The sequence below is a fragment of the Aptenodytes patagonicus genome, chromosome 1 (genome assembly GCF_965638725.1).
Source record: "Aptenodytes patagonicus chromosome 1, bAptPat1.pri.cur, whole genome shotgun sequence".
Classification (NCBI taxonomy): domain Eukaryota; kingdom Metazoa; phylum Chordata; class Aves; order Sphenisciformes; family Spheniscidae; genus Aptenodytes; species Aptenodytes patagonicus.
In genome coordinates, this window is record NC_134949.1 from 200,415,523 (window position 1) to 200,487,611 (window position 72,089).

The window sequence follows — 72,089 nt, forward strand, 5'->3', positions numbered from 1 at the left end:
CTCAAGTGATGATTCACTGATTAGATGATAGCATCAGTTATAACTTGAGACTGTCAAAAATCACTTCCTGCCCTAATATATTTCAGACAAGTGAAATTAAAATTACTTTTTCTTCTTACAGTCATGCTTCTCGCTCTCCATCCTACTGTTCTACCCCCGGACACTAGATCCTGCTGGATTAGTGACCCTGCTGTTGCAGTATCAGTAAGGTGTTAAATCGGCCCATTCCAGTGTCACAAACTACCACCTTAGGACTAAAATGCACAAAATTTCAGGGCCGACTTTTAGATGGCAATGCTGATACATGCTGTGTTAAAGTAATGGTAATACATAACCCTCATTTTAAACTTTGCAAGCAGTGCCTCTGTTACCCAACAAGCTGTAAGGCTATTGCATTTGGCTTGCTGCTCGCGCAACAGAATTAATTTTGAGTAACTAAGAAACTATACCCTTTGGTTTTTCATAGTACACCAGTAAAGCAAAATTACAGCCCATCTCCTTCCTGAGAAAGTGAACAGATAGTTTCTCTAGTGAGTACTAGGTCCCATGAAATGGTGAGTTGATCTAAGAGCATGCTAATCACTCCTAGTTTCACCCTGTCCCTTACATCATCTCTGGCGCTTTTCTGAGGAGCTGGTGAGCCATTTCAGCTCAATAACCAGCAGAAACTGCAAGCATTTTCCCTGATGTAAGTCTTCTAGGTTTCATGAGCTGTACTGGCTTGTTAGAGAGTTACACGAATGTCAGAGCTGGCACTGAAGCAACCAGAGAAGGCGACAGGGAGAGCCTGACAGAGGTAGTGCAGCATTAAGCTGTTAGATTCATTCAGTCCACCCCATAAAGCTTTACCTTGAGAAAGCCATGAACTGCTCTGAAATTCCTTGTTTGAAAAATGCAACATCAAACATATTTAAGCATGAATCCGGACCATTGTAAGATAATTAAAATATTAGCCAGTATATGTTGACTAATTAACTCCATTGACTTGATCAGTGATGATTAAGACCAGTTATTCTAAGCTTTTCTGTCCTGTCTCAAGTTAGGTACCTGCAAACTAGTTTATGTACAGCACAGATCACAATTATCAAGGGTGCTAGGTGCTCTTTTAAGACCAGGCCCTGCCGTGCTCTGCCTGCCTTCACATGTGGGTCAAAGCGTTTATTTAAAACTGTGCTACTTTCCATCCAAAAGAAATGTTCAAAAAAAATCTGCACATACTTGTGTTTCCCAGGTCATGAAAAGCTTAGCACACCAACAGTTCATCCTACATGGTCAAAACTCTTTAACTGGGCCAAAACTGTGTCATATTTTCCCCATACATTTCTGGTGCTGCCCAAACCACATGCTGGGGACTTCCCGGGACAGAGGGAAGAAAAAACTCATCAAACGAGGGGTCGTTACAGCAGCGACTGGCGGGAGCTGCTACAAATGTGTGCAGACTGAACGACACAGCACAGGTCTCGGCCGGAGGAGGTGAAGGCGACGCCGGTTGCCTGGCGGGTGTTCGCGCCCGACCCCCATCTCCCCCTCTCCGCTTTCCCTAAGCAGCGAGAGCCGCCGCGGCTGCGGAGACTGGGGTCGCCCGCCCCGAGGGGTGACGGGGCCGGGGGCCAGGACCACCACCCGCCCGCCTGTGGCCACACCGCGGCCGCGGGAGGGCGGGCCGCGCCGCTTACTCAGGCCTCCGCCGGGCGCGCAGCGGCCGTTACCCCACGCAACGGTCGCCGACGCCGGGGTGCGCGCGGGGCGGGGACGTGCGGCGCCATGGGGGAAGGCGGCGGCCGCCGGGTGGCAGACCCCGACCGCCTGGCGCTGGAGCTGGGACGGGAGAGGCGGAAGAAGTGAGTGCCCGGCGGGGGACGGGGCTGAGGCCGGGCACCGCGGCGGCCAGCTGCTCCGGGGAGCCGCGCCGGAGGACTGGCCGGCCGGGGGCTCCTGTCGCTTCCCTGCGGCAAAATGGCGGCTGTTGCCTTGAGTGGGTGCTCCGGCTGATGCGGTGGGTGGGTGGGTGGGTGGGTAGCGGCTTGGGAGGCCGTGTGCGTCCCAGGAGGTCCCACAGCTCGGCTCGGCTGTGCTGGGAACACGGCTGGGACTGGTGAGACAGTGTGGGGCACAGGGCATGGAGGGCAATGGGAACAGCTGGCCAAAGGGCTGGGACTAGCACAAGGAGCCTGAAGAAGTTGGATAAATAATTTTAGCCAAAATGAGGCTGGTACTGAACAGGCATGGAAAAGAGGACTGGGTGTCATGGTTTAACCGCAGTAAGGCAGCTAAACACTGCAGAGCTGCTCGCTCACTCCCCTCCCAGTGGGATGGGGGAGAGAATCGGAAGGGTAAAAGTGAGAAAATTTGTGGGTTGAGTTAAAGACAGTTTAATAAAAAAAAAAAAGGGAAAAGGAAACAGAAACCCAAGAAAAGCAAATGATGCAAAAAAACCAGTTGTGCACCACCAGCCGACCGATGCCAATCCCCAAGCAATGGCAGCCCTGACAAACTCCACTCCCCCAGTTTTATTGCTGAAGATGACATTACATGGTATGGAATATCCCTTCTTTTCAAACTAGTCCTGCAGTTGTGGAGTTTATAAAATGTTTATTCACTAATGGAAAGGGGGAAGCCAATATTAACAGAGTCAAAATGGTTGGGCAGCTTCTGCGTTCAAAATGGCACAAAAAGGAGCTTGGACATATTTGCACCAATGTGTAAGCAAATGTCCTTTTACTAAGTCTCCTGAACAGTAGTGTGTCAGTGTAATATATCAGTTTTCCTCTGCATGCACCAATTTTTTTACCTGGCACACGATCCTGATACTATAGGTGTTCAGGTAAAAAGCAGAATGGTACTGGCTTTGTTTCACTGCTCTGATTTATTTTTTTTTAATTAATGAAAACCTGGATTCTTTATGTACCTTAAGTTCTTGCTGATATCCCTGAGAATCTTCTGCAAGACTGGGCCCAAAGCCCAGGACACATTGTGAAGTGGTGACTTATTTGCCGATGGAAGGAAAATACATATTTAATAAAAACCTTCATTTTGATGGCATGACAGTAAAAGACTTGGTGCTCCAGGTACATTCTGCACCTGTTTCCTGTGTGTAGCTTGTGTGTGCAAAGACAACACCATTATTGCCTATTTCATAGAAGTTAGTTATTCAACTTAACTGTTAATGACCAGGGTTGTTAGACATCTACATCTAAACCAGTGGCATGTATAGTCAATGAATACAGAAAGGCTCTTTGAAGGTGTGATTGATCTTGGGCTGGGTGTTTTAGCATGAGATGACTCACACCCTAGGAGGTACCTGTTTCTCTCCATTGGGTATAAAGCAAGCTGAGGATGACTGTGAGATTGACAGATAGCTGTCTGCATTCCTTCACAGCCATCTCACCCTTGTCATCTTTTTACTGGCTTATTTGATTATTGTGCAATTTAGGCAGTTTGCTAACAGCCCACCTACCACTCTCATTTAACACTCATGAAGAAGAGATTTTTACTTCAAAGAGTAAATTGAAATATCCATGTCCGTAAGGGGTCTGTACCTAAAGTCCCTGCTGATTCTCAGTGATTGTGGATGTAACACTGTGAAATCTTTCAAAGGCTTTAATGAAAGTCAGCTTAAATCTGACTCTGAATTACTGTAATCAAGATTCAGTACAAGTTTTGATTGGGAACTGTCATGGCAAATGTTTCTGAGAGAGAAAGAGAAGGCATCTTGTTAGATGCATCTTGCAGTATACTTCTTAATAGGCAAAGAGGTCTTAAGACATATATTTATGTGTGTCAGCTACTTACTAATGTTCATGGAGTTGTGTGTTAATTCAGCTTGAGAGATTTCAGCTTCTGTGGCTTTCCTGGCAAGGAAAGCTGCAGTATTTTCCCAGCACACTGCTGACTGCAGGTGTCAGAAGTCTGTAGCTTTCAAAACTCTATATGCTCTTCCCTGTGGTGCCTTTTGCACTGCGCAGTATTGTTTCTGCTTTGTTCATAGGTTCTGAAGGCATCTATATATATTGTCTTCTACAGGAATCGGTAAAGGTCTGCCATGTTATAGAGCTGATGCCCTAGAACTGATGATGTGCCTTGAGCTGCTCCTGTAATGTTTCACTGGTTTTTCTCTCCACTATAGAAAATGGCTTCAGACAGTCTTTTGCCTGATAAGTGTACCAGATATCCAGATCTGGATAGCAAAACGTGAGGGAAAATGGCTTTCATCCTAAGTGGCTGTCACTTTCAAGTAAAATAAAACCTGTAAACTGTCTTAAAAGAACCTCAGCAATTTTTTTCTTTTGTCATTTCAATCACAGCCTTCTTATCTGAACTGCACTTTTTTCTCCTTTTCTTCACAAGAGCTTTCTTGTTATGCTTAGTATGCAAGGATGTAGTTAAGTTCCCCTGATGACTTAAATGTGAGCTTCCAGGATTTATGGGCTTTCTTCTGTGATGACTATAAATTGTCCATTGACATGGGAAAGATTCATAGGCCTTGAATATGTCTAATTATGTTTAACACATGTGAGGCTGCAGGTAAAGTCACACCACAGTCCCTCTAAGTACAGACCAAGTCTGTGTTTGGGCAGGCAGCTATATACAGCTGCATTAAATTCACAGTAACAGATACAGGGCATGACCGTCACTTCCTATCACAGTTAGAAATAACTCCAGAAATGCAAAATACTCCAATACATTAAAAAGCTGAAGTATTTATCAAGCCGCTCAAAGTGATTTATTTCTACATCCCTTCTCTGTCAGTGCAGGGACTGTAATTTACTGCATATATGCTGACTGAAATAGAGAGGTTTCACTCTGGCTATTTTCTGGGTGCTATTGGAGTATTAAATGTTTAATAATAACTAGATTTTTTTAAAAACTGATTTCAATTGCCAAATGAAAATAAGACTTTCTGTCAGTGTAGCAATTGCAGTCTAACACCTGACATTTTATCATTTCTGTACATATCTTCATCAGGACAAAATATAATTGGAAGTTGGCTGGCAGTTTTGCTAATGGTGCAGAAAGAATAATAAAATCTAATGTAAGAAATGTTGTATATAGTCTTGGAATGGTAACAGAAATTAAAAACTGAAAACATTGGATTTAAAGAACTCATTCTTCCTGTGTTATCCCTCTGCATCCATCTAAGCACCTAGTTAGGATTTGTTTGAAAAGGAAAACAGTTTCATTTTGATACAGCTCAGCTCTAGTTACAGCTTTGACTGTGTCTAATTTACAGTGTTATTTCCTTCCAAAAATCCCATTTTAACACTCACTGTCGTCATAATTTCCTCTTTTCCAAGCACTGAGAGGTTGATAGAAATCTGCTTTATGGATACCTTATCTATTTGTATTGGAATTATACCAGCAATGTAGTAAGATTTTGTCTTTCTTCTTCCTAGCCATCTGCCTCTTTCATTTGGAGTGGGAGCAAATAGGCAGCAGCACTCAGATTTCCTTTGGTTTTCCTGCATCTAAGCTTTTTGACTCATGTGTTTCAAGTCTATCCTTTGCTGGGGGCTTTCACCACACCCTTCTTGTCTCCAGCAAATTATGAGTACTTTCATTATTTCTTTGCCTATGTCCTTGCTAACTAATTTAATGTTGGCAGGGACAAAAAGAGCAATGGAGCAAGGAGGGATTGGAAGACCCAGCTCTCCCCTACCATTCAAGATATCTCTTATTGTGCTCCAGTGTGTTTTTTTCTTGCACCGAAAACTTACTTGAATTACCTTAAATTACTCTTCTTTATATTTCTTTGCTATTTCAGCTCTTCAGCCCTCCCTGTTTCTTAGTGATGAGCTCTATCGTCAGAGCTTTGATTTCTTATAGGCTAATTAACTATTTCTTGAAGAGCATTTCTCATTATGAACATGTTCAGAAAGAGAAGATCCATGTTGACATGGAAGCCTCCCTTTAAAAAAAGAACACCAAAAATAGGACAGCACAGTGATCTTCTCTCTTGCATGTTTTAATGAACTAGGCTAAGATTTAAGACATCTATTGTCATATTGGTGTTGTAAAGCGTTTTCCAAAGGGCCTTATTTGCAGAGTTGTGTTCTCAGTTCTTTTGAAATACCTCAATTTGGGCATTGAAAAATGGAGGAACCCAAGAACCATTGGTTGTTTTTTTTAAATCTTGGCCTTCCAAACTTAACTTTAAGGGCAAGACCACAAACTGCTCTTGCATTGTGTTGCACTGTGTTTCTCTTGCAGCTATGCTGGTGTGGGCTGACTTCCTGGGATCTCACAGGCAGGAGCATTTCTCCATAGACATCTCCAAAAATAACCAGGCTGTTGGCATAAATATGGTCAATAATTCGGTTAGTTAGCAGTAATTTCCTCGTGGCATGACTGAGATCATATGATACATTGTAGCACACTAAACTACCATCTTGCCACTTAAAAGGATGAGAGTCATTCAGCACGTTGTATGATGCATGCAGGTGGGTTGTGCTCTCATTAGAGTAAGTCCTCTGCTAGCTTCTGCTTCTGGTCATACCTTCCAAGACAGAAAGAGCCCAGTTGCCATGGTACTTAGTTGTCTGGCTTCCCAGCCAGTATACAGAAGTAATCAATAGGCAAAAATATATTTTCCCACAAGGTTAAGTTGAAGGTACTGAAAAAAATGGTGGCTTTAGCTCCTGTATTTTTTTGTAACACTCATCTTACTTTAATCACTGGCTTTCTTTTCTGATAGTCATAATGCATAGTATGCTTTGATTGGTTTTGTTATGGGTACAATTTAGAAAATAACTATTAATCATTGAGCCACTGTTCAAAATGAAGAATGAATTCAGAATTTCAAATAACACATCTGTCATGGTTTTACCTCAGCCGGCAACTGAGCACCACACAGCCGCTCGCTCACACTCCCCCCCCGTGGTGGGATGGGGGAGAGAATTGGAAGAGTAAAAGTGAGAAAAACTCGTGGGTTGAGATAAAGACAGTTTAATAATTGAAATAAAATAAAGTAAAATAATAATAATAACAATCATAATAAAAGAATATACAAAGCAAGTGATGTACGATGCAATTGCTCACCACCCACCGACCGATGCCCAGCCAGTCCCCAAGCAGCGGCCCCCCCGGCCAGCTTCCCCCCAGTTTATATACTGAGCATGATGTCAATATGGTATGGAATATGTCCTTGGCCAGTCTGGGTCAGCTGTCCTGGCTGTGCCCCCTCCCAGCTTCAAAAAAACATACTCCTTGGGCATCTTCTTTTAGATGAAAAATTAAAGCCGGTGTCTTCTCTACATTTGCTTAATTCTGATGATCTGCTAGACAGTTACTAAATTTTAGGAAATGTTGGTCTTGGTTTTTATGGAAGTAATTTTATTGACAAAGTAGAAATGCTTCTATTGTTTTTAAGGCACTGTAGTATCCATAGAGAAAAATACATTAAAAAACATGGGCAAGATGATGTAATTACATAGGAAAGACCAATAGATGCTTACTCTGAAAATATATTCAATTTATTCTTTTTAATAATAAGATTATTGCAATAGCCAATTTATTGACTTCTCTAAATACCACAGGCAAATGCTTGAAATCTCAGTATTTGAACTGCAAAACACAGTAACAGAACTGGAGAAAAGACTTGGCAGTGTTGAAGATGAAGGTAAGTGAATTGCAACAGTCTCTTGCTAATTGATTAGGAAACACAGACAATTAATTCTTTTGGGTAGGCCCTGCAGCGATACAAATTTTTATTTAGAAATTTAAGTTTTCTCTTTTCAAACATGACTATTATAGGTGTGATGTTGCAAATGTGAAATTAAGGAATACTACATGCTGCATGTTAGCTGTAATTATTAATGAAACTATGAATAACATGAATTCATAGAGTTGGTTACTATTCTGGCCACAGTAAGACCAGTGAAAAATTCCCTTGATTTATATTTTCAAGGTCTTTTATATGCAAAAATCCTCATTATGAGGATTACTAACTGGAGACTCTCTCAGTCTCCAGAAAAAAGTGGGAACAGTTTGAAAAAATGCTAACTTTTACTTGAAATGGCATGAACTAATCTGGGAAACAGAATAACCCTGTATTTCTTTTTAAGGTAGTGAATGGAAAACCAGATATGAGACACAAGTAGAATTGAACAAACAGCTGGAAAGGCAAATTAATATTCTTCAAGAGAAAATAGACCTCATTCGTGGCAATCCAGCAGGTAGAAATGGGTATTCATAACTGGTTTTCAATAGAATTCATGATTATATGCTGAAATTATATCAATGGGTCAAATTTTCTGCTTATTTGTAGATAAATTGTCCATTGTTCGCACCTTTGATCAAATGCCTGTGGTGAGTACTATGGCATTTAGTTGGTTAACAAAAAATCACAGTGTAATTGAAGAACTTGTATAATCTTTGTTTTTTCATGACAGAGAATATCAGCAGCCTGGTCTAGAAACCAAAACAATCAGTCCTGCTTACCTTTATATTATCTGAGATATGCAGTTGCTTATAAATTTATAAAGTATAGAGTAAAATCATTAAATAGGAGGTACGTAAGACCTGAATGTTGGGAGGAATCATGTAGTGAAATTTTTGACTGAGTGAAGGTTGTGTGATTGGACCTGCAGTAAGGCATATGAGACGGAGTAGCTGGACTAGTTCCATGAGTAAATGGAAAAATGTTAAACCTTGATCATTTAGATTGGAAGGGCCCCCTTTGAGATTTTCTAGTCCTCCCCTCCTACTCAAGCAGGGCCACCTACAGCAGGTTGCCCAGCATCATGTCCAGTTGGGTTTGAATATCTCTGCAGATGGAGACTTCACAGCTTCTCTGGGCAATGTGTTCCGGTGTTTGACCACCCTCACAGTAAGAAAAGTGCTTTCTTGCGATCAGATGGAATTTCACGTGTGTCGGTTTGTGCCCATTGCCTCTCATCCTGTCAGTGGGCACCACTGAGAAGAGCCTGGCTCCTTCTTCTTCATTCCCTCCCATCACGTATTTATACACATTGCTGAGATCCCCTGGGGCCTTCTCTTCTCCAGGCTGAACCGTCCCAGCTCTCTCAGCCTCTCCTCATCTGTGCTGGACTTGGTCCAGGAAATCCATATATTTCTTGTACTGGGGAGCCCAGAACTGGACCCAGCACTCTGGATATGTCTAACCAGTGCTAAAGAGAAGGGATGGATCACCTCCCTCAACCTGCCGGCAACATTCTTCCTAACGGAGCCCAGGCGGCCATTGGCCTTCTTTGCAGCAAGTGGCTTACCCACTTTTAGAAATAAGGAAGGCAGATAAGGATGTGATAATGCCTTGTAACATAAGCAGGAATAATGAACATTATGAGGCAGGGCTCTGATGATTTTTATTCCAGTTGCTTATGCTTACAGAAGTGTTTCCATCTTACTTTTTTGTGCTTCAGATTCTGTAAGATTAATGGGAGTTTACTGAGCCTAGAGGCAGCTGCATGCCCTATTAGTGGGAATGATTGTCTGTAGTAAGCAGGGTGTGAATAATTAACTGCTCTTTCTGACCTGATCCATGGCTTTCAGATAGTAAACATTCTTGCCAGTTTTAGTACTGTCCTAGAGACCATGGTGTTTTCGAGGTTGGCAGGATTTTTTGTTTTAAACAGTTAATTAAAAAGAAAACAAAATCTTTCCCATCCCACTTTCCTGTTTCATGGAGTTGATTTGAAAATACAACTGGGATTATATTTGAAGAAAAGTCTTGAAGACAGAACATTGATCTAGAAAATTTACGGTGGAGTCTGCTTCAGACAATGTTATTCCTGTCAGCCTGTAAAGCACAGCCTGGCATGCATGCTTACAGTATCAGAAGTGTTTATTTCCATCCAATTGCTAGTACTCTCTTAAATCCAATTACACCTTGCCAAGCACTCGAAGAGTCATTACCAGTGAGATAATCTCCTTTACCAGCAGCTGGGCTGCACCAGTCCAGTACATTTCTAATCCCTACTAAATACTGCCTTGCCTCCTCACCTATGAGCTATGGTTCTGAGAGGTTTGATTACTGTTCCCACAAAGGAAAGAATGACAGCACAACTGAAAGGTTCATACTGCTAGAAGGAGTCTAGAAGACAGTTTGAAGAGTCCTAGACTTACTCGGCGACACCTAGGGAAGTCTGGAGCCCATGTGCCATGCCGTAGTTTTTTCTTCTGCATTTTTAAGTCCTTCCTTCAGCCTTCCAGCTTAGAGTGAATACATTCTTCTGTTTGCTAGCCGGAGGGGGAAAAAAAGCGCGTAGGGATTTAGTGAAATGTTTCATTTTATCTTGTTTCGATTTTCGGGAGATGGAAAGAGGGGAAGAAAAAAGATGTATTTTGTGGGCTTTGCTGTTTTTGAGTCACTGAAGCTATCAGAAAAGTCTGTATATTTACAGATACTCTTGAAGAATGCAGAGCTGCTTTTTTTTCTTTTAAATTTTAGGAGGTAAAACATTGGTAAAAATAAATACACAGATCATTTTGTGGTGTTTAGGTATATAGGTTTATCCAAATCCTTTTTATGTTTTTGAGAGTTGTTCAGGGGAGTAGGGGGGAATATTTAGCTTCTCCACAGATGAGAATAAAGAGCAGATGTGGTGAGTGGGTGTAGAAAAACAAAGAGCTTTGCAGCCAGTCATCAATCTACATTTGCTCAAAGTAAAAATGCTGAGAGTGGGTATATATAAAATTGTGCGTGTGTGTGTTAAATCAAAAGTACACTATGATATTCAGCTTTCAACTTGCAGTTCCATATGAAGATCTGTGGAAAGATAGCAAAGTGATTCTTCCAGCAAGATGATACAATTTCTAGAATATGGCAACAGTAGACAGTACATTTTGTTTTGAACAACATATTTAGAAAATTAAATAGTATTTGCAAGTCTTTTTAACCTATGTTCCAAAGGAAGTTAGAATTACACAGTTAGAGTTATTAAAAGGACCTCTAATAACTCTTAACTTCCTACACAATTTCAGCTGATTTAACAGAGGAGATATTTCAAAGATACTAAAGAGATTTATCTCACTCAGCTGGTCATTTAAGGTCCTACCATAGTCAATAGAAGGAGAAAAACATGTCCGTAGAGTAATTCATCCCATTTAGAGATAGGTAGCATAAAATATTTTCCTGTTATCAAGCACTACAGGGAAAATAAAAAAAAGATTAGTCATCAGGGACTGTGGCAGTCAGCAAGCTATAAAAACCTAATTGAACAAGAAGAATACAAATGCAAATTCTGGAGTGATGAGCAAGAAGCACAGAGGATTTTCTGTGTTGATAAACTGCAATAATTGTTGCAGATGGCTTGCACTATTTTTGCTTTAGAATTAGAATTGTACTGATGGAATGATTCCTTGCTAAACACCCCTTAACCGTTTAAATATACAATTATCATTCTGAAGTCCTTATACTGACTGAAGATAATCCTTTTTTTTTGTTTCAAAAAAATCCTGTAGGTGTCACATGACAGTAAATGCAGAACCAATACCTTGAACACACAAATTTTTACAGCCAGAGTTTAGAAAATCATTTTTGTGTACTGCGGGCAGATTAAAAATAACCTAAACAGTGACAAGCACAAGGGAGTTCCAACAGTGAAAACTGTTTAGTCAGTAATTTCCTTTATGTCCCAATGAATAATACAAATGTTATACAGTACTTCAGAAATAATTACAGAAGGAGTGCCTTCTCTCTAAAGTATAACATGATGTGAATTTTACTTGCCTCTCTTAAACATGCAGCATTCATTTGTTCGTGTATTTTCATTAAATGAGTTTTGGTGAAATACATGTTCTCTGCTAAGCATAATTTCCCGTATAAGCAGAAAGAAAATTATTCCTTTCTCTCTCATCATTTCTGCAAGAAAGAATCCCTAGATAGCGGCTTTAGTATGCAAATACTGAAAAGCATACTGCAAAATCAGTTCAGAAGAGCACACTCCTGATAGCATTGCCTTAGCAACGCTCTAGTTAAGATTAGCCAAGGAACCAAGGTTTCTGTGATAAATCACCATTTTCAGGAATGTCCAGCACCATAGCTGAGAAAATTCTGACATAAAGGGCCAGATACTTGCTTTGCAAAGCTGCCTTTCTGAGAGCACAGTGACCACAGAACTGAGACCCTCACACAACCACCTCAGGGTTTTTGCTGTCAGTTTTAAACTCTAAGCAGAACATGTGGCAGTGTCACACTGGAGAAAGCATTGGCAACATGACAGGAGGGGAACCTTGGGTTTATGAAAACACGCAACAAAGATTTTGTATTTCAGTAGGTGTTGATAACTGCCTATAGGGAACATCAGCACTTTATAATGGCATAGGAAATATTCACAATTCTTCTAGCAAGTCACTGTTAAATGAACCTTGTTGCTCTTGCTGGATTAAGTCACCAGTAGCTCTATGGGAAGAAGAAATCATAGAATCATAGAATAGTTTGGGTTGGAAGGGACCTCTAAAAGTCACCTAGTCCAACCCCCCTGCTGGGGGCAGGGACATCTTCAACTAGATCAGGTTGCTCAGAGCCCCGTCCAGCCTGACCTTGAATGTTTCCAGGGATGGGGCAGCCACCACCTCTCTGGGAAACCTGTGCCAGTGGTTCACCACCCTCAGCATCAAAAATTTCTTCCTTATATCTAGTCTAGCTCTACCCCCCTTTAGTTTAAAGCCATTCCCCCTTGTCCTGTCGCAACAGGCCCTGCTAAAACGTTTGCCGCCATCTTTCTTATAAGCCCCCTTTAAGTACCGATAGGCTGCAATGAGGTATCCCTGAAGCCTTCTCTTCTCTAGGCTGAACAACCCCAACTCTCTCAGCCTTTCTTCTTAGGAGAGGTGTTCCATCCCCCTGATCATTTTCGTGACCCTCCTCTGGACCCGCTCCAACAGGTCCGTGTCTTTCTTATGCTGAGGGCTCCAGAGCTGGACACAGTACTCCAGGTGGGGTCTCACCAGAGCAGAGGAGAGGGGCAGAATCGCCTCCCTCGACCTGCTGGCCACGCTTCTTTGGATGCAGCCCACGATACGATTGGCCTTCTGGGCTGCGAGCGCACATTGCTGGCTCACGTCCAGCTGGTATCCTATCTTTTCATGAAACTTGGAAGTATTTTGGAGAAAGTTCTGTAGTCTGGTCTGAGTGCCCTAAGCTGTATCCTCCCTCCTCACAGACTTCCCCTTCCTACTCCTTTCACCTGACCTCGGACAAGTATTTTGGATGCCTCCAAGAGACCTTTTTGATTTGCTTTTTTTCCTTTCCTTGTCATGTTTGCATTAGTTGTTCCTCCTGGTGGCCTTGCACAAATCAGCAGACTATTTTACTCAAATCACTTTGTGGTATTCCCAGAGGCAGAATACACTTTGTATTTCAAAGAAAACAATCAGGGAAAAATCTTGCAGTCAAGTGACATTATTATCTGGCTGTTCTCAAGAATTCTTTAGCAATTGACTGGGACCCTAGGATATTTTCCAGAGAAAATGTATAAGGAAGCAACCTGCAGCCTTTTTCAGGCCTACCAGGAGAGACTCTAAGTGAAACGTTTCAGAGTCAGCAACAACTTGTTCTGTCAATCTGAACCACAGCAACGGAGGTCTCCGTTTTAACTTCCTCTTCCCCAAGTCAGCAGATAACCTCTATGAGCAATGCTGTGGAGACCGTTGACATAAGGATTTAGGGTAGCAGTGTCCTACACCTATTACACTGAAGGAGCGTGAACTTTCCACAAAGTCTCCAGGCTGATTTCTTTACCCTGGCCATTGCCAATGCCTGGTGTGAACAGGACACGCTGTGTTCATGTCGTTCAACTCTCGGTCTGGTTTCGACTATAAAGATGATGCTAACCACAAGGGGGCACTTGGCATTTAGACAAGTACAGGGAGCCTTTCTTCACCTGTACTGAAGCCCTTACAGGATCTAGTGTATGTATGTCGAGTGCATATTATATGTAGAAATATGTCATGCTAAGTAATTTTTATGTATCATTTTTCCAGTAATATGACTAGTGAGTTTATTGATATCAACATAAAATCAAATTCTGTTACAGTAAAACTAATGATGTACTATTGCTTTTTGCTCTTGATGAGTTTAAAATGATATGTTAAAAGATTCAGCTAAATCAGCTGATGAATGTCAGCTCCTAGTGTTGGAGGGAAGGGAGTTTATTTTCTAAACAAAACTTCATTTGATTTAAAATGTCAAGTAGAATGGATTGCAAAGGCTTTTTGTGTTGTTTTTTTTCCACACAACTGACAGATGTATTGCTTCTGTTCTAACTCATGGAGAAAAGTTAAAGAGGATTAGAACTGAAGCAAATTGCCATAAGGATCAATAGTCTGCATGAGCTGGGCTCTTGTGAAAGCAACTTTGAGCCTCTTGATGATGTCATGGATTTGTCACCTTATCTGTTGTGAAATGATTGATAGAAATTGTCACCTCTGTTGCCACTGGTAGCAGGGCAAGGAAAAATCCAGAATGAGAGCAACTTACGTGGGTGGCCTTAAAATTCAGCTGCAGTATCATTCTGTATAATTTCATTTTCTGGAAAGAGTTAAGCCAAATATGTAACTTCAGTCGAACGAAAAGGAAATTGTGTGAAAAAAAGAACTGGAGAATTGGTGTTCCCTTTGTGAAACTCTGGGCTTTGGTCACTGCTGGACACAAGACTTAATGTATCATTGCTCTGAGAGTGAATCTTGCTAAGCCCTGCAAAATTCCGTTACATAAAGAAAGTATTCATTTAAAATCTCAGCGTGTCTTTTAGCTTACCAGATTGCTCAGAGTGGCTTGACATGGACGACTTACTGAAAACTAAGGATCTTAAATTCATGTTAAATCCCTTAATCAGCTTATGTCTCCTTTTCAGGAATACATTGTCCAGCTATTCAAGGCTTAGTAGAAGAACCTGTAATAAATCTAACTTAAAAAAAAACATTTAAATATTCAGTTAAACCACTTCTAAAAAGCTTTTTCAGAATTTATCTTACTGGTTCATCCTAGAGTTTTGTTGGCAATTTCTCCTTCTGGGGGAGTGCTGCATACCTGGGAGACTCCTTCTGGTTCTCTTGAGCTGTCACTGGTCCTTGCTTTGTACTGAGGCTTTTCTGTGCTCCAGGAACTCTGCTACAAGTCTGTGTTACTGTATGCTTTAAACTCTGTTTTCTGTGAGCTTTTGCTTTTGTGTTGTTTTGCTGAATTAAGCACTAAGCTGATCATACAACCATAAGCATCGAAAATTGAATCTGTTTCAATGAGGTTTCTTTCTGCTTACTTCCCACAGAATTCAGGAAAGGCAAATCCAGCCCTCAATGATTTGGCTGAGTTCGTATGGTGGTGTTTCTCACTTCTTGATTTGTATTGTTGTGCAGCAGCTAAAGACTTCACATATGTAAGGTCTCAGATAGTTCTTCAATTACTGCCTTGAAAGTAGCGGTGGGAGGTAACTTACAACCAGTCCTGACTAAAGTGGATCTCTAGAACCTCTGAAGTTTTACCATTTAAAATTTTCTTGTGTCTGTTTTTGAAATTGCATTTTATAGTGTTTGGGGACTTGGAGAGGTCTTTTAGTTGAGTAGGAACATCTGTGTCACTAGATTCCCGTAAGAACTTCAGTATTGCCATACTGAGCTCTGCATAATCAATTACATGCGTGGACACAGGAATAGAAGTCAGAAAGCTGAGTTAGGTGCCTAAGTTTCCTAGGTATTTACTGGGAGAAAGGCAGCTAGATCGGGATTCACAACAGAGTGCATAGTAGAGATGGAAAACCAATGGGAAGTCGGTAAGAAACACCGAAGAATTGTGTCTGAAATCCTGCCTCTTTTCCAGAAGTAGGCATGACCTTGCAGCCTTTCTCACTTGTTCCTTCTCCATCCATGTAAATTTTGCATTTCAGACTGATTAACGGCCTGGCTTCAAAAATTATCTCAGCACTAGTTAAGTACGATGGCAAGGGCACTCTCAGGATATGAGATATGAGAATTCAAGCTCTTAGGGTGGCAGAGGACTAAAATTTAACTCGTCTAATTTCTTTGTGGGTTGATTTTTAGGCTGTTAGACAGAAGAGGATTCCTTCCTCATGTAATGTGGGTGGAGAAGCATGCTTCTCAGGTTGTGCCCCATTAGGGAGATAACCACCAGGAAGCTTTGCTTTGAGACTCCATAAAGGCTTTCTGCAGCAAACTGAGCAGCTTGATTAAGCTTGTGCTTATGGGCAACCGCAATAGCAACAGCTCAGATGCCTACCTAAGTTATACGACAAAACCAGATGTGAAGAATATAAGACATTGCATAGATTGCTTTACTAGCATTAGGGTGCTAAATTCTGCCTGAAGTGCAATTTAGACTCTAGTGCCTTTTTGATTTTGGGCTTCAATTCCCAATCTGCAAATTGGGAGTAATTTATAACTTTCTTATTTCACAGGAGAATTGTAAGCATAGGTACATTACAAATTATGAGGCACCCAGATACTGTAGGGATGATAACTGTACACTTTAGTCACATTATCAACCTATTTCCGTCTGCTTGCTCATCAGAAGCAGTGTAGTGCACCGTTTGTTTGCTTGCAGTTGGATATCATCCTTGCTCCAGAGCTGAATGAATGCCCAGGCATCTGCACTGGGCCAGCTGCATTGGCAGCAAAAAATACACAGTGCTTCTGAAAAGATTAAATGAAAAAAGATCTGAAAGTAGTTTACTTTGTAGGTGAAAGAACTCAAAGAAATCAGATGAGTACCATCACTGAGGAGATACCAAATTGCTCTGCTGTGACTAACAGCTGCAACACCAAGTCTTGCTGTCTTACATAACACAATGGACAGATGGACAATCTAGTGAGGAAATGAATAGTGGGCTGTGGATTTACATAGAACAAATCTGGAGAGCAGCATGAACTTCTGTATTTATTGTATTTAAGCTTACTGTGGTGGTACAAAATATGTTGTAGGTGGTACAAAATATGTTGTACAAAATATGCTGTCACATAGATATAATCTCTAATGTGCAGTCAGGTCAAGAAGGCAAAAAAAAAATAGTTTCCTAGCTTGACAGTGCGGAGGCCTTCTCTATCTGTCTTGTTTAATTCTGTACAGACATTGTTGTAATGAAATAACACATGACCCTAGGGGAAGTTACCCAAATCTTCTCTTTAATCTGCAGCTTACTTTTTCTCCTTGAATTGGCCAATGTTGACTGTATTGACTGTAGGAGCCTTCTGTATTAGGACAAAGATTTAATCTGTATCCAAGATACTTCTGCTTTAATTAGGAAAAAACCAGAAAACCCCAATTTTTTTCATGTCTCCAGTGTGTCTGTTATAATAGCTTAAAGTTAATAATAGTTCAGTCAAGTGCAAAACATTCTTAAAAGGTATAGCTTTTCTGTATCTTTTTTTTTTTTAACAGTGGGAGGGGTTATTCTCTCTTGGTGATATGTTTTAAAAGTACTATGACTTTTGCCATGCTCCTGCAAAATCTTGACTTTAATGGAAATCATTCCTAGGGAAATCTCAGTAACACACAGAAATGTTTTTGTGAAAAATAAAATTTGGAGCCGAATAAGTAACATGTTGTACAGAAAATTATGAAAAAGAATAAAAGATGCAATGATCTGCAGATGCTAGAAAGAAGACAGGAGATTTCAAACAGGCAGATGTAAGAGGCAGATGTATATGTTTGGTGGCTATCTGTTAGAAACCATTGGCAGGACTATCACTTTACACGTCCAGAAAATAGAACGGCTTGATGATGTCCAAAGTCAAGGGTATAAGTTATGGACGTGAGATGAAAATGCTCTTATGAGAATGACATAATCTTTTGTGTAATGACAAATGACATTTTAAAGTTCTCTCTGGAACAGACCAAAGAAGACTGTGCTAGGCTGGATGGATGCCCAAATAAGTGGAAGCTGAACTGGTCTGACCAAGGTACTGACTGAGAGATGGAAGACACAGTTGTAACAATAAAGTCATAGAATCATAGAATAGTTTGGGTTGGAAGGGACCTCTAAAAGTCACCTAGTCCAACCCCCCTGCCGTGGGCAGGGACATCTTCAACTAGATCAGGTTGCTCAGAGCCCCGTCCAGCCTGACCTGGAATGTTTCCAGGGATGGGGCAGCCACCACCTCTCTGGGCAACCTGTGCCAGTGGTTCACCACCCTCAGCGTAAAAAATTTCTTCCTTATATCTAGTCTCAATCTACCCCCCTTTAGTTTAAAGCCATTCCCCCTTGTCCTGTCACAACAGGCCCTGCTAAAACGTTTGCCGCCATCTTTCTTATAAGCCCCCTTTAAGTACTGATAGGCTGCAATAAGGTGTTGCAGAAGCCTTCTTTTCTCTAGGCTGAACAACCCCAACTCTCTCAGCCTTTCTTCATAGCAGAGGTGTTCCATCCCCCTGATCATTTTCGTGACCCTCCTCTGGACCCGCTCCAACAGGTCCGTGTCTTTCTTATGCTGAGGGCTCCAGAGCTGGACGCAGGACTCCAGGTGGGGTCTCACCAGAGCAGAGGAGAGGGGCAGAATCGCCTCCCTCGACCTGCTGGCCACGCTTCTTTGGATGCAGCCCACGATACGATTGGCCTTCTGGGCTGCGAGCGCACATTGCTGGCTCATGTCCAGCTTTTCATCCACCAGGACCCCCAAGTCCTTCTCGGCAGGGCTGCTCTCAATCCCTTCATCCCCCAGGCTGTATTGATACTGGGGCTTGCCCCAACCCAGGTGCAGGACCTTGCACTTGGCCTTGTTAAACCTCATGGGGTTCACATGGGCCCACTTCTTGAGCTTGTCCAGGTCCCTCTGGATGGCATCCCATCCCTCTGGCATGTTGACCACACCACTCAGCTTGGTGTCATCTGCAAACTTGCTGAGGGTGCACTCGATCCCATTGTCTGTGTCATTGATGAAGATATTAAACAGTACCGGTCCCAATACGGACCCCTGCGGGACGCCACTCCTCACCAATCTCCATCTGGACATTGAGCCATTGACCACTACCCTCTGGATGCGACCATCTAAACAATTCCTCACCCACCGGACAGTCCACCCATCAAATCCATACCTCTCCAGTTCAGAGAGAAGGATGTTGTGGGGGACCGTGTCAAAGGCCTTACAGAGGTCCAGATAGACGACATGTGTAGCCCTTCCCGTGTCCACTGATGTAGTCACTCCATCATAGAAGGCTACTAGGTTAGTCAGGCAGGACTTGCCCTTGGTGAAGCCATGCTGGCTGTCTCGAATCACCTCCCTGTCCTCCATGTGCCTTAGCATAGCTTCCAGGAGCATCTGTTCCATGATCTTGCCAGGCACAGATGTGAGACTGGCCTGTAGTTCCCCGGGTCTTCCTTTTTTTCTCTTTTTAAAAACGGGGGTTATGTTTCCCCTTTTCCCATCAGTGGGGACTTCACCAGACTGCCACGACTTCTCAAATATGATGGGTAGTGGCTTAGCAACTTCATCCACCAGTTCCTTCAGGACCTGCGGATGGATCTCATTGGGTCCCATGGACTTGTGCACCTTCAGGTGCCTTAGATGGTCTCAAGCCTGATCTTCTCCCACAGTGGGCAGCTCTTCATTCTCCCAGTCCCTGCCTTTGCCTTTGCCTTCTGCAGCTTGGGCGGTGAGGTTCAAGCACTTGCTGGTGAAGACCAAGGCAAAAAAGTCATTGAGTACCTCCACCTTCTCTGTGTCCCGGGTAGCCAGGTCTCCCATTTCATTCCGGAGGGGGCCCACATTTTCCCTCGTCTTCCTTTTATCCCCGACATACCTATAGAATCTTTTCTTGTTGCCCTTGACGTCCCTGGCCAGATTTAATTCTATCAGGGCTTTAGCTTTCCTAACCTGATCCCCGGCTGCTCGGACAATTTCTCTGTATTCCTCCCAGGCTGCCTGTCCTTGCTTCCACCCTCTGTAGGCTTCCTTTTTGTGTTTGAGTTTGCCCAGGAGCTCCTTGTTCATCCATGCAGGGCTCCTGGCGTTTTTGCCTGACTTCCTCTTTCTTGGGATGCATCGCTCCTGAGCTTGAAGGAGGTGATCCTTGAATATTACCCAGCTTTCTTGGGCCCCTCTTCCCTCCAGGGCTTTGTCCCATGGCACTCTACCAAGCAGATCCCTGAAGAGGCCAAAGTCTGCTCTCCTGAAGTCCAGGGTAGTGAGCTTGCTGTGTGCCCTCCTCGGTGCCCCAAGGATCTTGAACTCCACCATTTTGTGGTCACTGCAGCCGAGGCTGCCCTTGAGCTTCACATTCCCCACGAGCCCCTCCTTGTTGGTGAGAACAAGGTCCAGCATAGCACCTCTCCTTGTTGGCTCTTCTACCACTTGGAGAAGGAAGTTATCATCGACGCATTCCAGGAACCTCCCGGAAGGTGGTTGAAGGTCACAGAATCACAGAATTGTTGAGGTTGGAAGGGACCTCTGGACATTGTCTTTAACCCTCCTGCTCAAACAGGGCCACCTAGAGCCAGTTTCCCAGGATCATGTCTAGACATTTTTTTAATATCTCTGAGGAGGGAGACTCCACAACCTCCCTGGGCAACCTATTCCAGTGCTCGGTCACTCTCACAGTAAAAAAGTGTTTCCTGATGTTCAGAGGGAACCTCCTGTGTTTCAGCTTGTGCCCATTGCCTCATGTTCTGTCACTGGGCACCACTGAAAAGAGCCTGGATCTGTCCTCTTTGCACCCTCCCTCCAGGTAATTTTATACATTAATAAGATCCCCCCTCAGCCTTCTCTTCTCTAGGCTGAACAGGACCAGCTCTCTCAGCCTTTCCTCACAGGAGAGGTGATCCAGTCCCTTAATCATCCTTGTGGCCCTTCTCACTGAAGTCTCTCCGGTATGTCCACGTCTCTCTTGTATTGGGGAGCCCAGAACTGGACACAGCACTCCAGATGTGGCCTCACCAGTGCTGAGCAGAGGGGAAGGATCACCTCCCTCTACCTGCTGGCAACACTTTGCCTAATGCAGCCCAGGATAATATTGGCCTTCTTTGCAACAAGGGCACATTGCTGGCTCATGTTCAACTTCTTGTCCACCAGGACGCCCAGGTCCTTTTCTACCATGCTGCTTTCCAGCTGGGCAGCCCCCAGCATATATTGGTGCCTGGGGTTGTTTCTCCCCAGGTGCAGGACTTCGGACTTCTCCTTGTTCAACCTCATGAGGTTCCTGTCAGCCAATTTCTCCAGCCTGTTGATGTCCCTCTGGATGGCAGTACGACTGACCCTCTGGCATATCAGACACTCCTCCCAGTTTGGTCTCGCCTGTAACCTTCCTGAGGGGACACTCTGCTTCATCATCCAGATCATTAATGAAGATGTTAAATAGGACCGGACCCGGTATTGATCCCTTAAGGTTTAAATTAGTTTTGGGATTTTTTTTACCATTAGCAAGCTTTCATAAACTCTCTCCAGAGAGAGAGTTGGCTCCAGAGGCCTACTCAACTGGTAATCGTCGGCTTCCGAGAAGAGGACCGGCTATGGTTTCCACTCGGCCGAAAGCCGTCGCCAGAAGGAATGTGGCGACCCAGACGGAGCTCACACGCAAGCATACAGCTGTCCAGGTCTCTGGCTGCAGGGAGTGCCTGAGCCTGTCAGCTGTGCCGGAGGGCGGCAGAGACACCACCTGTGTGCGGTGTGACCAGGTGGATGATCTGCTCGGCCTGGTGGCAGAGCTGAAGGAGGAGGTGGAAAGGTTGAGGAGTATCCGGGAGTGTGAGAGGGAGATAGATTGGTGGAGCCGCACCCTACCGTCCCTGAGGCAGAGGCAGCAGAAGGAGGCTCCGCGAGAAGCAGAGGATCCCCTGCCTTCTTGCCACCAGGTAGAAAGAGGGGACCTAAGCGACGGGGGGGGATGGAAACGGGTCCCTGCTCGGGGTGCCAGGCGAACCCCCGCCCGGCCTCCCTCACCTTCCCGGTTGCCTTTACACAACAGATATGGGGCCCTGGAACTTGAGGGCAAGGCAAGCGAGGATGTAGACGAAGGTCCATCCGGGGGGTCGCCTAGGGTGAGGCAGTCAGCCCCACGCATTACGACTGCCTCCGCTAAGAAAAAAAGGAGGGTAATTGTCATAGGCGATTCCCTTCTGAGGGGAACAGAGGGCCCAATATGCCGACCGGACCCGTCCCACAGGGAAGTCTGCTGTCTCCCTGGGGCCCGGGTCAGAGACATCACTAGGAAGCTCCCTGGTTTGGTACGGCCTTCCGATTACTACCCGCTGCTGGTTATACAGGCTGGCAGCGATGAGGTTGCAGAGAGAAGTCCTGCAGTGATCAAAAGGGACTTCAGGGCACTGGGACGACTGGTTCAAGGATCGGGAGCACAGGTAGTGTTTTCCTCTATCCCTACAGTGGCAGGGAAGGATACTGAAAGGAGCAGGAAAACACACCTGATCAACGCGTGGCTCAGGGGCTGGTGCCGTCGGAGGAATTTTGGCTTTTTTGATCATGGGGAGGTTTACATGGCACCGGGCCTGCTGGTGACAGACGGAGTCCAGCTGTCTCACAAGGGAAAAAGGATCATGGCTCATGAATTGGCAGGGCTCATTGAGAGGGCTTTAAACTAGGTTCGAAGGGGGAAGGGGATAAAACCAGGCTCGCTAGAGATGAGCCGAGGGGTGGCGTGCCGATGCCGGGGGCAAAATCGATAGCCCAGCTCAAGTGCATATACACCAATGCACGCAGCATGGGCGGCAAGCAGGAGGAGCTGGAAGCCATTGTGCAGCGGGAGAGATATGACTTAGTCGCCCTCACGGAAACATGGTGGGGTGACTCTCATGACTGGAGTGCTGCAATGGATGGCTACAGACTCTTCAGAAGGGACAGGCGAGGAAGGAGAGGCGGTGGGGTGGCCCTGTATGTTAGGGAGTGTTTTGATTGTATAGAGCTCAACGATTGTGATGATGGTACGGTTGAGTGTTTATGGGTAAGGATGAGGGGGAAGGCCAACGAGGCAGATATCCTGCTGGGAGTCTGTTATAGACCACCCAACCAGGATGAAGGGGCGGATGAAGCGTTCTATAAGCGGCTGGCAGAAGTTTCTCAATCGCTAGCCCTTGTTCTCGTGGGGGACTTCAACTTCCCGGACGTCTGCTGGAAATACAACACGGCAGAGAGGAAGCAGTCTAGGAGGTTCCTGGAGTGTGTGGAAGACAACTTCCTGACACAGCTGGTGAGTGAGCCTACCAGGGGAGGTGCCTCGCTCGACCTGCTGTTTACAAACAGAGAAGGACTGGTGGGAGATGTGGTGGTCGGAGGCCGTCTTGGGCTTAGCGACCATGCAATGATAGAATTCTTGGTTCTCGGTGAAGTAAGGAGAGGGGCCAGCAAAACCACAACCATGGACTTCCAGAGGGCAGACTTTGGCCTGTTCAGGACGCTGGTTGAGAGAGTCCCTTGGGAGACAGTCCTGAAGGGCAAAGGGGTCCAGGAAGGCTGGATGTTCTTCAAGAAGGAAGTCTTAAAGGCGCAGGAGCAGGCTGTCCCATTGTGCCGTAAGAAGAACGGGCAGGGAAGACGACCGGCCTGGCTGAACGGGGAGCTCTTGCTGGGACTCAGGAAAAAAAGGAGAGTTTACCGCTTGTGGAAGAAGGGGCAGGCGACTCAAGAAGAGTACAGGGATCTCGTTAGGTCATGCAGAGAAGAAATGAGAAAGGCAAAAGCCCAGCTAGAACGCAATCTGTCCGCTGTCGTTAAAGACAACAAAAAAAGTTTTTACAAATATATTAATGACAAGAAGAGAGCCAAGGAGAATCTCCATCCTTTATTGGATGCAGGGGGGAACATTGTCACCGAGGATGAGGCAAAGGCTGAGGTGCTTAATGCTTTCTTTGCCTCAGTCATTAACAGTCAGACCAGTTATCCTCAGGCTATTCAGCCCCCTGAGCTGGAAGACAGGGACGGCGAGCAGGATAAACCCCCCCATAATCCAAGAGGAAGCAGTTAACGACCTGCTATGCCACCTGGACACTCACAAGTCTATGGGGCCAGATGGGATCCACCCGAGAGTGCTGAGGGAGCTGGCAGAGGAGCTCGCCAAGCCACTTTCCATCATCTATCAGCAGTCCTGGTTAATGGGGGAGGTCCCGGACGACTGGAGGCTTGCCAATGTGACGCCCATCTACAAGAAGGGCCGGAAGGAGGATCCGGGGAACTACAGGCCTGTCAGCCTGACCTCGGTGCCAGGGAAGATTATGGAGCGGTTCATCTTGAGGGCGCTCACAAGGCATGTGTGGGACAACCAGGGGATCAGGCCCAGCCAGCACGGATTCATGAGAGGCAGGTCCTGCTTGACCAACCTGATCTTCTATGACCAGGTGACCCACCTAGTGGATGAGGGAAAGGCTGTGGATGTGGTCTACCTGGACTTCAGTAAAGCCTTTGACACGGTCTCCCACAGCATTCTCCTAGAGAAGCTGGCGGCTCACGGCTTAGACAGGTGTACTCTGCGCTGGGTCAAAAACTGGCTGGACGGCTGGGCCCAGAGCGTTGTGGTGAATGGAGTTCAATCCAGTTGGTGGCCGGTCACAAGCGGTGTTCCCCAGGGCTCAGTTTTGGGGCCGGTCTTCTTCAATATCTTTATCAATGATCTGGATGAGGGGATTGAGAGCTCCCTCAGTACGTTTGCAGATGACACCAAGTTGGGCAGGAGTGTTGATCTGCTCGAGGGTAGGAAGGCTCTGCAGAGGGACCTGGACAAGCTGGATCGATGGGCCCAGACCAATTGTATGAGGTTCAACAAGGCCAAGTGCCGGGTCCTGCACTTCGGCCACAACAACCCCATGCAGCGCTACAGGCTTGGGGAAGAGTGGCTGGAAAGCTGCCTGTCGGAAAAGGACCTGGGGGTGTTGGTCGACAGCCGGCTGAACATGAGCCGGCAGTGTGCCCAGGCGGCCAAGAAGGCCAATGGCATCCTGGCCTGTATCAGAAATAGTGTGGCCAGCAGGAGTAGGGAAGTGATCGTGCCCCTGTACTCGGCACTGGTGAGGCCGCACCTCGACTACTGTGTTGAGTTTTGGGCCCCTCACTACAAGAAGGACATTGAGGTGCTTGAGTGTGTCCAGAGAAGGGCAATGAAGCTGGTGAAGGGTGTGGAGAACAAGTCTTCTGAGGAGAAGCTGAGGGAACTGGGACTGTTTAGCCTGGAGAAAAGGAGGCTGAGGGGAGACCTCATCGCTCTCTACAACTACCTGGAAGGAGGTTGTAGCGAGGTGGGTGTCGGTCTCTCCTCCCAAGTTACTAGCAATAGGACAAGAGGAAATGGCCTCAAGTTGCGCCAGGGGAGGTTTAGATTGGATGTGAGGAAAAATTTCTTTACTGAAAGAGTGGTTAAGCATTGGACCAGGCTGCCCAGGGAAGTGGTGGAGTCCCCATCCCTGGAGGTATTTAAAAGACGAGTAGATGAGGCGTTTAGGGACATGGTTTAGTGGGCATGGTGGTGTTGGGTTGACGGTCGGACTTGATGGTCTTAGAGGTCTTTTCCAACCTTAATGATTCTATGATTCTGTGATTCTATTAGAGCCTCCCGATAAGAATGTCTCTACTGGATTGAGTGGATCAATTTATGAAGGGGATTATAAGAAGCAGTTTCCTGTGTTAGAAATGGAGGAGGACCTGCTTGGGTGTGCATTCTACTTCCACTACACAGCAAGCAAAAACTGGCCAGTGCCAGTAACCAAAAATGGACTCTACCACTGTTACTCTAGCTCATCCCAATTGTAGACAAGGTAAATGGCTACATGCCTAAGACAGATAATTCTCCCCACAAAATACTGCTTTCTGGCCAAGTTGTTATGAGTTACCTTTGACATTCCACGTGCCTCTTCAGCCAATCCAGCAGCTCTCTTGGCAAGTGGTTTGAAAATGGATGTGCAGGTGAGATCTGAAATCTTCTTCCTACTAAAAAGGAGCCATCAGAGTGAACTTTGGTTAGAAGTAAGGAGCAATTCTGGCTGGTCACACCAAGGTGACTTTGCTAACCTATCAAGGAGCAGCAGTGTGGAAAACCATATCTGTATCATTTTAACACAGTGGAAACGTGTAGTCCATAACTGATAATTGTAGCATATGGTTAATTGCTTTTGTCTCTGCAGTGTGCCAGCTGGAACCATGTAACAAAAAGCACAAGAAGCAAATAGAATGACAAACATCATAATGTTTGAAGAATAAGGACTATGGTGATGGTATCTTTACACAGAATGGAAATATTTGTAAAACATAATTTTATTTACTATAACCACAGGGTTCCTTAAAGGAGGTTCTTAAACAACTGGAAGAAGAGAAGAAAAGTCTCCAGAATCAGCTAAAAGACTATGAACTTAGACTGGAACAAGAAGCAAAGGTTTGTAATCACTGTATGCCTCTGATCTATAAAAGCCATTATGTTGTCTGACAAACAGACAATATGTGTGGAACATACAATAGAATAGTTCCACAAAATATGTCACTGGAAAAAAGCTCTGCTGTGTATTTGTTTCTTCCTGTATGATTCAATTTTTAAAATATTTTGCTTAATGGTAGCTTATATCCCTTATTTTAAATGTAGGCTTACCACAAAGCTAATGATGAGCGACGCATGTACCTCTCAGAGATCTTACAGGTAAGAAAAAAAACTGAGCGACTCAATAACTTTCAAAAATCATTATGCTTTCTTAATATAGCAACAGCATCTGTTAATGACATTAGGTCAAAGCCTTTTATCACTTCATTCATCTACCAAATCTGTTACAAAAGCTGCCTTTTAAAAATTTTAAGAGCTAGAAATTGAAAGATTGCTACAGTTTATTTATTTTTAAATTTTTTTTTTTTGCTTTTGTATCAGTTGGAGTTTCATTGTTCCCAAGGATAGTCAAAGTGCCCTTAATTGAGAAAGCTGAAGCAATTTTCTGATACTTGCTTGCCCATCCATTAGTCACAAGACTGCTATGCTAGTTTAATGTTTCAGTTGAAAAGAACAGAACCAAATCATTAGCAGTAGTGACACCCACCTCAAGTAGCAATTCCTCTTTTTCGTATTTCCCTTTTTTCTTTGAAAGACGAACTAGCCAGCCAGCTGAGAATGACAATACAGCACATATTTCAATTAAATTTATAAGGTAAGGGATAAGTTACCTTGTTTTTGTGAAATCAGAGCTTAAATTTTATTGCTGCAAATTATATAATGCATAAAAGTTGATACTACAAACTGGAAGAACCTGTAAAGATTTCTAGTACTTCTTATTCTGAAAGAGCTCTTAATTCCTGAATAATGTAAAAGTAATAGCTTAGTGTGATACTCGGGAATGACTGTCACTGTCATAGCTAACTGGGGTGAAAGGCTGTAATTAGCAGTGTTTCCATGTGTTTGCACAGTGGGCAATTGATTCTCTTACGTGGTTCATTGCTGCTTTGGGAAATCTGAAAGAATTACTTAAACTAACTTTCCAGCATGAAACCAAGAGCGAGCCCAGGAAATGCCCATGATAACTGTTAATATCTTTGCATTAACAGTGAAACTGGGAACTGCTGGAGGAAGAAGGTAGGAAATAAAAGATAATTTTATTACTGAACATGCTAGCAAGAGGAGTGCCCGTGTTCAGCTGCCTAGAAAAGCACTTAAACATGCATAAAAAATTATTTAAAGTGAGGCATATACAGTGGCATGTTGCTTAAATGGGGCATTAGGGACTAGGATTTTGCCACTGACACTCAAGGTAGTTAGTGCATTATGTTTTCAGTAATCAATTATTTGCCCCCATGATTTCAGAATCATATGAGAGCATCTTCACATTAATCTCCCTATCTTTATTCTCTGAATGTTAAACAGCCAGTCTAAAGCAGTTGTAGAGGGATCCTCTGTAATCTGTGGAGAGAGAAGCCTGTTTAAGGTGCAAACCATCACACTTGTTTTAGATCAAGATGAAATGAATTTCTAGGGACTGACTTGCCCGTCTCTCTGCCTGAGCTATAAGCAGAGCCTAGGTGAGTAGTTTAGATTAGACATTTACTTCTTATGTTGCTAATCTGAACATGGCAGTTAGCCTAATCATGGTTGACTGTTGATTGCAAAAGAATCAGTGGCTCATCTGGTCCTTTCAGGTCCTGTTCTGCTATGACTTTGATTTGATTGTTGCTTTTACGTTCTTTTAAAATCTACATATGTATGCCCTCCCTTTTAGCAGTTCATTTTAACAACAGAGGCAGAAGTAAACTTACATTCAGTCCAGACTCTTTCAGACGTATTAAAATTTCACTGTTCTAGAGTATGCACAGTAATGTTTGCAGCAGTTGAGTTAGTAGGATTTACCCATAGACTAATGTTTTCCATACATTCCAAAGTAAATATACTACAGGATATTGTTATCCTGTGACAATGATATATTCCAGTGACACTCTCTTAGTTACAGAGAATGGATATAATTTTTTTTAGGCCTTTTTTTCCCTCATTATGTTTGTGCTTTTCTGTAGCTCACAGTAAAAAAAAGAAAGAATGGAAGTTTTACTGGTAGGTGTTAAAAAATCCCAGATGTTTTGGGTTTTTTTCTACTTTGTTTTGGATCCCTCCTGAAGCCAGTGGCAGAAGCAGAAGAGAGAGATGCTTCTGAACAGCCATTTCTTTTATTTACCCTTTTTATTATCAAGTGCTTTTCTGCTTTTTTATAAAATATGTATCTTCTGAGTGCTTTTGTTGTTTGTTTTGTCTGGATCCATAAATATATAGTCAGTTTTAAATGATAGTTTTAAAATAAATTAAAGATTTCACAAACTTGAGAACTCATGCAAGAGGCACTGATGGTTTATGGTGTATTCTTGTTTGCTTTTTTTGTTTTGTTTTCAGTCTGAAAAAATGTTGGTTTGGGATTTGGACTCCACGAATCTCAAAGCACTTTCCGGTGGTATTCAGAAATTGGTTTGAGAAGCAGGCAAAGAAGAACAATAGCGGATCTTTAAAAGGACCGTTCTTTCGGGCTAGATTTTTACCACAAACTTTTACTGGCGTAGTAGAGTCTGACTCGTGATTGGGATTTCTTTGCAGAAAAGCCCACAATTATAGATAGGTACAGCTGGAAAGCTGCTTGTGCAACAACGGCTCATTTTAGTTGGGATAGGCCTGGAGTAAACTGTAACAGCAAAACCAGTGCTATGGATAACAATCGTATATACCGAAACTCTTGTATTCGTATAAATTAAAAAAATCAGGAAATGCAGTCATAGCATAGGTTTTGCCTCATTTGTCACAGAATCACATCTGCTCAGAAAGATGATAAATTATACTAACCATCATCTTTAATACTAGAGTTCCTTAAGTGCAAAAACTTTCTTGCCTTCAAGGAAGTAAATCTGTGCAGATCCTATTCCATTTTTACGCTTGCACTCTGAAAAGACTCTGCTTTAGTTCTAGCTGACTTTGCTATGACTGGGTCAGGAATATGTGCCTGGTGCTTTGTATACACGGAAGCACAGTAAAAACCATTGTCTTGTAAGCAGTGAGACATGCTTCTTTTCAGTGCCAGAATTTTTTCTCACAAGTGCAAGATGTTTTCACACATGCTATAAAAAGTAATGTTGTGATGTAATATGTAGTGTAGTGTAATGTAATGTAACAATCCAAACTTTGAGCCTTATTTAGGTAGCCCCAAAGTCTAGCTCTAGGCTTTCAAAAAGTCTTCACTGGCCTGGTGTAGCCAATACGTCAAATATCATGATTATCATATATTTATTACATGTTCCTCATGGATCTGTTTAAAGGGGCTGAGAAAATTCCATTCACTTACAGCAGACACCCAAGTGTGCACAGCCGCCAGACAAGCCCTAAACCTTCCGCGTTTTCTGGTTTTCTGTCCGTGGTATAGCTGTCCCTCTGAGAGGTAGTTTTAGTAAAGGCAGCTGGATGAGCCAGCAAGTGCTGGGTGAGGAGGGAACCCTGTGAGCTAAGGAACAGGAGAACCAACTGATTTAATCCTGCTCAGATTCGGTCAAATGCAATACCAAGGGTAAGAACTGGGTTTTTTTCAGTATGTCCAGTAATGTAGACTTCCAGAGTATGCAAAGATTTCCATGCTGTGTTAATTTTTTTAAAGTAGTTCCTGTTCTTAATTAATGGTTTAATCATTCAAAAGTACAACTAAGTGACTATAATTTGTTTTGTTTCCCATTCAGGGAAGTATGTTAGAAATATAATGCTTCTTCATTGAAAATGTGGAGTTATAGGCAGTATGACCAAAAATATGCTGATTGAAATTACATATTCTCTGATTGTTCAGCTTAACAAATAATGGTAGTTTTGCACAGCAAGGGATTTTGGCATGTGTTCCAACTCCCCAAATCAACAAGGCATCAGTATAATATGTGCTTAAAATACTTTATGGCAGTAAGACCATATTGGGTCAAAATTAGTTTGGAAAAATTTTACTTCTTTAAGTGTGATTGTGGTTAGAATTGAACTTGTTTTGTAAAAATTTGGCTATTGCAGACCTCAGCTACACTTAAAATTGTTGAAAGGCAAAAAACGGATGCTCTGACAGGCAAGGGAGAAAACCGGATACTGAGGTAAATTTCCTTTATATTCCCTCTGTTTTCTGGTTTATTATTTTTTGCTAAGTACTATGTTTTGAATATTGCAACTCTTTGTTCATGCTAAATATCACTGAGCATAATCCTACTGAAAAAGTATTAATCTTAACATATTTTTTTTTACTGGTTTTCAATCAGTTTTATTTAATACTAAGTATGTTGCAATATTGAAAATATATATATTTAAGTGGCCTTTTTGAAATCTTACAATACCTCTGATGTTCTTCCCTTTCAACCTGTGTTTAAAATGAATCATTTTTTTCTATGTTACTGCAGAGTTGGGAGCAACAAGTATACCCTTTAGTCCATTAAGAGTAATTCAATTAAATAATGCCTTGCTTGGTCCTTTTTAGCCAATAGAGATTGTAAAGCTTTTTGTGGATGATAATGTGAGTGATTTTAGATGACACCTTAGAAAGGTTTCATTGTTTAACAGATTTCTGTTTAGTTATATGGGTTAGAAATTTAAATTTGAAAAAAGCCCACCTGCTCTGAGCTATATAGAAATAAAATGAATTTCTGATTGTAGTGCTTGTGAGAAGGCTTGAAATTGGAGGAGATTTATTTTTTAACTGAACTGAAAACGTTACGAATACAAAGCACGAAGAATATAGGGAATCATATCAAGTGTGTCAGACCCAGTATCCTGCCTCCAGTGGCCATAAGTAGATGCCTACAAAAGTGTGTAAGCAGGCAGATACAATATTTGCTTTTGGAAGTCTCCCAAATACTTTATATTTGGAGACTTCCTGAGCTAGTATGGTTTCTGTGTATTTAGTATCTCAGTAAATACTCTTCCATGAACCCATTTACCTATATTATTAACATAAGCATTGGGAACATGTGAAAATGTAATGAGTAAATTATAAGCATGAAATTGTGTAGACATATTTGCTTACCAGCTTTATCCTTTCATTCGGTGTAAGCACAGAATCACAGGATTTCATAAATAGGAACAGTGGATCTTCATGCTCCAGGAGAGGATATTAGTAGAATATGAATTAATGTAGTACAATATGAATTAAAGTCTGTAACTGAAGTTTCTCAATACAGAAAAAGCACTGTATGGGTCTGAGGTACCCCATATATAGCCTGTGTGTTGCTTCTGGCCCCAGTGATGTTTAACATAGCTCATGTGGAGAAGGTCAGGAAGCTAGAACTAGGAGAAATCACTGTCTCTGCTGAGAGACTAAATATCATCAGCGAGATATTGAGATTTGCTGAGGGTTAGCACTGATCTGTGATTATGTTGGGGGTTTTTTATAATCTATATTAATAGACCATTACTTGCCCTGAAATTATATGACACTGTGTTTCTGTAATTTTCTTTGTATCAAACAAAAGAAAATTAAGTGTAAAAGAAAATAAAGTGTCCTGTAATTGCTCAAATCAGAAGATGCATATTGTAACAAAATGTTCCCTTTCAACCCATTTTCCCTCAGAGGATTTTTTTTTTTTAACTTTTCAAAGTACTTTACACACATGAAGGGAATTGTTCATCTTTTAAATTGTCCTTAGTAGCAAAGGACCCAGTTTGCAAAGCATTGGCTTTTATAACCAGTGACTTAGAACTTTCAGGTCAAACTTTGGTCTTAGTTGGCAACATGGAGATAAGAATGGGGATTTGGCATAGTTTGTATTTTAAGGAACTACTAGAATGTAAGTAAGCACCCCTTGATCATCACAAGGTTAACACAACCATTGTTATATTATTCCTTTTTAATTATGTTTTGATTTACAGCCTGAAGGTTGTTCATTCAAGCTGATATTAATGAGAAATAATTTCATTCAAATAAGAGAAGACCTGCATGATTGAAAATAAATGTGTTCTTGAGAACAGTTTGAAAATTTTCTGTCCAGAGTTCTTATCTCACTTCTGTTGGCCCTTCAGAAAGCGCCTGCCTTCACTGGATTTCAAACCATACTAAGAAACTATGTTTAATGTCTGTTTTAACTAATAGGTACAGGCATGGAAAACACAACTTATATATTAAAGCAACACTGAAACATTTTTGAGGTAGTAATTGTGAACACTAATTGTTGATGCATTCAGTTTCCTGGCCATCCAAACACAGAAGCCAAGTTCAGCAGAGGTCCTTTTTATGGTATTTCACAGGACAAGAAGAAGATGGGCTAGCTGACAATTGGGAAAAAACACGGATGTCTTGATGACTCATGTCTCATACAATCTGAGCAGCCAATTCAATGTCATTCTGAGCCCTTACTGTTATGCTGAGGCATACAGCAGGGCTCATTAGCTCAGTTTCAACACTGCACTGGCTGCAACTACCTGGCTTCTAAGTCCGTAAGTCCAGCTGGTTTTGAGTGGAAAGAGGTTTTGCTGCCTACAGAATTCCACACAGACATACGTTGTCTGCTTGGTCCCGCTCTACAGTGATCTACAGATTAACCAATTGATTCTGAGTAATCAATTGATTTGAATTTGGATAATTGATTATTGAGCAAACTGGGGCCCCGGGTTCTGATCTTCCAAGCTCTGAGTGGAAGCAGCTCCATATCTCTATAGGAGCAGCTCTCCCTTCAAGACCATGACTGCTTCTAAGAGCTGGAACAAAGGATGTGTCAATCTCAAGAAGACTAGCGAGCCCTAGGGACAACGTTGTTGGCTGTTTGCCCAGAAATTTGAAACTTGCACACATCATGTCATCACAGCTTCTACTGCATAACAAAATATTTCTCTGGCTACCATCATGAATATAATTATGTGATGTTGTGATATGTTTTCCTTCAGAATGCCTATTACTTGAAAAAGACATTGAAACCCTGTATATTGTCGTTAGAGTATGCAAAGTGCTGTCCGTCCACTGTAGTAATGAACAGGGAGAGAAACAAATGTACGTTGCATAAGAGTAGAGGTGCATGCTTGATCATGAGAATGACCCTTCCAGTTTGTGGAATCACTGTTTCCCCCCTCGGGATTTGTTTATATTCCCACCGATTTCTCTTAGAAGATCAAGATGAAAACAGCTCTAGTAGGGTTCATGTAGGTGGTGTATGTATCCATGACGAGTACCACTTCACAAGTCTGCTGGCAGCATTTCCTATGTAAGATCATGGGCTCAAGAGCATGGGTCTCCAGAGTGGAACACATGCAGAGAACTGTAACTACATCTACATGAAGTGTTTTTCCATTTCCTAATGGGGATTATGTAACTGATGAAAATGTCTCCTTAGCCAGTTATCATTCTCTTTGTGCAAATGTTTAGTATTCTGTTCATGTTCTTCAAATGCCATCATTTAGGTAACAGGAAGTAGTCAGGAATCATGAGATGAGGATTGAGTTTGTATGCAGAATAATTAGATGCTCTGCTAGCCTGCAAACCCAGAAATATACTTGTTTTTTCCTCTCTCAAGTTTATTAATTGACAATAGTAATCAGTTATGCAAATATAAAAAGCATGCAAATTTCTAGCAGTTAAAGCTTACGGAGAATGTGACACTTGATGACTAACTTCACCCATTTTATTTCAGAGGGAGATACAGTGGTCCAGGAAACCTGAAGATGGTTGATCCCCAAAAAGGATCGATTAAAAAGACTGTAGGAGTGAAGCAGCTTCCAAAACTAAAGCACTGATTTAATATTAATGCCAAGAACTTCCAATTGCTTTTTAAAAAATTTAATTTAACTGAAAGTTTCTAAACTGAAAATGAATGTATTTGTGCCATATTATAATACCAAACCCAGATTGGCATGTCTTCTTGGCAGCCTTAATGTAAGTGTTCCTCTGCCTAACGGAATTGTTCTTCTAGTTGCCATCTTTGTTCTGGTGATCTCTCACCCTTTCCATTCTGGTTCTCATCAGTGATTCTGGGCGTCGGAGTTGGAAGCCTTGGAAAACTTTTAATTTCTTTATATACTAGGTAGATCCTTGAATTCTTTGACTGCACAGCAACCACTGAAAACAAACAAGCCTCTAACATTTTTGACCTCTCAACCAAGAAGAAGAAAAAGGCGGACTGATGTAACCTGAAGTATTATCTCACCACCCAAAACAGTATATCTTGGATAAAATTCCATCCAAGGGCATCCCCATTCAGTATAAGCACCAAAGAGAGACTCTCAAGTAGTCTGATGTTGGTACAGCTGACCATGCCTTTCATTTGGCTTTTAAAAAGACTGACAGCATAGTTTACTAGACAGTCTGATTTCTTACATGATACCATACCATAGAGTCCCTTTACAGTATAAAGTTGTTTTATATTCCATGAGCTTTCTTACTCTAGCAGAGAAGACAATACACCTCCAAATTTAACTTTTTTAAAAGCTGGCTTGCTACAGATCCTGTGTTGACCACCACTTTCTGTTTGAGTGGTTTAGAAGCACAGCGCCATTTCCAGCTACTTTAGGCACTAGTAATGGGGAGAAATGAAAGAAAAATTTGAGCAGTTTTTATTAAGGGTTCTTCAGAGCCTATCTTGTGGAGGGGTTGTTTCTTTTAAACACTATACACGCATTATGTTTCCTGATATTGGTATGTTGCTATTTGAAATTTGAACTCTCAGATGAGCCTTTGTATCCACAGTCTGGGTTCCATAAAAATCTGTATGTATTCTTCAGTGGCACTGATCCATGTATTTTTAGGGTCCAAAACAGTGCCGGTCTTTAAAGTCATCTCTTCAATGAAAGTAGACCTACTGTGTATTTTCACTCTTAAGCATGCAATTATTGTTGCAGTTTCGTTACCTACATTTTAGTCATTAAACCTCAGCAGAATTTTTTTAAGTGGCAACAGGAAAAATGTTTTGGTAATGAAGCTTCAAGCCTCTGGGTTACATCTTAAAAGCTCTTCACAGAGCAAATGTGATTGATTGACTGCCCTTTATTATTTTTAAGAGCATCCCTAGCTCTTTGCAGTATCTAATAAAGCTTTTTGCCTCTTTAAGAGCAGTACTAATAGTTCCTTATTACTGGCAGCATTAAAGTGAGGCTGTAATTAAACTCATACAAAAAGATCAATGATGTCATTCTAAAATGCAGAGAAAGAAGACTTGCAGTATTGTACAGCATATTCAGTATGGAAACCCCATTTTTTTCTCTTGCATAGTATGAGATTTATTACAGATATTTCTAATGTTACCATGATGCACCTGGTATCATTCTCTCATAAGCAGGGTGGTCTGCCTGGCCAGTTTTTTCCCCACAGTCACAGTTGAAAGCATAGCACAGCTCATTAGGTTAGCACTCTTCTGTTCCTGTTTTTCACATGGAAAGTTTCCAAATTTTGATTGTGCTGGCATTTGTCGTTGTGGAGAAGGAGAGGGAAAAAATCACCATAATGGTCCTATTGGCATAAAAGACAAGGGACATCTGCAGTAGTGAAGAATATCCAGTTCTTGGATTCATGCAGCAGACATTTACTACTGCTGTCTCTGAATCAAATGTTAGTCAGTGCACTCGGGTCCGGTCCGTGTAGCACCTCAAAATAACTGGAAGCGTTGCACAAATGTGGCAGAACGGCATTTATTCACAGCAGGAGACCTGGACGCTTCCCTCGTGGGTAGTCCTCACTGAGGACTTCAACAGAGACATTTTTTTTTTTGAAGCCTAAGAAGATACATTTATTGGTACAGTTTGGTACCATAATGGCCTGAGGAGAGGAGCAGACTGTGTACTTCTTAGTCCCTGTTTCAGCTTGCCAGGAGCAAGCTCAGGATTTGAAACTCAGTAGTATGATAATTAAGCCCTAAAACATATGTTTGACCATTCTAATTGTGTGTCCAGCTATAATGTTTGCTGTGCAAAATAGTTATAGTTCTGTACTCTTTAAATTACTTGGGATTTCATTTTCCTCCCGCCTTTCTGCAATAAGGGCACCCTGATGATTAAGTTTGATGACTCAAGTTTCTTTGCAACTGCAAAAAGATAGTTTTTGGTTTCAAAAATGTTGTGTTATTTCTTTGGACCTGAATAAAACTTTTACACTGCAAGCTTTCCCAAACCACGTTGGAATTTTTAGTTTGGTTTGGTTTGGTGGTTTTGGATGGATGAGTGTTTTGAAATTCCTGGATTTATCTTACGTGGACTTTTCTCACTGCTGTTATGCTGTGCTGTGAAAGGGGTTTTGTTTACATTTGCAGCAATAAGCAGTTACATGTCTTTATACAATATCTTCTATATCAATATTTCAGCACATTTAGGAGTAATTAATTCTTCAAAGCACAGTATGTGCTATCATTCTTATTTTAGGCATAGAAGACTGAATCACAGAGCTAGGTTTATTTAAAGTAGAGATGGGAGTGTAGTGATGTCTGGTTTTTCCCTGATTTCATGACAGGCTGATCTTTTGTAATGTTGCTAACTGTTACAAGGTAAATTCTGTCTCCTCTAAGGTCTCTGTGCATCGTATTCTAAACAGTGGACAAATTTAAGACAAAAATGGGAAATTGAATTGCTGATAGTTGTGGTTAGTGAGTGAATGGAGCTAAATGTCAGAGGAAGATAGGTTAAGAGCTGAAGGTTTTAATCTGGCCAAACTTCTTCCTGCAGCACAGAATGTAATTGGGATTCCAGCTGTACTGGTTGTAGTGTGTAAGTGCCTTTAATTGATGGACCGAGAAATTTGATATCCTAACTCTTGGACTTGAGAGTATGCTTCCCTTATGCAGTTACTCATGTAACTCCACTGATTTCAGATGAGTCATGATTCGGAAGTAACTATGGCATTTTAAGTATTTACTCATATTGTTGCTGGAAAAAAATGAATTAAAAAACTCAAATGCTGGTAAGCAAACATTTCTCATTTCCCGAAATATCTTTTTTTTTAATATCTCATGATTTAAGAGGGTGTTGAGTCGTGATTTTTCTTTTTAATAAATCAGTATAGCACCACTGTATTCCTCTATGATAGAATAAAATTAAAATGTTTACTGGATAGGCATTGACTGTGTGGTTGATTATTATGTAATTATGCAGCATAACCACAGACTCCAGAGAACTTGGGTGATGAGCTTCCTCATATTCAGGATATTATTAACAATAAGCAAGATATTTCAGCGCTTAAATACTTTGTTTAATGGGTTCTCCATATAAATAACTGACTAGGTGGTACAGTTCACAGTTTCCCTAATTCCTATGGTATTCCATCTCCACTGGTAAAGATGAGATGCGTAATTTAGTCTTAATACATTTCCAGTAGTGGAAGATGCTGCGCAGGCATTTTTAGAAATGTGATTCAGACACAATAGCAAGCAAATACATAAATAAATAAATAAATAAATGACCCTTTATGTTATTAAGCTTCTGCTGTTGCTGCCAGACTGGTGTCAAACATAAACAGTAATTTGAACCAACTCTGGTTGGAAGCAGAAGTAAAGCGCGTGGATGAAAATCACAGCTAATTGCAATAGTTTTATCTCTTTACGTACAAGTGTCACACTAACGGCAGACATTTCTAGACCAGATAATGAGGCTTTTCAAAGGTGGCAGTATGTCGTTTAACTTGGCAGATCAGCTTAACCCTCTTTTCCAAAGATACAAACATTGTATGTAGTTCCTTGTAGGTTACAGCTTGGAATCCAGTTTTCCTGAACTTCACTAATCTGTCCCATAAACTACTGACTAAGAACCGTGTAGAGCCCAAATGAGTATCTCACGTCTACAGGAGCAGCATGCAGGTGGGACCAGGCTTTCCCTATGGTTCTGCGTGCAAACCGACGCACTGCTCCACAGAAAGGGCTCACCCAGGCTGTGCCGTCCTTTCAGCAAGAACCAACAACAGCTGAGCTATTGGAATGGGTTTAACCTTGGAACCCATTCTGGGCGCTGCCTGTCACGCAGGTGGCTTCCACCACAGTCCTGTCCTCCATCTGGTATGCTCTGTGTAGCTGGCAGCATCCTCTTAAAAAGACTGTCAAGACTCCACAAGTTTTCTGATGAAGGAGAATCAAAGTGTGTTTTGTGTCCTCTGTCTGGCGGAACAGGTAACAGCTGGCTGGCTTAGCTGTGCCCTTGCCATTATTTTATAGACATTTCCCATGCTGCTTGTGGCTTCTTCTTTCTTTACCAAGCTCTCAGACATCCTTTCCATGACCAGAGGTGTTGGCACATCACCTGATAGCAATGGGAAGAGAGATGTACACCTGATGGTAGTAACACGGTAACAGGAGTTGCACACTGTCCTCCCACAGTATAGAGCTGAGGACTGAGAAGGACAGTAGTCTGCTCCCCTTAGCACAGGACTGTTTTGAGCATCTCCAGTTCTCCCTCTAGAAAGGCAGATTATTTGAGGGGGACTACCTGAAGTTCCTTTGCCCATTATAACCAGGGACAGAACAGGGCTGAGCACACAGTACTGACTTGTTGCAGATGCTTCAGTGCACCTAGCTAGGAGAGGCCAATCAGCTCCTTGTGCTCGTGCCCAGGCGTACCTGGGCAGTTCCCAAGTTGGAGCTTGGCTTCCAGGTGTAGGCAATGCAGTTTCTTCAAATTTTGCAGCTAGGAGTGCTCTGTTGCCACGGCCTGGCCCATGTTTGAGGATTGCCACTACTCCATCAGGATTCCATTATCAAAGACTTCCTTGGTGCTGTCTTCCCTGATGTAAGCAGCAGAGCTTCATTTCTAGGCTGGTAAAGTTCCTACGTTGTGGTTCCCATGTAACTTCCTCACCCCTCCCTTTGTTGCCTGGGAGAAGGTGAACTCTGCTTCAGGAACCCATCTGTAAACTGGGGAGAATAGTATCTTTCTGGTGCTGAAAAGTGATACGAAGATAAATACACCAGTGCTGGAAGGAAGCCAACTGGTGAAAACACAATGAGCCTAAGTAAGCCTGACCTAAATCAAATGGGTTTTGTTTTGTCTTAGAATGAAAATGGGTAACATTGGTGCTATGTTGGTGCAGAAACTTAACAGCTGTGGCTGCTGCATCTTACTGAAAAGAATTACCAGTAAAGATTCATGTCAGGGTATTTCCCAATGAACACAGCCCAGCAGTGTCACCAGTTGCTGTGCAAATCTTGTCAAAGGAAAAAATCTCAGCCATGAAAAGAAAAGGACCCCTTGCGAGGTGTGGCCAAGGACACGCCTTGCTCCCCCCCGACTCTGTACAACAGGCGCTTCCTCCTGCAGCTGTCTGATCCCTCCTCACAACTAGCAAGTGTCTTGTGGGGGATCTGCTAAGGAATGATGTGGTATAACAGAGCAATGCAGGCTGGGGGGCAGAGGACTCATACACAGCTGAAGGGTTATTTTGGGGGAAGGATGAAGCAACAAGGATGTGCCCCCTTGACTCGTCCTGTGCTGATTAGGAATAGGATACTGAGACATCTTAAAAAAAGAACAGAAGGGGAAAAGAAGGAAATCATCTGTCCCAACCTGGGGCTTAAAAGTCATACATCCAAGTCTGAGCTAATCGCTGTATATTCCATGTGTAGTCAATGGGAAAAAATAGACATCTTCAGAGAGCCGTTCCTCTCATTCTAACAAAGATGCTTAAAATGGATCAGATGACACATCTGCTGGGTTTCTCTCCACTGACTAGAAAGAGAATATAGGATGACAAATTCAGAATAACCTGTCTGACATGTAGCTAGGTAGGCTGAATCCTGTTGTTGAAAACGTCTTTATTTTTTTTGGTCTGGTTAGGGAGAGTGACACCCAAGATCAGTAGAGAGTCTGAGCCAAGAAGAAATGCTGAGCTGCAATTTGACTCTCCTTTGGGGTGATCTTCTCCTCTTGCAACAGCCCAGCACACAACAGAGGACCTATTCTTTAAGCGCCATATTTACAAGGCCCACAGATCTATTCTCATGTTGCATCAGCACTTACAAGGACAAATTTCCTTGTTTTTCCCTTCCCTTTGAAGAGATTTGGCAAGCTCCGTGCTCTTTTGAAATCAAAGCAACAAGCTGCTGCATTATTCTAAAAAGGCCTCTCTAAAGCCTACGGGCCTCCAATATACAGGTAGGAAAATATAGCCCATAGATCAATTTGCTACAGACCTTAGAAGAAATCTGATACAATTGTGATAGGAATCAATAACCTAGAGATCGATACTTTTTTGTGTGTTCCTGTCTCTTAAAAAGCTGAGCTGGGAATTTACTAATGACAAGTCATATTATTGGCTGGGCAAATATGTTCTTGGAGGATTAAAATAGTTCGCCAAGTCCTGCCAGGCCTGCAGTGGCTGACAGCGTAACTTCATTAACGTAGTATATTTCTAGGGCAAGGATAATTTGTCCAAATACACTTAAAATTTTCGGATGAAATAATCTGCCTTGCCTTAGACTGCCATTAGAAATCACATCTCAGGTCTCTCATCAGCACCCGAACAGCGAGGATGGATGGCTGCTCCTGTGCCGCCATGGCCGTCCTGGCTCAGAGGGGTGCAAGAACCATGCGTCCTTTGCGTGGCTGGTGAGGAGAGGAGTGGAAGACCATACGTCTGTGCTGTTTTCCACTCTGGACATCTGCAGTGAAGCACCAAGTCTGAAAACTTACTGTGTTGTGCTGTGCTCGTTGCTGTCTCGGCTAATGTTTCTTAATTTTTATGAAAACATTAAGTGGCTGCTGTTTCTGTGCCCACAGACGTGCTACACTGGAGGAGTAATGGGAATTCCTAACAATCTGAATCAACAAAATGCTTGCCGGAGACAGAAAAAATACCTCTTTCCAACCCAATTAAAATTAGAAGAGCAAAAACTTGGTATTACAAAACCACGCTCGAATTCCTTGGCTAGATCGGTGCCTTGGCCATCCCGGGCTGTGTCTGACCCCGGTTCCCCTCACCGGGCCTGATCCCAACTCAGCTTGCGGGCTGATGTCCTGTCCCAGCCTCAGCTGTCCCCGTCCCCGGGGAGGTGCCTGATGCCCGAGGCCGGGGCTGCCCCTGGTCCCCCCCCCCGGCGGCCCCGCTCCTGGCTGGCGCGGTGGGACGGGGCCTGCCCTGCCCTGCCCTGCCCTGCCCTGCCCTCCCTGCCCGGGGATCCCCTGCAGCTCCCAGCCCTCAGTAGCAGAGGTCACTGGCTGCAGCCAGTCCTGTCAGATTTGCACTTGTTGATAGCGATGACATAAATAACAACTCGCTAAAATGCAGGAGTGATTTACTTTAAGCACTTTAGCACCTGCTGTTGCTCATTAAGGGATTATCATGCCCCAGATTGTTACTGGCAGTCCAGGGTTTATAGTTTTAGCACATGGCACTTGTGTACGAGTTACCTTGCAGTGGTGGGTTCATGCACTTACTCTGTCCTGCCCCCGGCCCCCTGGCCTTCGTGTTAAGATCTCACATGTAACATGAAGCCATGCATTTTGGAGGTGGGACTAGTAGGAGAAAGTTCAGCAATGATAGCAACACGCATGCTTTTAATGTTAGATATGAGTGTTTGACAGTATCTCATGACTCAGAACAGCAGAGCATTCTCCATTGTTGGCTTATTTTATCCCTATGCGGACACCATTGCAATTAGGGTTTCTTGGAAAGAGATGTCAACCTGTGCTAAAGCGAGACGTGAACCGGTGCTAAAGTGAGATGTGAACCTGTGCTAAAGCCTCTGCAGTGATCTGGCACTTCACACTGTCCCTCTGGGCTGGCGTTTGGTGGAGGGATTTATAGCAGATATTCCAAATATTTATGGCAGATATTCCAAAAACCTTGGCAAAAATACCTGTCTCGCTCCTCCTAGTAGTCTCCCCGGCCTACTTAATTGCTTTAATTGCTGCTGCTTCTGTTCTCTGGTATCTGCAGCGCATACTTTCTCACCGTAGCATTTCACAGTACTGCAAACTTATTCCTTCATCTCATTTTATTAAAGTTGGTCACCTGCAAGCCTGAGCCACAGAAGAGTTCATTTATTGTTTTCTGGCCTGGTAATTTCCCAGCACCATCTGTTTCCTAATGCCAGCGCTGGCCGCAGCAGTGCCTGCTATGCCCTTTTTGAACTATCTGCTCTCTCTCCTCTCACCATCAAAACTTTAACTGGAAATTACTTGCATTTTACTGCTTAGTACGGCTCCATGGACTACTTGTCTGGTCTCAGGGAACTATCATTTAGGAGCAGTGCCCGTGGCATTTACCAAGGAGGAAAGAAGGAACAGTCTGTGCTCAAAGGTCCAGAAAATGGAAAAAAGAGCATGCTCAACACTACGGAAGACAAACAGCACCCTGCTGCTTTCCCAGCCAAAGCTCTGATGATGTGCAAAAAACCCCCCCACCGACAACAAAAAAAAAAACCCAAATGCAAAACAATCCCCCTTAAAATCTAAATAATAGGTTTATGCAATGAAAGACAAAACTGATCCATACAAGCTTTGGCTTGAGTTATTTTGAGGGAAAGTTCAGCTTTTCTATAAAAACATTGTAGTATCAAACTTCATATAAACTTCAATTTACAACAAGCATTAATACAAAGCAGGGGGAGAGGAGGAAGGTAACTCTATAAAAGCCTTTGAAAGGTTTACTTAAGAAATACCTTTGAGGGACTACTTTAAATCTAAAAATGTGCTCACAGGCAAGGAAGATACTTCTGCTACAAAAGAAAAGAGGCTTGCTGATGGCATAATTTATTTACTTGCAGAGATAAAGCTTAACAAGTTTAATGGACTGGTTGAATTCTCATGTAAAGATAAAAGAGAGAGAAAGTGTTCTAAAGTAACCCTGTATGCTTTTGGCGTTCCTTTTGAGCTGTGGAGTGTAAGCAGAGCTGAGGTACTTGCCCAATATATCTGTGCAAAGACTGTCTAACAGTATCCAGTGGGTCCCTGGAGATGTTTTCAGGGGCATATTAAAAAGAGGGTGAAAGAGAAAATAATACAGAAATGTGTTGTTAAGGTTTACGTTAAGAGCCAGATTTTCAAAGGACTTTACAGAGTAGATTCAAAGAGGGCCTAAATAATACAGGGCGTGAAAGTTAGGTTCCAGAAGGGGAATCTGCGATGCTAAATCTGCCACTGATGCTTTCTGTACATTAAATGGGGAAAGTTAGAAATCAAAGGATGAGATTTGCAGCACTCAGATGCTGAATGGGGGGAAGCCTAAGCCAGCCAGCCAGTAGTCCAATTATCAGGATGATGACCAGGAATGGTAGAGAGCTCTCATCAACTCTGCTTTATCTTATCCAAACCAAGTAGGGAAGCTATTTCTGGGGAGAGCTTCCGTTTCAGTTATTGGCCACTTCGTGATGAAATGCAGCTTAACCAGAAAATTGTCTGCTGTACGCCATTTCAGATCCCTCAGATGTCTTTGGAACAGTTCAGCCTTTTGATGATTTCTTGTTAATAGACTTTTCTACAGTGCAGAAATAAATGCATCACTGATGTCATTGCATGTACATTGACAACATACATGTTTTCCACAGTCATCCAGAATTCTCTGGCATTTGACAAACAGAAAACGCTCTGCTAGAATGGTTAAATAAAATAGTTTGTTTTTTTTTTAAATACCACTTTCTGTTATGAACTTTATGTGTATACAAGAAGACTTGAGAGTAATCATAATCAAGTGAAAGGAAAAGGTCTCCTTAATAAGGAATGCTGAAATGGTTTTCTGTAACCTTTTCACCCTCTCCCTGGCAAATCAACAATTCTAATATGTACATCTCTGAGAGTGATGCTCTTACCGGGTCAGTTCTTTCTCTTCTTGTTGCCCGTGAAGCATTACTTTAAATAAAACAGATCAGTCTCCCTCTTCTGCTTTTTCACTGACCTTAAACACAACTGAAACTAAAGAGCCTGAAGTTATGATTTTGACAATTTTAACAAAGCAGTGAATTCAAAAGTATTCTGTCTATGAGCTGACTAGTCAAGCTGGTGACTCTCGGGAAGGTTAAGTGTAGGCTTCTCAGGTGCAGAAATACTGGTAGATTTTCTCTCCAAGTATGACACTGTTATCAAATAAGCCTTTTCTTTCTGTACACATCTTGACCTGCATTTTTACACTAAGACTGTGGTGAAAGCATTAAAGGTGCCAGTGTCATAGCTGAATGCTAAAGTCATTTTGAGGCACCTGGCTCTTAGATGGGTAGTGGCATCACAAACCTGAGAAATGCAGATGGTTTTTGAGAAAAGCTGCTTGAATTTTCTGGTAGAAAAGGTAGGAAATCAAAGTCAGCTTAGAGGACATATGCCATGGCTAGGATTGCAGCTTCCCTGGAACAAGGACACTATTTATTACGGAAAAAAATGGAAACACAGTACCAAATGTTGATGCTTATTGTTCTAAAACACTTTAAAAAAAAAAAACAACTATGGAAACAAATCTGTAGGAAATACTTCATACCAAAGGTTTTTAATGACTTTTAATAACTTGTATTCTGTTTATAAGTCTTGGTTTTGTCTTTGAATTTTCAGGTAGAAGGCACATTTCAGCTGCCAAAAGCAGTGTTTTCAGCACGGAGGAATACAGGTATTGCTTTCCAGGGGTACCTATCGCCGTCAGCATTAGCAGTGTTCCCAATGCAATAGTGCTCAGTGGAGAGCGCGCGTTCAGTATGCCTGCCCACTTGGAGGGGATTTGCACCGATTCAGAAAACTTGAGGCTAATACATGACAAAACCACAAAAATCTGCAATACCTGTGACAGCTACCTAAGTGAAAGAGGATTTTCTTGCTTTTGTAATATGAGGATTGTCTTTCTTTTTGCTGTATTGTAGCTTTAACTATCATCAGGTACGTTTTTCAGGATGGTGGGTGGAAATTACAGGCAAGCCGTACAGCTCCGTGGACAACATCCCATTCATCTGAGCTGAGCTCTTGGGAAAACATTTTTGAAAGGAGAAGTGGTTCGGCTAAGAATAGATGATTACTTTTAAATTTGCTTTCTAAAGGCCATTAAGTAATCAAATTAGCTCCTTTGATTGGGAGGAAGGCTCAGTAAACCTATGCAGCGCTGGGTCAATATGCATACCAGTGAACACAGAGGAGGGAGCTCTGCATGGCTGGGTGGAAAGTTCCCAGTGATGGCCATGCCTCATTTGCTTCAGGATAAGGCACTTCATCAGGGGAATATTGAACAACCCTTGCTTTGGCCTACAGCACCTCCTGAGGTCATCCTGCAGGTCATGATCTAGCCTCGATGTCCGTAATTCAAATGTGAGACTGCTTGTTGTGCCGGCAAGGCTCCGCAATACTACTGAGGTACTTACCTTTAAGGCTTCATTTACTTAGATGATTCTGAATAGGGAATGATGTTATAATCAGGACACTCAACTGGGCTGTAGGAGATGATGATGATACAGTGACTCAATTTCTCACTTGCCTGTGGGATAACAACTGTTTCCTGTGGGTGTTGTAAGCACTATAATTCTGTCACGTTCTAGAGGTGTCTCCATCTCAACATGACAGGCATCACCGGTAAAACCCTGCAAATGAGTCCTTGCCTTCTAACTCAGAAAGATGGAACACGAAAATTGAATGAATATTGGAAATTGTGCATGCTTGCATTTTTTGTACACCAAAAAAATGGGATTATTTGAGTTCATTGGCTGGCCACGCAGCAAGATGTTATACCCAGTTTTCTACAATGACTAGTTTCCTGCAGGCTGTTCAGGCTGTGGACTGCTTCTGCAGCACAGCAGAGCCCTGATCCTGTTTCTTTGTGACAGCCATTTCTACCAGTCTAGACCAAGTGAGTGAGAGAAATAGTGGCAAGTTAATCATTATTTTTCATTCTCCCTTCCTGAAGGCTAAACCTCTCCTCTGTAGGCAGAAAGACCTTCCAATGGGTAAAATAGGCCAGTCCACCTTTGCAAGCAAAAGGACGGCCACAAGTGGAAATCCATACTGTCTTCTGGAGCATGCCACGGGCATAAATTTGAATAAATGGCTTCAAAATCAGTCACATTCTGCTTCAGTAATTGATGGAAGAAGGAGACCTTTTATCTTCTTTTTATTACTGGCATGAGGACTGGACAAAATCTGCTATTTTGTCCTAGCTGAAATGGGTACAGAACATCTATTATAACTGAATCATTGCCAAACAGCTTTGGGTTAAAGAGATGAGCCTGAATGAAACTGTTGACTGTACTGGGAATATTTTCAGTTCCCTCCTCATTACTGGCTCCCTTGCTCTGCCTTTCTCCATAACCTTTCAAGGAAAAAAGTGGGATATCTGGTTCAGATTTTGGATTTCATCCAGGTAGATGCAGTGATGGAAACCTCTTCTTATTGCCCAATGTGAGACAAACACAAAAAATTAAAATACAGAGAATATTTGTATGTTAAAACTGTTCGGGAGTAAACGGGAAGTGGTAATAATAATATGTAAAGTGACTTCACTTTGTAAGTGGTTCTTCACTTGAAGAACTTTTAAAGTAACAGTTTATGCCTTATTAGCTTAGCCATAGCTGACTTCAGTTTAAATTCTGCAGGCTTCTCAATCTAAGCACAGAGATCCACCCACAAGAAACAGCTTGCAGACTCAGACCTTTAGCTGGAAGAGTTGGCTGACTTATGTCAATCAGCTTGCCTGTATATACTCTCCCTACTCTCTTCTTAAAATAGAAGTAGCTAGTTGAAAATTTATTTTCATGGGGGTGGGGAGGTGATAGGAATAATAAAATGAATTCATAAGCCTAGCTGTGCATCACGAAATATATCTCTTGATTCTTATGTATATTAGCCATTCACATATGGTATATGGCTGCAGAGTTCACAGTAAAAGCCATTCAAATGGATTTTGACATTTAAAGGTCAAGTAGCACCAACATTCATTGAGAAAGCATGATAAAAAAGAAAAGATATGTAAAAGTGAGCCTCAGAAAGAGAAATTAAGAGAATGATAGTGTGATAGCTTGCCATTTTGCTTGCAAGTTGCTTTGAAGATCAGTAGGGAAAGTTTGTCCTGCCATTCACTATGAAATATAGTTTTAAAAGTGGCATATAAAGATAAGCCTTTTGCTGAAAAACGGCTACAGCACCTATCTGCTAGAGATCAAATAGCTAAGGCACTTTGAAAAGCTGAGGAAACAACAAAAAAATTATATGACACAGCTCTGCTTTTGCTGCTGCCTTCTTCCTTCTTCGAAAAGCTGGCAAGTGAAGTAACCTTGCCTATGGTCCGTGCTTTCCTCCATCTCTTCGCTTCTCTTTTTTTCTTTGAAATTTTTTTTTTTTGCATCAAACAGAAAACCGGTAGTTTTAGGAGAATGTGGTTATTAAGCAAGGAGAACCAGCTGAGTTGCAAAGGGCCTCTTATTCAGCTTAAAACTCACTGAGCTGTGCTGGCGGAGGGGACTGGATATGCACACAGTGCTGTCATTTGCACAGCATAAGGGAAATGATTTTTTTTTTTTTCTGAGCTCTTGTTGTTATAGCACTTTTATAAGAGTCATAGTCACAGCAAAAACCTTCAGGAAGAAATGTAAACATTTTTCTAAATTTGTTCTGTTGCATAAGAACTGAAAGGTGAAACCAACTTTTCCCTCATTCCAGAACAAAAATAGACCAAAAGTACGAAGAAGAGATTAAACTTTTCTTGAAGTCCATTTGTGATTAACACACAAGTGTGGTTTCTCAACTTCATGCTCTCCATGTTTTTATGTCTGTAAGTCGCTGGTTGACATCTACTTTTCCGCTTCATCCAGCTCACCTGAGAATCTGCCTTTGACATGTGTTGTTAAAATGCATCTTTAAGCAGGATTTTTAAAAGGCCAACATTTAGCTAGACGGGAAGAAAAACTGCATGACTGTAATGATAGCACACACTCTTTCTCCCCCAACTTTTGGAAGGACAAAAGGAGAGGCCTGTCTTCTTTCAAGGCATTTTCAGACTTCCAGTAATGAGTTAGAAAGAAATGTATCCCCCGAACAAAACACCATGACTGCCACTGCAGAGTTCCTTACAGAACTGCCATGTAAATCAGCAGGGCTGGTGTGAAACTTTACCACGTGTTGGCAGGGAAAAGAGGCAATGCACCTTAAATACCTTCCAATGTGCAAGACTTCTAGAAAAAAAAAAAACATAGTGAAAGGTCTCTGACTACTAGATTATGAGTAGTCACTGCATTATGGAGCACGTAAAATGAAGGATAAAGGATTTTCAAACTCATAATTGGTATGGCTGTTATTATTTTTATGAAGTTTCTAAATGCTGGTTTTACAGTCCCATATTTCATGCAGAATAATTAAAGCAGTAAAGAATAAACACTACAGATGAATGTTTCAATGTTAGGGTCTGCTTTGTAAAAGACATAGGAGAGGAAGCAATATATTTAAGTTGATTTAACTTGAGAAATCTGGATCATGCCGAGTAGGGGAAAAAGCAGTAAAAAACATGGAAGCAAAGTAAAAGCGAAGCAATGAGCAGTAATTCTAGAGGGTAAATATTTACTTTTTTTTTAAACAGTGGACTCACTTTGCTTTCTGATACACCTCCTCAATTTTAAGACCTATGCCTGTATGAATTAAAGAAAATATTACCAATAATTAATTAATCCAAATGTTGTAATGTACAACTTCTATGAACATTAGTTTTCAAGGAGCATAACAGTTTTGTCTATGTGGTACAAAGCCAGGGCATGGGAAGTGAAATGGGGCTGTGTTCCTTGGGAAGAGCTCGTGCTGCTTTCCTCCTGACAGAAGCCAACACGGTGAGTGTTGTTATAATGCATTGAGCAACTACTGCAACACAGCTTGCTTTCAAGGGGAATATACATTCTTCTAATTATTTTAACTAGAGAACAAATTAAGTTATTATCACGAACAGCTGTTTGATCTCCTGCAGCAAATAAAGGGGGGAAAATGATGTTATATTAGGCACTGTCTGTTTATACAAGGTATATCCAAGATAGGATTTCTCAGGCACTCTGAACTCCTTCTAGGATGCTTTACAGTATTGTACACCCTGCCTAAAAGTACTTCCCTGTGCTTAACTGATTTTTTTCCCACAGTTACACTGCAAAAACACTTCAAAGCAATGAAAGGACTTGTAAGAGGCATCTGATGGCTGGACATCCATCACCACCAGCCCGTGTCATGGCATGGAGGTATTCCTGACAGATGTGGGTCCTTCAGGACCTGTATTCAGTCGTTCGTCTTCACTGCTGAGCGTCAATACACCAGGTGTATGCAACATGCCCAAGAAGAGGATCTTGGCAAGTATATAGCCTGTCCCTTGTCAGGAGTAATTTTTCTTAGTCTTATAACAGCCTGGGTCATTGGTCTTCTGAGTGCTGTTTGTGTGCCTATACATGTCATTATAAAGGCACCAAGTATATGTAGCTCTATCATAGATGCTCTCTGAGACCAAGTCCCTTGGCACCCTGCTATGAGTTACCTGGAGGTACTCCCACGAGCAGCTCTGATAGTTGTGTATTTATGTGTGTGCAGTGCTTTGCTCTCCAGAACCTGGGCCCAGACTTCTGTCTCAGGATTATCTATCACCTTCTCTACCAGGCTGGAACACACACTAAAATACGGCGCTTGGAAATTTCGTAGAAACGACCACCTGCAAAAGCCACCGAGGGAGATTTTTCACTCATCACAGCTGCCAAAGGAGCTATGTGCCAACAAGAGAGGCAGTGCGAGACTGCAGCAAGTCACTAGCAGTACCCTAGTCAAAGAAATGTTGATAGTTTGCAATGCTACTTCGTGAGACTCAAACCAGATTTGACTTGTGACCTTTTGTTTTCCATTCACGAACAAGCAGGAATAATCAAATTTAAAGATGCTTTGGGCGCTGGTGTGGGCTGTCAGTTGTCCTGAGGACCTTGCTGGGGACTTTGGCAGGGCTGGTTTATAGGCAGTCTTTTTTTCTTTACACAGGTGCCTATCTTCACTTTCCCATCAGCTCAGCCAGCCTGCAGCCGAGCAACGTGGGAATACAGAAAGAGGAGTAAAGAAGTTGCAGTTAAAAAGACCACAAGTTACTCTTTCCTCTGGTGGCGGATGAGTGCAGGTTGCGCTGATCCAGTTCTTCATGCCAAAATCCCATTTTCCTCAATGCCTGTCTTAACTTCAGCCCTCACCCCTGCCTTTCAAAGGCAGCTTTTAAAGCATGCAGAAGTACAAAGCAGAATCTTCTCATTTTTCCATATTTGTAAGTTGAGCTTTACCAAGGCAGAGGTTTTCATGAGTGAAGGCACGCTGTGACTGCAGCATGACACAGTTGTCAGGGATATGCCAAAATCTGACTGGTCAGGATTTGTTTCTTTCTTTCTTTTTTTTTTTTTTTTTTGAGATTGTAAGCAGAGATGCACCATACTCATCATTGGGGCTGGGGGGGATCAATGTATGGTTCAGAATATGGAGGGAACGCTACTTCACACTGATGCAAGGTCTGCTGAACACTCAAAGGCAAATATCTTGCTGGTCTGAATCTAGTGGTTCCCAACTCTTGCCGATGTGAGCAAGGGAGGAGAAAGACTGCTTGGGACATGCATCTGGAAAGAGCGAAGAAAAAAAAAAAAGGAAGAAAAAACCTGTTTGTGCATGTACAAGAAGAGTGGAGGGGTTCTGGATCAACTACGTTAATATGCTGTCAGATTTCCATCTGCCAGACTATAGGGACCTGTACTATGAAAACTGAACAAGGGAGGTAACTATTTTGTCATGCTATGGAATTTACTTGACTAAATCCTGTTACATGAAATCATGTTTCATATATTACTTTGGAGAACTCCAGAAATCTTAGAAAGACTTAGAAAATACGGGTGCGTTTGGGTTTTTTTTTTTAGTTTTCCCATGTTCAGGAAATCATCCAATTTTTCAGCCTATAAGCGACATGATCCCTCCTCAAGCTGGGAGAATAGCCTTAAGATTCCCTCTCAAGGCAAGAAAGAGAGAGAGTTGCTCCTAGAAACTGATTTAGTTTGGAGGCAACTGCATTTTTCACCTTTGACTATAGAGAAAACTCAGTTGAGTGCCTAAAATTAATGGACATAAATCTGTGTAAGGATGTGTGGAGTGAAAGGGTATGTGAAAGGTAAAAGATATGGGGAAAGTAAAGACTGTGTAGCTACCTGGCATAGAAGGACATCTGTTTTGTGAGGATATCTGGTTAATGGTTATTCAGCATAAAAAACGAGGGTGAGAGACTTGAGAAGTAATAAACCACCCCCAGATACACAAAACCTAAAGAATAGGAGATAACAGAGACAATCCTGAAGACCAGAGTGCTGGGATCACTGATGGACGCGCCACTGAAGGAGCCACTCAAGGCCTTGAGGAGGTTCAACCAGGATTTGTAACTGATAAGGAGGGGTGGGGAACAGGTTTACCATGGGTCTCATGGGAAAGAGCAAACTTATTTGGGGATATCTGAGGGGGCTTGTGGGATTGTGTAAAACTTTGTATGGGATGCTTGAAGGGAATTGTGGAAAAGTGTGAAACTTATTATGGGATGTTTAAGGGAAGGGACAAAGGTGAGGAAAGGCGGGACCAAGATGGATGCGGAAGGAAAAAGTATGTGAAAATGGAGAGGAGGGGTGGACAATAGGGGCCAGCTATGTATAAATAAGTTGTTGGTCGTATCCTTGTCTGGCCAAGCCCTGCAGCTGATCACTGCAGTCTGTCCTGTCTTTTTATTAAACAGTATTCATAACTATTTTCCCGGCTGAGGGTGCCCTCTATTCTGTGAAAGAGAGAGAGAGAGAAAGAGAGAAAGAGACCAGGGAACTACAAACCAGAACAGGGTGAGAGGTCTGGGAGCCAGCTACTGGAAAGACCATAGGTCTGGGGACCAGGCGCTGGGAACGCAGGGGTCTGAGAGCTGGCTACTGGAAGGGCCATAGGTCCAGATTTGTGTTTGTGTGAGTCTGGGTGTGAGCTCTGCTGGCAAACTTTGAGCCTGAGCCTAGTTAGCTGGCAAGTAAGAGCAGGTTCAGACCATTTGTATTGTTCATGTGCATGTGAGAGCTGTTTGTGGTGGGTTGTCTGCAGTTTGTGTGTGTGTGCAGCAGGGACACTGCTCAGCCTGGGTGCTGGCTGGCCCCGAGGTCAGGGACTGTAGCAGACTGGCTGTACGGACAGGGACTGGGACGGGGGGACTCCTCAGTCCTGAAGCCGTCAGATTCAGCTTCCATCTGGTAATCACAGCCGATGTCTACAGGCAGGCAAGCCACAGGGATGGACTCATACAACACAAGGGTTCTCAGGAGAAGGTGGGATAATGTTCTGCACAGGTTAGACTGTCTCCACCAGAGTTCGTGCCATGCTAGGATACGCACGGAAGGGACTACAGCCATACTTTCTAGTGTACTGTATAGTTTGCTCTGAATTATTTAACAACAGGAAATCAATAAGAGTAGAAGTGAAATAATAAACAAAAGGTAACAAAAACACACAGTCTCTGTCCTGAGGCTTGAGCTAGGCACAAAAATGTAAGCATTAGTAAGAGGTTACAAGATCACTTAATTCTGCTTCTTCTGGTGCTGCCAGCAGTTCTTGTCATTTGAAAATGCCTCAGCAGTGCCTCTCAAGGACCTTCCTTCTCCCTTTGTTCTCCTCAGGGAATACCTCTTCTCACTAACCTTTAAAGGGTCTTACATCTTTCCCCAGTCAATGTTTTGTAGGACTGTAGAACAGAGTTTGAAATATGTGTATGTATATAGAGACAGTTTATCAGGGTAAAGCAAATTTTGCAATTTGTGAAATTAAATTCTTAAACATTATCATATAAATGAGTTATTTTAAATGTCTGGCTATCTGGGCAGGGTAAAATACTGTGTTTTTTATTTTACTCAGTTTATATATGGCATTACTAATCTAACTATAAACTGAGAGCCAGGTTTTAAAACGTATTGAATTTTCATTAAAGTAATGGCAACTATGTGCCTACATTAATCTTAAGTGTAAATTATTATTCAGGTAACCTTTTTTTTCAGTTGAAGTTTATCTAAGTTAAGAAGCTTAGGACCTGTCTCTTGACATCTTTTAATACACGGAGTGAGAATTAAGTGTGTGGGTTTCCATCACCTTGATTACCCTTGCCATCAGCAGGAGAAACTGTGCTGCAAGTAATAATAGCAATAATAAGACCATTTCCTTTTTTTCTAATTTCAGGCAGAGCACTGTCAGTTTGCAGAGGAGTAAAATTCATGCCGATAAGAAGATTAAAGGCTGTTTAGGCTGCCATCATTTATGGTCCATGAAGAATTTGAAAGCAATATATTATACTGGTGATACCTGCGTAACTGGGATAAAAATACTAGTAGTATCTTGTTTTCATGAAATGGTTGTAGCTACCCATGCCTACAGGCAGTAAATAAAGCTACATATCACAAAGGAGAACAGACATCAGGCTCACAAATAAGAATGCCTGCTTTCAGTATGAAAATGCCTGATCTAAGAAGCTTGAAGTTTTCAAAAGATAATTGAGAAGATTTGTTCAGCCCTACATTTCCTCCTAAAATGAAACAACTTTACACAGCTGCCTTGTCAAAGCCAAGTGGTGTGTTTGAAGCTAAAGAAATGTATCTGAGTTACTGACCTTCTATTAGTTGAAAATACTTATCGCATGGGGAGCACCAAGGGTTATTTGACTATTTATTAGACTCACCAGTTTCATTCAGACATTACTCAGTGGTAAGTAGAATGCAGCCCCGCAGGTTTGCAATGCTTCCAAGAACCATCTGAAGGAAAATCTGTTTTCATTGGTTTGGGTTTTTTTAATCTATAAAAAATTCAGTTCATTTAGGGTTTAATGTAATTTGACTTAGGGATTTAAAAGAACCTCAGGAACCTCATGAACTTGCAAAAAAGCAAATGCAAACTCCAACCTCTGGAACAGAAAGACCCCAGGCACCAACACACGCTGGGAACCAACAGCTGGAAAGCAGCTTTGCAGAGGAGGGCGCGGGGGCTCTGGTGGACAAGTTGACCGAAAGCCAGCAATGCACCCCTGTGTCAAAGAAGGCCAGCAGCCTCCTGGGCTGCATCAGCATGCATGTCCGGGGAGTGATTCTCCCCATCAGTTTGGCACTTGTGAGACCACATCTAGAGTACTGTGTCCAGTTTTGGGCTCCCCAGTGCAAGAAGGACATGGACATACTGGACTCGGAGAAAAGAGGAATACTGTAGGATGGAATCCATCTCACTTTCCCTATCCTGAAAGTCAGTGTGGAATTCAGGTTCCCACCATATTTTTGTATGAAGCTTACCTAGTTTTTGTTAAGGAGGGTTTTCTACCTGTTAGGGTTTGGGCTTTTTGAAGGAAACCCAGTGCTCTACCCAGTTTGATTTACCTTGAAGAACTAATCATACTAGAAATGACATTCATCGTCAATGTGCCAGCTCATACTGAAGTTCAGAATTTCTTGCCTTCATCATGGTTTTGTGTCCTTTGCTTTGGCCAATTTATTGCACACTGGCAATCTATTTCCTATTACAGAGTCCTCCTTCAGTTCTAACAGCTGTTGTCCTGTTTCTTCAATTAACTTCTAATTCTGGACTTAGCTCTTCAACTTCTCTAAATCAGGACAGTAGCATTTGATTACAAAAGCCATGTGATTACAGCGAAGGTGGAATATATAGGCTTTTTTCCTCCCTATTCCTTTCGCTGCTGAAGACTTTCACACACCAGTTACGCGTGCAAAGACTCTGACATTTCCATGAGCTAATCAGAATATGCATAAGGAGACTCAGAGGATTTTCTTCCCTTTACAAATGTTTAAATGACACCGTCACATTGGGGTGTTTTATTTTTTATTCAGGAAACAGAAAAGAGTACCTGAAAAAGTAGTTTATTTCTCACACTCTGAAATGTTATAATAATTATTTTCTGTTTAAAAATAATCAAGAGGAATTTTTGCTGTTGTAGGGTGAAGTCAATTGTTAATTATTTACATTTTCTCCTTTATTCAGCTATTCTTTATACATAATTAAAAATTCCTTCCCATCCAACAAGGAGTCTGCATTCCAGCTGAGTTTGAGTCTCCTAGAAGGAAAGGGGGTTTTTGTTATTGCTGGTTTTTAGTCATCCCCTGCTGATATCCTGTCGTCCAGTCAAAACCAAATGAATTTGCAAGAGGCTCCCAGCAGCAGAAAAGTCTCTGAAGCTTTGCTGTAAAATAATGCGTACAATGTACTGGAAAACAATTGAGCTTACAATGCTGGAATATAAAATCATAGTGACAAACCACTAATCAGTTCGACACACTAAGTCCAATATTGATTTGAAACAATTTCATGTAGTTCTTGTCTGTTGTCAAAGTGGGAAGTAGATGTAATAAAGAGGCTAACACATCTTACAAAGTGTATAGCGTGGAGCAAATAATCACACGGAAGTTTTAAATGACTGATAAATATTTGGTCAGATTTCATCTTACCGGGGTGAAAGCCTTGTCTGTTTTGTCTGAGAATATTGAGAAATGCCCAAAAGCAGTCAGGTATCATCTAAAATTACTTAGATCCAAATGAAGAATTTTTGAAAAAAAATGCATTTCCTAATTAGTTTAACTCACTAGATTGCCTGTGGACTGTCAGTGCTGATGTGAGGAATTGGCAGTTTCACGCACAGGTAGATACAGATTCTTCTAGAAGTCACTGAAACGGAATCTGAAAATAGTCTACAGATATGTACAGCATTGTCACTACTGAATCCTGGGGAAATCATCATGTAGGTTGGAAAAGCACAGAAGACAACCTACATTCTGGTTGGAATGCAGGATAGAAGGCTAATCTGAACATTACCTGCATTTTAAAATCAGTTTGATTAAATTATGAACACAGTTGAATGGACACACTTTTTTTTTTTAGTATACAAATAAGGCAGTATGGCAACACCAGCCAGAAAAGTAATGTGGGAGTCTCCTATATACAGCATGCTTACGCATCTAGCATGTTCCAGGGAATGTGGATCCAATACCATTGAGTAAATCTATTCCTCGTGACATTTTGATGGGGCTTTTTGGATCTTTTTTTGCTGCGATATTGTAGACCACAGTCAGAGATATCAAGATTTATTCTGATGTCTCCTATATGGAGTCCCTATCAGAAAACAGCATTAGCAGGATGTTCTCAAAGAGATAGCAGAAAGGACATGCTCTCTACTATCTTACTTATTATTGTGAGCTACTTTATTCAAATGAAAACTTTGCTGTCCAGTTTATTCTGTATTACCTTTCTGTCTTTCTGTCTTCTTCCTGCTTTGCAAAGCTTTTCACATACTTCTTCTCCTTTTTTAAAGACTAGTGTGAAGAAAACAATATACACAATCACTATTGTGCTGAAAGATTTACTAAAAAATTAAGATTTTTGTGGTTTATGGCCAATTCAGACAATTAACCTGTTACACAAAATATTGATTTTAAATTGTTTTATACAACCAAAGCATTTGGAATACGCAAATGCTTTCCAAATATTAATTAGTTATCAAGCTTTTTCTGTCCCTGTTCCACTGTCAACTCGAAAGTGTATGTTACAGAGCCAAACATGCTTAGGGCATTAGACAAAAGCAATGGGCCAAATTCAGACAGATGAAGCTCAGCCAGATTGTTGTGTAAGCTCAGGAAGCTTTTACTGTCTAATACGTAAAAGATATCCTTTAACAATGCTACTCTATTCATTTTTTTACAGATTTTCCTTTTCAAAGGTGAAATTGTTCTTTTCTCTGTGGGGACCACATTGCCATAGATCTGAGTTATTGGGAAACAAAGCTAAGCTTTTGTTAAGGAAAACTACAATGGAAGAATGCACGTTAATGATTAAGAAACATAGGGGTTCTGCTAATCTAAATTACAGCCTATCTGTTATCCAAACCTGATATCACTTACACAAGAAGTTGTATCTTAAGCCACCTAATTTACTCCACTGTTTTGCAATTCTGGATTAATCTGAAATATAGATATTTTGCTGGTGTCACATCTGGTCACAAGGTTGGAGGTTGAATACTATCATATACAACTTAACTCCTTATTACCCTATTTGGTTCCTGAGCCATTCTTGATTTTGGGAGTGCAATAGCCCCTGAATGTGTTGAATAACGCAGTAAAGAAATCTTTATGGTTTGGGGTTTTTTTGGCTATAGTGAAGGTTTAGCATGAACAGGCAACTCTTCAAATTAGTTTTTAAGTTATTCAAGCACAGCTTCATTTATCTGAGATTTAATCTATGGAAACCACAATTTTCAAACAGTTCATAATAGCACGGAAGTTCACAAGGTGCTACATAATGTGTAATAATTTTTGCCTTAAAACTGATTTCTCTCAATGTTGTTTTCTACAAATATTGCTTGATCTAATGGAACTTATTTTAGAGCTCTACTGGAACAAATCAAGTACGTCCTGAATTTTTTTCTGGTATCCAGCGTACTAAAACCATTTCACCTAACTTTGCAGCCTGTGTTGATGTTCCTCGTTCCCCACATGTACTTTATGGGAAGCACAGGTACCTGTGAAAAGGTTCTGATGCCTAGGGCACAAACAACTTTTTAAGCTTCCACCTTCTTTATGACTACTCTTCTTAGGTCTCTGGAGGATGTGTTCCTACAGCTTTGAATGAAGTCAAGGGAGGATCTCCCAACACCAAGCTCACACATTTTTGTGCTTCTCACACCTACTTGTATGAACAAATTAATTTTTTTACTTCTCAAAACAAGAGATAAAATATTGCCCCTTATAATTACACAACTGGTGAAGCTGAAACTTAGAACCCATGTGCTGTTTAAGTGGTTGATTCCAAACAACGTGACCAATGTTAAAGGAAAGATGCAATCGGAATCAATTTAGAGCAAGCCGTTGAACTTGATTTCATTGAAATCGTATTTCTTGTTAAAAGTCAGCCTTAGCCTGTGATAACAGGAGATGGCAAAATCATTTTTAAATGCATTTATTTTTAATTCTAGAGAGAGACTGTAAAACAAAAAGAATTTTATATGGCAGCAGTTGAATGTCTGAGGAAAAGCAATAAGATTCATATTGTCATTTTTCACAGGTGACTTGTTTATGTTTTTTCAGCAAGCTATTAGACTCTCTGCATGGTTAATGGGAAATTGTGTATTCATAATCTATTCTCAAGGGGTACTTCATAACTACCAAATATCTTAGTCCCCCAATTATCTTCTGGGTCTTGGTTCCCTGATCATCAATACTGTATACATTAGTTCAGCCGTAAGCATTCTTTTAGACTGAAACATTTAGTTCCCCACAAAACAAAATCTAGGTGCAGTTCTGGGGAAAATTTAGTCCAAAAACCAAAGATGTATGTATGAGCTTGCATGAGCTCTAACTCCTGCATTACATTCTTCCACCCCCCCCCCCCCCCAGGAGGCTTTGCAGCCTCAAGCAACATTACATGTCTCCCCCAGACAGGTAATACATGCCTGCTGTTTCATGCTATAAAAATATTGCTCTTGACAGGCTGAAACAAGATCCTCATATTTTTTCAGACAATTTCAACTAGGAAATACAAGATATTACAAAACAATTATGTCTCTAAGCAACTGGGACACCATGTAGGTCCTTGAGGAGGAAGCCCAGGGCTAGTGTGGATGCAGCCAGCTTGTCTGAGCGGGGGAACCCCCAGTGTGGACATGAGCCATTCTGCACCATGTAGTGTGGGGCCAAGGATCTCACTGTAGTGAAAGCATTCAGCAATGTAGGTACAGCCAAAGAAACTAAGCTTTACCAATTATTCAGGCAGCTGATGGCAAACTCACAATTGTGTTAGTGGCAACAAACTACAAACAGCAGAACTTCCCCCCCCACACCCCCTCCTGCACAGAATATGCATGCTTTGGTCCCACCCATATTTTGTGTAAGTTTTTTGGGCCTTGCTGAGGTATCCAAACACCTTAATGTGTATCATTCCACAAAAATGTTTAGACAAGTCTAAATATCTGACTTTGGCACACACTTCTGCATATACATTACTTTATTAATGCAAATAATTAGCTTCACTGGGTCTCAGTGATTCGTCATGTACTTAGGTGTCTTTTGCACTGGGTCCCAAACTGCGTTCAGAGTTTAAGTGAGCAGGACAACTTTGTATAGGCCTGCTCCACCACGACCTCTAAATAAAAATATCTGCAGTCCAGTGACTTCAAAGACCATTAGTCAGCCCCTTGAGTACATTATACTTACCTATATAAAATGGACACCTTTTTGATATGGGGAAACAGTGTCCAGTCGTAAACTACATTTTGTTATATCCATCATCAGCTGTCATTCTTATGCCAAAGGTCTACTGCTCCTGCAACCCTTGAAATGATTAAGAATTTTGCTACTGTTAGCAATGCACTAAATCAGGATGAGATTTTCTTTAATACAAATGCGTAAACCTAAGATGAACAGCTAAACACAGCTTTTCAGCTCTGCAAACTTTGCTGTGCTTTAGTGAAGCTGAGTTCATTCATGAGAGCTGTTCTCACAGTTTTGAGCAGCACATGTAATCTTTCCTTATGTAATTACACTTTTTTCTTCATTCCCTAGCACTTTCTTAAAACTACTAAGCATGCACAGTATTCTGTGTTACTTCTAAACAAAGTAAAAGTCCATGATTCTTACAGTTTAATTAAAGAAAGAGATTTAAGTAAGTACTTAAGTTTATTGATTTCTAGGGGGCTTAAGTATACACTTCAATTAGCATATAGGTAAATGTGCTGCAAAGTCATAATCCTGGCTTGTTTGATAAGAATTGCATTATCTGTCTGTCGTGGTTTAATTTCAGTCGGCAACTAAGCACCACGCAGCCGCTCGCTCACTCCCCCCCCACCCGGTGGGATGGGGGAGAGAATTGGAAGAGCACAAGTTAGAAAAACTCATGGGTTGAGATAAAAACAGTTTAATAATTGAAATAAAATGATAATAATAATATGATAATAATAATAATAATACACAAAGCAAGTGATGCACAGTACAATTGCTCACCACCCGCCGACCGATGCCCAGCCAGTCCCCGAGCAGCCGCCCCCCCGGGCAGCTTTCCCAGTTTATGTACTGAGCATGACGTCACATGGTATGGAATGTCCCTTTGGCCAGTTTGGCTGTGCCCCCTCCCAGCTTCTTGTGCACCTCCAGCCTTCTCAGTCGGTAGAACATGGGAAGCTGAAAAGTCCTTGGCTAGTGTAAGCATTACCTAGCAACAACTAAAACATCGGTGCGTTATCAACTTTGTTCTCATCCTAAATCCAAAACACTGTACCAGCTACTAGAAAAGAAATTAACTCTGTCCCTGCCGAAACCAGGACACTGTCCTGTATTAGTCAGTCTAGGTCACCCACATTCAGCTCTCCTTTTGGATGTCTTCTTCATCTCACCCCTCTAGTATTTGTTCTCTATGTGTCTCAGCGATTTAGAAACTGCTTTTTTGATTACTTTTAGAAAACAAACCTTTTCATGATAGATTCCCCACCTAAGCAGTCTTTCCATCACTAGCTAAAGATGAAACTTTATGAGTAAGATTAAAGCTTTATGAGTATCCAGGTAAAAAATGAAGCTGAGTAGGTGCTGTCCCTCATTACTTGAGACAGACCTGGTATCATGATTCTGTATTGAGTCCTTTAACTCAGAACTGTGTCACCAGAAGGGTAAAGGGTTTGCCTTCTGATGGTCATGGCAAGACACAACTATGTTCCCTCTGCTAAAGCCTGGGCATTTTGTCTTCACGGGGTTCCCCAACCACTTACTAGGGAGAGGCAGAGACAAATGTGCAGACATACCCCTTTTTCCCGTTATCACAAACTACTAATTTCCACAGGTTACTGGTCTGATTAACAACTAATGCCAGTTTCCAATTGTTAGTATAGTAGAACTGTTAATTTTGTAAATGCCTTAATACTCTACACATTACCTAATAATCGCAAGATTAAGAACTCCCTGATTACAATCTAAACTGGGACTGAGAAGAAAAGGGATCTCTTATACCCGGTGGCCCATTACATTCCCGCTCAGCTTTTAAGGATTGTCTGTATGCCATTTATGTTACAGTCACATGTAAAGGGCTACCACAGTACCTTCTCTCCACTGCACTATACTGGATCATACAATAATTGCAGTCTTTAACAACACGAAGATACGAAGCATATGCTTGCAAGTATTGCACAAATCACACCGTGGCGAACATTTTCAAATGAAAGCCTGAAAAACCAACGGGCTGTACCTCTCAAAGAGCAGGTATGTTATATACATTATAGGTTTAACTCTGACTCTCTGAGAGGTAGATTTATGATTGCTTGGGATAGACTAAATTCCCTTTAAGGATGCTGCCAGGTATTTCTAATTTTTTAAAAACAAGGCAATTTGATTTCCTACAGGTTAGCTCATCCTTGTATCCAAGAAAAAAAAAAAGATAATACTCACAAGAAAAAGAGGATGGAGAGGTTAGGTTATACAACATAAGAGGATCTGTACGAACACTAAACAGTTAACCTCCCTTGTCTTATTTTGCAGTGTGTCTGATGTGTGTACATGGGTGTACGTATACATCCTTTTCTTTTCCTGTTTGTCTCCCATTAACACTGATTCTCCCCAAAGTATATCTTCTCATATCTGGCTTGTAGGTACTACCTTGTCTTTCGTCTTTATATAACCATTCTCCCCCTCAGTTTTCAACACAGCAGCCTGTTTCTTCCTCTCAGCTCCCACGTGGCAATCACCCCCCTTTGCTATATAGTTATGCAGTCCCTCAATTCTCAGCACATACATTTATCTAACTTTTCTTAAACTCGGAAATATATCTGTTCTGCTTTTGTTCTGCTGGGTTCTACTCGTGGGAAAATGTGCTGGGACTCCTTACGTACCTAAGGAAGAGTAGCAAGTAATTTAAGCTATATTGTCTTAACATAAAAAATTAGATACATTATTTTTTTAGAGTATCACCACATAAACTTGCTCTACTTACAGTTTGGAAGACATACTGCACCTTATTGTTTTAAATTGGCACACTGTGAAATATAAGTGGGACTGACCAAACATGGGCAGTAATTAGTGCTCTTTAAAACCTATAATCATGATTTTCATTTTATCTTGCACATAGCTGTGAGACCATATGATAGCATATATATATGAGAGCATATATTTCCACTGATAAGACCCATGACTTTTTACATGCATATTATCATTAGACAGTCTCAATACTATAACATGCAGCAGACGTTTTAAAGGTCTATCTTTATCTTGTTTCCTCTTTTTCTTCACTCAGCTTTGTGCTTGTTTTATCCTTTCTCACCCAGAAGCTTTGTGTCTCCTCTCTAGTTTGAGAATGAAAAAGTATGAACACCACAAACTCTGCAGGGAGTTCAGGAAAATTGCTATTACAACGTGTTTCCTGCAGTTTTCATGGCTTCTTACACAGACAGAACCACAGAAAAGATGCTGAATCTAGGGCAATTCTTCCAGCTTTGCACTGTACAGTATGTGGCAGAGGAGAAGCTGAAGGATCACTATGTATGTCCAGCAACAATGAAGCAATCTCTGTTTAAAGGTAAAGGAGGAAAAAGCATTTTTTATCCCAGATGCTCAAGTATTCATCTTTCTTACTATTGAGTTCAGCCTTGGTTTGTTTAGGGACACTTCAGCTCCCTTGCAAAATACAACTATCAACTTCTAACAGTATAATTTTATCTCGTAAGCCTGCCAAAAGCATGTATTTTGGTATAGGTAGATTTTTCAAAACTATTCACACAACTGAAAAGTAATTAGTATTCTGATTTTTTCTTTCTTTCTAATCCACCTTTGCCCTTTCCTTCCATTTCCCTCTGGCTCCCTATTTCCTTTTGCCAATGGAAAGGGGAGAAAACAGAAAACAACAAAACTTGTGGGTATCTCCTGGGTTGAGATACCCACTGTTTGCTGGACTATTTCTGTATCCAGCATCACCAGGGATCCCTCATAAAACATGGGATCCCTGGAAACCACAGTCTAGGACTTACATCTTTGAGTAACTAGTAGGCAGTAGGGTTATGCTCCTACATGCTATCTGCCTGTAAATGTAACATAACTTCAGCAATCCAGAGGAGAGTGTTGATTATTCTGTAGTCCTGCTTTTGTTCTGGAATATGAAGTAGCGTAAGACAATTTTCCTGCGAAGATTACAGATGTTTGGGGAATATGCTGAGCTGCCCAAGGAACATGCAGGCATTGCATAAATGGACGTGCCTGACAGACTCTGCATTTGCCAAGACAAACATTTTCTGCACTGGTTTAGCTTTGTTTTCTAAGGATACGAAACTCAGAAAATTCAGTGAGGCTCAGTTCAAAATTAGCTCCTTTAAAGTATGGAGCAACTACTGGCAACCTGAGCACCTACATTTCATTGTCTGAAATTTCAACATGTTTTTGGCAGTGCTAAGGTGGGGACCATCCATCCTCCCCCAGAGGCTCTTCAGACTCTTTGGAGGATCGCTGCCAGCCTGCTGCCCTTGGTGAGCAAGCCATATCCATCAGCTGCCTCCTGATCATTTGCAACCACTGGGAACTGTAATCAAATTGGACAGGAGGAGGGAGCTCAAGTACACTGAATTCCTTAAAATGTTATGAAATTAGACAGCTGGATAGAGAGAAAGGGTATTTGTGTCCGTGCTGAGGAAAAGGTTTAGAAGCTCATTCACCATTGGACATCAAATTATCAATATAGGCAAGGTGTGCTACCAACTGAACTCCATTCGTTCTGCTGCTCTGGGAACAATTTTTTCAAGCATCTCTCTTAAGTGTGAGGGAACTTTCTGCATCTGACGATAAATTGTGTTTAATCACTTTTACATTATTGGTGACTTTCACCTAGCTAAGTGATTATCATGGTATTATGCAATGGATTTATCAATTTTTCTAGATTTATTCCCTTTTGCAGGTTTGATACAGTGTTTTACTAAAAAAAGCAATTTAAATCTTGGTTCTTTACTAAGAATGCGAATTTAAATAATTCCTGGCTGATACTTTTATTTTACTTTTAAGGCATATTTTTTTTGCACCTTTTGTTCCTCGAAACATTTAAACAGCTCAACTAACATGGGGAACAGGTAAAAATGTTGTAATTCCTCAACAGCTGCTATCTACTAACTTCTGTTGTGTACCAGCTTATATAATTCTCAAATCTAAGATGCTGAAACTGGAACTAATACTCCTCATAACATATGTAAGGTATTTTAAATAGCAAACTAATAATGCTAAAGGCCATTATATATATTTAAGTACTTAAGAATAAAGAAAAGTGTTTTTTCTGAAAGAGCAGCTGACAAATTTTACATTGCTTCAGTTTTCAATAAAAGGCTTTAGACCGCTGCCAGACAGCAGTGGAAAGCTATGCTAACTTTAAGAAGAAAGCTAGAACAGAGGCAATAATCATATACTAACTTAAAAGAATCATAGTCAAACCATCTGAAACTAATACATACACAGGATACTGAGGTTGCATGTTTTTCTCTATGTGCAAGAAATAATAATTTATATTAAGTTACTTGCCATCTTAAAATGATTGAGCCTCATGTTTTCTGCATGGTTCGGTACTTTCAAAGTGGGACAAGTAATTATCTCTTACATAATAAACCATCTGCATGGGTATAATTAAACATTTGCTCAGTTGTATTTGATATTAAACCAGAAAAAGAATGTGGTTAAATAGCATTTATCATGCAAAAGATGCCAAAATCAGCTGAAAATCCATCTATAACATCCTGGTTAGTTGCTAAGCTTTTGAAGGGGTCTTGAATAGATCTCAAATGTGATGCTGCGTAACTCAGGTTGACATGGTAACGTGCATAGTAAGGAAAATCTCAGCTTTATTAGCAACTTCATTTTAATTCCCTCCCCTTTTCACATGTTCTCCTCAGTTTCTGGAGTAAACGTATCTTAAGAGTCTCTGATTGTAACTCATAATTATTTGGCATAATTAAGATAGTGTGCTAGTCTTTTATTTTGTAGGCAGCAGAATAGTAACAGGTCTGAGATGAATCCCTAGCAGCATTTTTAAATGACCATGTTAAATGTAGTGCTGTTCTGAGAGAGATTATGTGTATTGCTTGGTTAATGGGATGCTTGCTATATTAGGACTGATCTGGCAGCACTCTGCCAGAGGAAACAGGCAGAAAACAAGAAATTTTCTCAATATAGCTACTCTAACAAACATATAAGCTGTTAAGGGTCAATGACCAGAGCCATAGGCCCTGAAGACTCTTGATGAGCAGGCAAGACCAGAAGGGCCAAAGCTTGAGAGCACAGGCTGAAGGAATGATAGCAGGGTAAAAAAGGACCCTGTAAGACAGAGGCAAGAGCAAGTTTGCAAGAACAAAACTGAGACATAGTCAACACTTTTGGGATATCTGGATAAAACTGAGGCTTCATAGACAACCATCACAAAACTGTAGGTCTTAAAGTAACATAAATGCATCTTTAGATTGTTTTAAAATAATTCTCTCTAAAAGCTTTATTTCTTCTGCAAAGTAAACCATACTTTGTTTTTAGCAGGGATTAATATCTTTATACATTCCTTAATTATCTTCTGTGTATGAGAGAGCACTACAGATTGGTGTATGGTGTGGGATGTGTCTGGCACCTTATAGCATGTGATTGAGAGGAGGGAGGGAGGGAACTGCAGAGCTAGGATATCATCTGAGGAACATGATAGAGCAGGAAAGCAAAGTGCTACACTGCATGAATGCATGAGATACAGACAGAGCTAAAAAGGAGAGGCAGGATCTGTTTCACCATGTGACACTTGACAGGTCTACTGGATACAGAGTCCAAAAGGTACTCAAACTCATCCAACGTTTTGGGTAAGTAAGTCATGGATGATAAATAGAGTACTTCAGCTCCGAGGCTGACTGAGGGACAGCAGAACTGCGAGATTCCACAGAGGATAAATGAAGGCAGACTTGGAGTGACAAAAAAACCCCGTAGCTGAAGCTTTCCCTGCAACCATGACCTTGGTCACTCTTCAACCCCCCAAATAACTTACCACTTAGAAAAGTGAGATGTTATCACCACACTAGACAGCAGTGTTATGGAGTGAGAAATGAGTGTTTGTCACCTAGCTTTACAGGGGAACCTTGATTTACCATGGAAATACTGACACCACTGTGAGAGATCTCTGACAAAGGAAATCTAATAAAGGAATTAGAAATACTTGAAAAGAAACCTGACATATGAAATAATATAACAGATCTTTCTCTTCTCTGATAACTGTGTAATTAACAAGATTGAAAAATGGTTGAAACTAGCTTCCATGAGAGCTTCTGGGTTCATGGTAGCTCCACATGTCTACTTAATGTCTGATTCCTTCCACAATGGCATTCCAAAGCATCAAAAACCCTAGCCATTTTTTAAACTGACAAGTGGGTTTTCTGTTGTTCAGATAATTCTAAACTGTTACAAAATTAAAGTGAGGAGACAAAACAAGAATAATTGTTTGGAGGCAGTTTCCACTAGGCCTACACCATCCAAAAGGGAAGAAAGAAAAGAGAAATTTTAATGTCACTATCTACTGCAATATCATCAATTAATTGATAAGCTTAAAAAATGCTGGTTTTCCACATGGACTCACTTTACTGAAGCTTCACAAACTTAAACCATGCATGATTTAAGGTTCTTTATTTTAAAGCTATAAAGAGGTGTAATTCTATTTATGTAAAATAGCCCTTCATAAATTTTCAAGGGATTTGTTACACTAAACTTTAGTAAACCATACTAAAGCAAAATTAATTAGTTCTTCAATACAGGAGAATCTGAATTCCACTTTCATGGCAAATTAGGTTTCGCTTTGTTACCATCTAAGAGCATGTGGATTAACTTGCTTAATAGTACTTTCTTTCCTATAAACAATGGTTTAAATGTAATCTTAAGATTTGTGTTTGAGTTCTTTCTGGCTATTAACAGTAATAGCCTCTTTTTGTCAAAATTCATGTTTAAGACTATATGTGAATATATGTCATGTTGCTGCACCTAAACTTTAAAAATGTAGCCACATGGATAAGCAGAAAAAGAGTTATCCAGTGATGCAAAACTGCCAGCTACCCTATTCTCTTCTAGGTCTCATTAGTTTCCCCACAAAAACATAGTTACTGTATAGATAACAATGGCCCTATTTCTTATCAAAGGACTTATCCATGGAGTTTTAAAATTACAGAAAACACGTATGTCACATAGATGTTCATGTACCCAAGAGTCGGGCCACTGAAGAACATCAAAACAACCAGCAGGTGGATCAGGCTGCTAAGATTGAAGTGGCTCAGGTGGATCTGGACTGGCAACATAAGGGGGAATTATTTATAGCTCAGTGGGCCCATGACACCTCAGGCCATCAAGGAAGAGATGCAAGATATAGATGGGCTCGTGATCAAGGGGTGGACTTGACCATGGACACTATTGCGCAGGTTATCCATGAACGTGAAACATGCGCTGTGATCAAGCAAGCCAAGTGGTTAAAGCCTCTCTGGTATGGAGGATGACGGCTGAAATATAAATATGGGGAGGCCTGGCAGATCGATTATATCACACGCCCACAAACCCACCAAGGCAAGCGCCATGTGCTTACAATGGTGGAGGCAACCACCGGATGGCTGGAAACATATCCCGTGCCCCATGCCACTGCCCGGAACACTATCCTGGGCCTTGAAAAGCAAATCTAATGGTGAAATGGCACCCCAGAAAGAATTGAGTCAGACAACAGGACTCATTAGGCTACCAGAGAGGTAGCCTAGGAGGAATACAGAGAAATTGTCCGAGCAGCCAGGGATCAGGTTAGGAAAGTTAAAGCCCAGGGATGTCAAGGGCAACAAAAAAAGATTCTATAGGCACATCGGGGATAAAAGGAAGACGAGGGAAAATGTGGGCCCTCTCTGGAATGAAACGGGAGACCTGGTTACTCAGGATACGGAGAAGGTGGAGGTACTCAATGACTTTTTTGCCTCGGTCTTCACCAGCAAGTGCTCGAGCCTTACCGCCCAAGCTGCAGAAGGCAAAGGCAGGGACTGGGAGAATGAAGAGCCGCCCACTGTGGGGGAACATCAGGTTCGAGAGCATCTAAGGCACCTGAAGGTGCACAAGTCCATGGGACCCAATGAGATCCATCCGCAGGTCCTGAAGGAAGTGGCGGATGAAGTTGCTAAGCCACTATCCATCATATTTGAGAAGTCATGGCAGTCTGGTGAAGTTCCCACTGACTGGAAAAGGGGAAACATAACCCCCATTTTTAAAAAGGGAAAAAAGGAAGACCCAGGGAACTACAGGCCAGTCAGTCTCACCTCTGTGCCTGGCAAAATCATGGAACAGATCCTCCTGGAAGCTATGCTAAGGCACATGGAGGACAGGGAGGTGATTCGAGACAGCCAGCATGGCTTCACCAAGGGCAAGTTCTGCCTGACTAACCTAGTAGCCTTCTATGATGGAGTGACTACAGCAGGGGACACGGGAAGGGCTACAGATGTCATCTATCTATCTGGACCTCTGTAAGGCCTTTGACACGGTCCCCCACAACATCCTTCTCTCTAAACTGGAGAGGTATGGATGTGATGGGTGGACTGTCCAGTGGGTGAGGAATTGGTTAGATGGTCACATCCAGAGGGTAGTGGTCAACAGCTCAATGTCCAGATGGAGATTGGTGACGAGCGGCGTCCCACAGGGGTCTGTATTGGAACCGGTACTGTTTAACATCTTCATCAATGTCACAGACAGTAGGATCGAGTGCACCCTCAGCAAGTTTGCAGATGACACCAAGCTGAGTGGTGTGGTCGACATGCCAGAAGGACGGGATGCCATCCAGAGGGACCTGGACAAGCTTGAGAAGTGGGCCCATGTGAACCCCATGAGGTTTAACAAGGCCAAGGGCAAGGTCCTGCACCTGGGTCAGGTCAACCCCCAGTGTCAATACAGGCTGGGGGATGAAGGGATTGAGGGCAGCCCTGCCGAGAAGGGCTTGGGGGTCCTGGTGGATGAAAAGCTGGACACAAGCCAGCAGTGTGCGCTCGCAGCCCAGAAGGCCACTCGTATCGTGGGCTGCATCCAAAGAAGCGTGGCCAGCAGGTCGAGGGAGGCGATTCTGCCCCTCTCCTCTGCTCTGGTGAGACCCCACCTGGAGTACTGCGTCCAGCTCTGGAGCCCTCAGCATAGGAAAGACAGGGACCTGTTGGAGCGGGTCCAGAGGAGGGTCACGAAAACGATCAGGGGGATGGAACACCTCTCCTATGAAGAAAGGCTGAGAGAGTTGGGGTTGTTCAGCCTAGAGAAGAGAAGGCTATGGGGAGACCTTCTTGCAGCCTATCAGTACTTAAAGTGGGCTTATAAGAAAGATGGTGGCAAACTTTTTAGCAGGGCCTGTTGCGACAGAAGGGGGAATGGCTTTAAACTAAAGGGGGGTAGAGCTAGACTAGATATAAGGCAGAAATTTTTGATGCCGAGGGTGGTGAAGCACTGGCACAGGTTTCCCAGAGAGGTGGTGGCTGCCCCATCCCTGGAAACATTCAAGGTCAGGTTGGACGGGGCTCTGAGCAACCTGATCTAGTTGAAGATGTCCCTGCCCACGGCAGGGGGATTGGACTAGATGACCTTTAGAGGTCCCTTCCAACCCAAACTATTCTATGATTCTATGATTTCTGAAACCACCTCACAGACACCTGGGCCAAAGAGCACGGCATTGAGTGGGTATGTCACATCCCCTATCATGCACCAGCCTCTGAGAAAATCAATAGACTGTTAAAGACTACACTGAGAGCAATGGGTGGTGGGACGTTCAAACATTGGGATACACATTTAGCAAAAGCCACCTGGTTAGTCAACACTGGGGCATCTGCCAATCGAGCTGGCCCTGCCCAGTCAAAACTTTTACATACTGTAGAAGGGGATAAAGTCCCTGTAGTGCACGTAAAAAATATGCCGGGGAAGGCAGTCTGGGTTATTCTTGCCTCAGGCAAAGGCAAACCCATCAGTGGGATTGCTTTTGCTCAAGGACCTGGGTGTACTTGGTGGGTGATGTGGGAGGATGGGGAAGTCCAATGTGTACCTAAAGGGGATGTGATTTTGGGTGAGAATAGACAATGAATTAAATTGTATGATGTGAATTGCTATATAATACTGTATGCCATCACTTCTATGGTGGATATATGCCATATCAACAGTATTACAGTAAGAATCACCCAGATTAATGAAGAATGAACTTTGATGAAACCGAGGAAAGTGCAGCGATGATCGAACCAGACAAGTGCAGTGGTGATGGGACCAAAACTGGCTTCAGCATGCAACAATCCAACACTACACACCATCTCTCCTGCCCTGAAGGACTGTTACGACAGATGGAGCCCAAAGTCATGGACTAAATGAACTCAGCAGATATTTTATAGGGATGGCCCATAGACTAAGGGAATGATATCTGTGTGTATATATCAAAATACAGGAAAAGTGGTGGCGATTAATTGGGATGTATTGGAAAGAGTGGGACCTGGGCATGACGTAGATGGTATAGAATAAGGGGTGGATACTGTCCTGATTTCAGCTGGCATAGAGTTAATTTTCTTCCTAGTAGCTGGTACAGTGCTGTGTTTTGGATTTAGTACTACAATAATGTTGATAACACACTGATGTTTTAGTTGTTGCTAAATAGTGCTTACTTAAAGTAAGTCAAGGACTTTCCAGCTTCTCATGTCCTGCCAGCGAGAAGCTGGGAGGGGGCACAGCCAGGACAGCTGACCTAAATGGCCAAAGGGTATTCCATACCATGTGACATCATGCTCAGTATATAAACGGGGGGGGAGTTGGCTGGGGGGCTGTGACCACTGCTTGGGGACAGGCTGGGCATCGGTCAGCACGTGGTGAGCAATTGCATTGTGCATCACTTATTTTGTATACTCTTTTATCATCATTATTATTATTTTTCCTACCTTTTCTGTCCTATTAAACTGTTTTTATCTCAACCCACGATTTTTACTTTTTCTTTTTCCTGATTCTCTCCCCCATCCCACTGAGGGGAGGGGAGTGAGCGAACGGCTGTGTGGCGTTTGGGTGCCTGCTGGGTTAAACCGCAACAAAATGTCATTAAATCAATTCTACCTGCTGTTGTGCTTAGCCATAGGGTGGTCAAGTGGAAGGACCATCAGTAAAGGAGCCTTTTCAGACCACATAAGCAGTAGACCAGGATCCCTCCATAGTACACAACCTGCATGAGGAGAGAAGTGGTAGTTTAGTTAAAGCAACGGCCAGTGCCTTACACCCCTAACCTGCGAATGAACTGTGGGAGAGGATGGCATCCAAATCCTCACTCAGAAAAGACATATGCTGCCCAAAGGATCTGATTCTGGTTGTAACAGGAGGTGTGGAACCCAGCAGACACTGTTTGACAACCTCATATGGCCAGTGCATCACAAAAAATGGCATCTAGAAGGTCAAAAAACTACTCCTATACAGCGAGAATTTGAGACACCTTCCAGGTCACTAATGTCTTCCCACTTCATTTCTCCTCTTTGAATGACCTGAGATTTCCCCTGTTGTTTCCTGTTTCCTGCCCTCAAACATCCTTTAGTGATTTGGGACACACTGGCTGATTACTTTCCTCAGAATGAGCTAAGGTCTAGCCCTCCCTCTCCTCACAAAATCCTGCCTCAGCTACTGTGATGTTCCAACCCTCTTCTGACTGACAAGACCCACATGGCAAAAAAAATTATTTGGGGATTTACTTCAAAAGTGCCAATAGTTGGTGCAGAATTTCACCCTCTAAATTCTTTTGGCAAGCAGGCCCTTTTTAAAAATAATGATGTTTGTAAAAATTGTCCCAACACTAGCCCCTCTAACTTATTTTTAAA

The 72,089-nt window shown here is 42.0% G+C and overlaps 1 protein-coding gene across 3 annotated transcripts; it reads left to right on the forward strand.

Annotated features, from left to right (window-relative positions):
• Positions 1 to 1,764: 1,764 nt before the first annotated feature.
• CCDC169 (coiled-coil domain containing 169) lies at positions 1,765 to 37,382 on the forward strand. Of its 3 annotated transcripts, none has more exons than XM_076364251.1 (8): positions 1,765 to 1,841; positions 7,533 to 7,615; positions 8,061 to 8,171; positions 8,264 to 8,304; positions 26,174 to 26,272; positions 26,477 to 26,530; positions 30,383 to 30,459; positions 33,976 to 37,382. In XM_076364251.1, the coding sequence occupies exons 1-8, from the start codon at positions 1,765 to 1,767 to the stop codon at positions 34,076 to 34,078; spliced, it is 645 nt and encodes a 214-aa protein (XP_076220366.1). In that variant the 3' UTR covers positions 34,079 to 37,382. The 3 variants fall into 3 exon arrangements, with proteins under 3 accessions (XP_076220366.1, XP_076220367.1, XP_076220368.1); XM_076364252.1 differs by lacking the exon at positions 33,976 to 37,382 and adding an exon at positions 32,225 to 32,855; XM_076364253.1 differs by lacking the exon at positions 8,061 to 8,171.
• The last annotated feature ends 34,707 nt before the right edge of the window (positions 37,383 to 72,089 follow it).

Excerpts from the sequence above, each read along its gene's own strand:
- CCDC169 (XM_076364251.1), top strand. The coding sequence starts at position 1,765 with ATGGGGGAAGGCGGCGGCCGCCGGGTGGCAGACCCCGACCGCCTGGCG. Across the intron at positions 1,842-7,532 it reads GGACGGGAGAGGCGGAAGAA|GCAAATGCTTGAAATCTCAG; the intron begins GTGAGTGCCCGG and ends TAAATACCACAG. Across the intron at positions 26,531-30,382 it reads ACCTCTCAGAGATCTTACAG|ACCTCAGCTACACTTAAAAT; the intron begins GTAAGAAAAAAA and ends TGGCTATTGCAG.